General features: G+C 35.9%; 2 protein-coding genes, 1 long non-coding RNA gene and 5 other non-coding genes across 8 annotated transcripts; all 8 read left to right on the top strand.

The window, feature by feature from the left end:
* Positions 1-290: 290 nt before the first annotated feature.
* Positions 291-31,106, top strand: EMB2016 (mRNA methyltransferase EMB2016). Its single transcript, XM_028232091.2, has 28 exons — positions 291-508; positions 5,201-5,289; positions 5,993-6,116; positions 7,904-8,551; positions 8,735-9,103; positions 9,205-9,309; positions 9,430-9,612; positions 11,164-11,305; positions 11,414-11,595; positions 12,260-12,345; positions 12,440-12,488; positions 14,492-14,558; positions 14,652-15,133; positions 15,210-15,309; positions 17,037-17,170; positions 17,351-17,418; positions 17,500-17,716; positions 17,867-18,082; positions 19,340-19,495; positions 19,584-19,637; positions 19,729-19,943; positions 20,130-20,199; positions 22,079-22,407; positions 26,464-26,647; positions 27,238-28,617; positions 28,868-29,689; positions 29,781-29,852; positions 30,706-31,106. Exons 1-28 carry the CDS (start codon positions 434-436, stop codon positions 30,724-30,726), a joined length of 6,639 nt encoding a protein of 2,212 aa, XP_028087892.2. The 5' UTR covers positions 291-433; the 3' UTR covers positions 30,727-31,106.
* A 6,185-nt stretch (positions 31,107-37,291) lies between these two features.
* On the top strand, positions 37,292-41,539 carry LOC114288561 (uncharacterized). The gene is made up of 3 exons (XR_014346695.1): positions 37,292-37,526; positions 38,204-38,545; positions 38,707-41,539. It is a non-coding gene; the product is annotated as an uncharacterized LOC114288561 (long non-coding RNA).
* On the top strand, positions 38,206-38,328 carry LOC114288583 (small nucleolar RNA SNORD14). Its single transcript, XR_003638333.2, has one exon. It is a non-coding gene; the product is annotated as a small nucleolar RNA SNORD14 (small nucleolar RNA).
* Positions 38,458-38,580, top strand: LOC114288580 (small nucleolar RNA SNORD14). Its single transcript, XR_003638330.2, has one exon. It is a non-coding gene; the product is annotated as a small nucleolar RNA SNORD14 (small nucleolar RNA).
* On the top strand, positions 38,709-38,831 carry LOC114288577 (small nucleolar RNA SNORD14). Its single transcript, XR_003638327.1, has one exon. It is a non-coding gene; the product is annotated as a small nucleolar RNA SNORD14 (small nucleolar RNA).
* On the top strand, positions 39,214-39,338 carry LOC114288575 (small nucleolar RNA SNORD14). The gene has a single exon (XR_003638325.1). It is a non-coding gene; the product is annotated as a small nucleolar RNA SNORD14 (small nucleolar RNA).
* Positions 39,468-39,590, top strand: LOC114288581 (small nucleolar RNA SNORD14). The gene has a single exon (XR_003638331.1). It is a non-coding gene; the product is annotated as a small nucleolar RNA SNORD14 (small nucleolar RNA).
* Positions 41,540-44,352: 2,813 nt separating the features above from the next.
* Positions 44,353-45,120, top strand: LOC114288555 (dof zinc finger protein DOF3.5-like). The gene has a single exon (XM_028232081.2). It carries the CDS (start codon positions 44,353-44,355, stop codon positions 45,118-45,120), a length of 768 nt encoding a protein of 255 aa, XP_028087882.2.
* Positions 45,121-62,452: the final 17,332 nt, after the last annotated feature.

A 62,452-nucleotide genomic window follows, 5' to 3' on the forward strand; every position in this document is an offset into this window, starting at 1 on the left:
TAATCACTTCTCAAACACCCATTATGTATCCAATCATTACAAGAGTTATATGAAATATATGATATTGAAAACAAATAAATTATAGACAAATCATAAAATATAACTAAAAGGTACAAGGACATGTGATATTCTGAACTCACTCTATTTGGTTGAAGTATATTTACGAATTTTTTTAAAAAATTATAAATTAATTTGACAAAAGTAGGCACCAAAATATTTTTATGTAATTATTAAAGTTGGTAAATTTTTGTCATTGATTTGAAATTTGTTTTGAAAATATAGGCTGAATTGTAATTTTCCCAACAAAAAAATAGGGGAAATTCTATGTACACCCCAGAGACTATCGTTCTCTTCGTTCTGTACGTAAAACCCTAATTCTAAGAATCTCTCTCTCTCTCTCTCTCTGTGCACAGAACAAAACGAGAGCACCCAAATGGGTCGTCCCGAGCCTTGTGTGTTGTTCGCTCAGACATTTGTTCATCCCCAACTCGATGAGTACGTCGACGAGGTACTACTTCTTCCTCAATCTTCTCTCTTCCGTTTCTTCACATTGTTCTATTGTTGATGGGTTTGCCATGCTTTAATCAATTCTGGGCATGATTTACTTTTGGTGCACTGTTCGGTTGTTGTTACCAATTTGGGTTTTGGGTGATAGTAGGAAGAAATTTACTCCACAAAGTTCATATTTTTTTAAAAAAGATTTTGTATTTTCAACATTTTATTGGCAGCTGAATGGATTTTAACTCAGTACTCGTGTATTCTCTATTATGTTTATACTATGTATGAATCGATATGTTATTTTATTGTTTTAAGTAGATTTCAGTACCAGAATTACATAGAACATGAGATTCGATGTTAAACTAGACGAAATTAAACCTGCTTGCCAACTATGTAGGGTTCTATTATATATAATTTTGGAGAATAGTGATATATAAGTAGGCATTAAAAGTTTGTATTTGTTCCTTACCCTTTTGGTAGGATGATGTTGAGAGTGGAATTTAGGAGAACCTAATTACAAAGTTATTTACTTCTATTTATGGTTGTTTTAGGATTAGTTTAAGTGGATAAGCTCTTTTGTGAACCGCCTTTTAAATGGGGTTAATATGATCAAAGAGATATGGAAACTTTAAAAAGGGTTTTGAAAGTATTGTTGACCAACTATCAACAGTTTAGTTTCAGAGAAAGTAAAGATCTGTTTAGTTGTTGTTTATATAATTTTTGATTAGTACAAGGGTCTACATTTTCTAACCAGCAATGTTGACTGCTTAGGAACTAGACTATACAGACTCTCTTCAGGCTTAACTGATGTAAATGGTTTGTGGTGTACTTTGTGCATCAATAAGGACTAGGTTGACTCAAATCTGTTGGGGACAAAGTAATAATAACCTTTTCATCTGAGGATGCATGAGCAGTTTTCTGTGCATTTGCTTGCCATTCAATTGATTGGTGAACTAGTTTTATCCTGTTGTGGTGCTAGAGAGCAAAATGGATAAAAGAAGAAAAAGATAGGGTGACTGTAGAGATGGGCCTTTACTCTTTGTTTGGTATAGTGGTGGGGAGAGAAGTGAGTTACCAAGAATAGGTTTACACCAAGGATTGGTGCTCATCCTTACTTTTGTGCATTATTTATGGATGAACTCACACTCACTTATCCTGCTTTATATCGCTTGTTAATGACAAAGCTCTAAATTGTGAGTTGGAATGTTATTGGAGAAATGCTTTAGAATTTAAGGACTATATGGGCTATATAGATTTGATTTTAGAAAAGTCAAAAGCAAATTTGTGACTACAGCCCAGCTGTGTCTATAACGATGGAAAATTGATTGTATATAACATAAGACTTAAAGAGTTGGATCATTGAAGTGTGAAGGTTCTTTAGGAGTGTTGTATGGCTGTTGAATTGCTAGGCAGTAAGGAAACATCAATGTTAAGATGAATGTGTGCAACGATCCCGTTCAGCATTGGAAGTTTGCATAAGTGATCATGGGTATAAATGTTACATGATCTTGGGTAAAACTTAGGGTTGGTTTGGGATGTTCTAAAAAAGTGCACTTTTTGACTTATTGGCTTATATGGGTTGGGTTTGGGTTGGGTTTGATGTGATGTGCTAGAGAGGTGTTGTGATTTAAATAGGATAGTGATTTTTTGATTTTTTGTATTATTTAGTAGATGTCAAACTTGGCCTTAATCCCAAAAGCTAGATAATGAGATGAGGGTGCCCTTATGCTTATAGGCTATGAAGCACGGACATGGACACGGACACGGTCACCAACATGGGATACAGAAATTTTAAAAAAATGGGGACACAGACACGGCAGGGAATACGGCGATTTTTTTTTTATTATATATTTTTATGTGTTATGTAGATTCATATTACATTCATCCTAAATCAAAATTAACAAACACCAACATAGTAATATTAATTCAATAAATATAACCACCACATTTAAACAAATTAATAGATCATCCATTCACAAAAAAGTCACAATAAACGATAACAAGAATAAAGACGAGAAGGGGAAAACATTCAACATCCAACAATATTCTTCACAAAAGCACTAAATAAGAGAGGCAAAAGAAGGAAAAAGAAAAAAAGAAAAAAGTGAGCCCCGATGTGTCCCATGCTGTGTCCCGATATAGACACGCGTGTCCCCGCTATGTCTCATGTCGTTTCCCAATATGGACACACGTGCCCCCTACAAAAAAATCATTAAATTAGATGGCGCGTCACTGTCACGTCACCTATTTTGGAGTGTCCATGCTTCATAACTTATAGGCTTCACATTATTTTAGTACCTAGGCAATGTGGGATTTCGCTTCACACCCTGCCTCACACACAACGTGCTCACTCGGTAGTACTTGCCGCATGCAGGCCAAGCACATGCACTTTACCCATCCCTAGTTACTCCAGTTCTGATACCATGTTTGCTTTGAATTTTGTATCAATAAAAGGCACCACTAGGTTGCTACTAATTAACTTAAATTTAAGCATTTTGAGTCATGGTTGGAGAGAAATGCACAGATCTTTGATGAAAAGGAGTCAGATGCAGAATCTCCATGGGATAAGGCGGATATTTGCCTTCGTTTTGGGCTTTTGTGTCTCATCCTTTTAAAGGAGTTCTATTTTTATTGATTTCTAGGGATTGGGCTACTGCTTGCCATCCTTAGTGATTGGTTTTTTTGTTGATTGTTTTCGGTTTTGTTTAGACCTTTTTCATTGTTCGAGGACTCCTTGTCTTCTCTCCCCTTTCTTGCTTATGCTTAATAAAATTCTTCATTGCTTTTCAAAAAAAAAAAAAAAAAAAAAATGTTGGTATTAGAGTCAACCCATGCACACTACCATGTGGGTCACTGTTCTGGGCTTACTATGAGCTTAAAGATTTTAGGTCATGTTGTATGGTGATGAATAATTGTTAGAAGTGGTTTGGTCATTTGCGACATAGATCATCTAATGTGGTAGCAAGAAAGGGTGATGCAATCCATGTAGAATGTCTTATAAAGATAAGAGGAAGACCATGAAAGAATTGGGTTCAAGCATTGAGAAAGAATTAGTTGCTTTGTTTTTAACTAATGACATGGTTATGAATTGAGCTAATTAGAGAATGCAAATCCTGCAATTGACCTATGTGATCTGATTAAGGCTTATTGAGTTTAGGGGATGGTGAGTAATGGAAAAATGTTGTAACACATTACAAGTATTTCAACAGATGATCATTTGAATTGTAGAAGATGTATGATCATATTTGATGTTGTATGTGTAAGGTGGTCAATGAACTAAACTTTTTTGTTCATTATTTGGAGTTTGTTTGCTAGACTTGTGCTTTATTTGTTGTTATCCTTTTGTTATCTTGTGCATCTTAGCTTTTGAATGGGTGTTGGATCAAAAGAGGGAAGAAGTAGGCCTCCTTTCTCCCTTTGTGCATATTGTGATAATGATTTTGGATAATTTTTTAGAACCAGAAGCTTGGTATTCCTATGCGAATAGTCATGTTGGACAATTTTCCTGTAGGTTTGCAATCTCAAATATACCATATTCATATTCTCCTAAGCTCTCTAAGGCTTTGTTTGGTTAATAAGAATTTTGTATGGGAAAGTTGTTCCCAGGAAAAGTATGTTAAAGGAAAAGGAAATTTATTTTGATGACAGATTTTTGCAAGAAAAATAAAAATTATTTGTTCTTTTATTAGGAAATGGAAAGTTATGGGAAAGTGCTTGAGTTGCTTATGAGATTCCCGTGAAACCTTGTATTTTTTTGTGGGATTAGTTTTGAAGGAAAGTTTATCCCAATGGGAAAGTGAAATAAATGGGCCCTACAAGTTTCCTACCAACTGAAAAGTTAAAAATTAATATTGGAAAGTTGATTTTCTTTTACTTTACTTTCCTGACAACTGAATGGGGCCTAATTGTTTTTCATTTAACGTTCTCTCAAAATTGTGATTATGGTTTAAATTATTGTTATTATTATTATTATTTTTTTATTTTTTGGAAGAAGGCTTCCTTTCGTAGACAGTTTTTTTGTGTTTGTTATTGATGATGATAATCTATAGATTATCTCCACCTTGTTGCAAGTTCCACTATATTCAGTGTGTTTGGTTTGAGTTTTTTGAATTAAGTTTTTTGAAAATTAAGTTTTTTAGTTTTCGTATTTTTTTGTTTTTAGTGAATATTTTTAAAATTTTAAACATTTTTTTTTTACTTTTTAGATGCACCTTACTTAGATGTATTTAAAAGGTAAAAAATTTGTGAAAAAATATTTTAAAATATTAATAAATACATAAAAATACAAAAAATGTACTGAATTCTCGTATTTTTTTTTGTATTTTGGGTATTTAGTGAATTTTTAAAAGGTTTTCTTCACAAATTTTTTACTTTTTAGATACATCTAAGTTAGGTCTGTCTAAAAATTTTAAAAATTGCTTAAAATATTAAAAAAAATCAGTAAAAACAAAAAAAACACGGAAAATTAGAAAGTAGAATTTTCTGAAAAGTGTTTTTTGAAAAGGGAAACCAAGCATAGTGATTTTTTTTTTTCTTCTTTTGGTCTCTAAACATCTTCAATCTTGATCTGCAACTAATGTTTGAATAGCTGGCTTAATTGACAACGTTCTGCATATTTTATTTTCTATATTTTTTAGTTTTTTTGTGTTACAGTAGTCTGCTCATTTGTTATATGCCACTAACATATTATATCTCTTTCCAGGTAATATTTGCTGAACCTATTGTCATCACTGCTTGTGAGTTCCTCGAACAGAATGCTACATCAGCTTCTCCGGCAGTAACACTAGTAGGGTAAGAGTGTTAGTAATGTTGGTTGATTTTTTGCTTGTTATGTTATTCTTAGGAACCATGTATGGCCTAGTGAATGGTGCTATATATTATGTTTGATTTAGAATTTAGGCAAGTATACTTTCAATTTGAAAGATATACTTTGCTATATGTATTGTAGAAGAAAAATTGCAAATTGGAGAAGTAAAAGCTTTTAAATGGATTGCTCACTTTTTCCTGTCACTAAAAACATTTTTCTTTCTTTTGACCAGCAACAAAGAAATTTTATTAAATAAAATAGAAGAAAAAGTACAGAGGACTATAAATCTTCCAAGTAAAGATTACCAAAATTACATCTCACACAACTTTCCAATTTGTATTAATAAAAAACAAGAAACCCCCTTGAAAGAATGCAACACTGATACCCAAAAAGAAGTCAAATAACAAATTGTCCATAAACCCATGCTTTCATCCTTTTCCTAAAAAGTCTTGCATTACTTTTTAACCAAATTACTCTAAACATGACACAAATCACATATTTCCAAAGAACTTGGGCTCTTCTATTGGGGCTAAACTCCCTTGCAAAACCCCCCCTTGCGGGAAAAAAAAGGAAATATCCTGTGGTATTTTCTTCATGGTGTGTGTTTCTATTTTCCAATTTTGTGTTACTGTTGTTATCATTACCTTTTCCACCAGCTTATCTTGTGATGTTCTTTTTCTTGTACAGGGGCACTTCACCTCCTTCATTTGCTTTGGAGGTTTTTGTTCAGTGTGAAGGGGAAACGAGGTTTAGGCGACTCTGTCAGTCTTTTCTGTATTCTCATTCTTCGTCAAATGCACTTGAAGTTGAGGTAACTACTACTGTTCTTTGCTGCTTCGCCAATGATACCAAAAAATGCTAGTATTCTAGTGATTTACATTGATGTTCCAAAGTGGTGAATTTAGCAATCCAAAATGATCCCAATTTTTTTTCCTATTTATTTCCTTCAAAAGTTTTCTTTAGGAGAAAAAATATAGATTAGTTCAACTAAAGTACTCATGCATTCTTATTTCAGAAATATGTATAAGAATGCAAAGTGGTTTACTTTCAACAAATACAGATGTGTTTACATTTATATTTTGATGGTAACTTTGACTTTATTTAGTTATCTTGGCCTACACTTTGGCAGCAATTTTGGCTGAAAGTAAGCGAAGTTGTTGAGTGATTGGGAGATATAAATGATACATAAGCACTCTGGATTAAAATAGCTAATTTTCCACCCTAGGGTGGTGGATGTCACTCTAAAATGTGAATCAGTGGACTGCAGTTTCATTGATTTCATTCTGCAAATTAATCTGAGCAGTTACTGGGTTCATTATAAATTGTGAATGTAGCAAATGATTGGGTGGCACTTGGCCTTGTTGCCGGTATGCCACACACATCCTATTGCTCGCGGCTGAACTTTTGACCGCACCTTAGAAGCGCGTTGATACAGTTCATATCTTGAAAGTCTAATGCATGGTGTGTGGCTTGAACCAGTGGCCTCATTAAATTTCAACAACAATGCTACCGCTGTGATCCCTCACGTGTTTAATAAAAAAAAGTAAAAAAAATGCGTATATATTGTAAAGCTCGCATGCGTCTGGTGGAGAGAGTCACTGATGGGTCAGTAACATACAGGCTTTCAGTGGTAACTGCCTGGATGTCTTTCAGTTATAGCCCTTTTAAGAACTGCTAGAGCTTGTTTGGGGCTGTTCATGGTCGGCCCTAGGAATATTTTGGGTAAGATGATTTCAAATTAGAGTTCAATGGAACGGTTGCAAATTTTATGTCTGTTCAATCAGCAGCAATTCACCATGTATACATTTTTGCAATTCACCATAATTAGATATGTTTTTCTAATGTATATGTAATTTCTTTTCCTTTCCCATAAATATAGTCAACATTTAAAGAAAGTATGGTGATAATTATAATGTTTTTAACATTTTATTGGAAGTATTTATATATATAAATGTGCACTGCAAGATAAGATAAAATATTCAGCTCACCAAAGCTGCAACTGAAATCGAAATATACAAGGAACCCATTCAGTTTCTGTTTGGTTCTTGTTGCTTTGTTTGGTTCAAGCTAGTGAACCTAGTTTTGATAATTTTGGGGACAAGGTGGGCTACCACCTGCACTTACATGGGATGCCCCTCATATTTCTTGTTATTACTCTTTCAATGTTTTTTTTTTTTTCGATAACTCGGTATTCGGCCCAATGAACCGACTAATACAAGGGACCAAATCCTACTGTTCACTAGTGGGGCCCCCAATTAAAGCTAGGTCAAAGCCCCGTATAGATTGGCCCCAAGAAATTGTTTGCACCTAGGAGGTTTCGAACTTGAGGTTGAGACCATGGAGGAGGGAGCACCTCCCCCCAAGCCCCAGGCCTTGACCACTAGGCCAACCCCTTGGGGTTTCTTTCATTGGTTGACTTGCAAGTTAGATGTCCTCAGTTGTCTCTCGCAGTGGTTGTTTCTTACCTTTGCCTTAATTCAGCCAATTTTATGGTGCTCAACCCCTTCCCCCTTTCTTCTTCTTGGTATATCTTTCATTGGGAAATCTGTGACCTATTTTTTAAGTTTTTGTAAGTAATAATACACAATTTTGTTGCAGGCTGTTGTAACTAATCATTTGGTTGTAAGAGGCAGCTACCGCAGCCTTAGCTTGGTCATATATGGGAACACAGCAGAAGATCTGGGGCAGTTCAGCATAGAAGTTGATTTAGATAGCTCTTTAACTAATACAGTTTTTTCTATTGAGGGAAAGCTTGAAGATCTCCCACCTGCGCTGCATCTGACTAATCTGACAATTGAGGAATTGATATCTTCCCCAAAAGCATTATCTCTAGAAGTTGTTGCATCCGATATTTCTGTTGAGATTAAACAGTTGTTAGAGTTGACATTTAAGGCTTTGCAATTGTCGAACCTTGGTGATGCAGTCAATAAAGTTATTAGTTCTTTTGTGTCAGCAGCCTCGTCTTATGATACTCATTGTTGGTATTGTCCAGCCATCGGTCAAAAACAATCTTTGGAGGGCAGGTCTAGAAATTGTGTACTTGCTGAGGCTAGAAAGGATCTGTTGGATATCTACGATAGCCTTCAACATAAATCAGGAAACCTTTCAGCTGAATCCTTGGCAGACAGCACATTTCTCGATTCTGAGGCTGATGTGGCTACTTCCAAACAGTTGATGGATATCCTAAGTAAATATTTCCATTTTGATAGGACTTCTGGAAATCCTGGGCATCATCAGCTTTCAAAGGTGGTTTAAATTCTCAATGGTTTTCGGTTACTTCAGCAGATTTTGACGTCATTTAACTGAATTGAATTAATGCGCTCCTCTCTCTCTCTCTCTCTATATATATATATATATATATGTATGTATGTTTATATACATATATATGCTTGAATTCATTGATCACTGATTTTGTAACTTTCTTCTCAGAATAAGGGCATCATTCTGTGGTTGAGTGCTGCTCTTTTGTTTTGCTCTAGTAGAGAGAGCTGCTTTCACTTTGTTAATAGTGGTGGTATGGAGCAGCTTGGACATATTTTTTGTAATGGCATGCGAAATTCTCATGCCATTACATTGTTGTTACTTGGGGTTGTGGAGCAGGCTACTCGGAACTCAATTGGTTGTGAAGGATTCCTTGGTTGGTGGCCTCGTGAAGATGAAAGCATTCCTTCTGGGACCAGTGAAGGTTATAATCAATTATTGAAGTTGTTATTGCAGAAACAGCCGCATGATGTTGCTTCTCTTGCAACTCATATACTTCAACGCTTGCGTTTTTATGAAGTTGCTTGCAGATATGAGGTATATGCTTGGACTTGGTAGTGCGTATTGGGGTGGTGGTGGTTGCCAGTAGTTGTATGATTCTAGTTACAGTGACTTATTTATCATTGCTGTTTTGGCAGTCTGCAGTATTATCTGTACTTGGAAGTCTTTCGGCTGCTGGAAAGGTTACTAGTGTCACCTTGGACAAGCTTGCCAATGCTAAATTCCAACTCAAAACTCTCATGGTTAGTTGAAAGCTTCTTATTCTTTGTCTATTTGGGCTTTAAAGCAGACTAGTAGTCACTTTCTAGTAATACTACAATTGTTGTTTATTAGTTAATGTTTGTTGACAAGTGTTGCTGCAGAAATTGATAACTTCACGTGGTCCTATTGAAGATCCTTCCCCACTGGCCTGCACAAGCAGATCATTGCTTCTTGGTGAAACGGAAGGCTTGTTGTCATACAAATCAACTTGTAGCTTGATTACTTCCTCAAATTGTTGGTATTCTAATTGGGATATTGACTCACACTTGCTATTCCTTCTCAAGGTATGTTGTTGCATCTTCTCTTTCACTCAAAAGTGGCTATAGTTGGGACATGAACTCACATTTGCTTTCGTTTCACAAGCTCTACTGTGTATTAGCTCCTTTTCATTCTAAAAGTGGTTCTTAGCATATTTTTTTTGTTGCTTCATCCCTTTTTTATTTGGTAATAATTTTTTGGCATATTTCTTTGGCATTTTTTTTTTTTGTTTCTTTCCCCTTTCTTCCTACTTCACTCTTCATTGATCTTTGACGTTCTGTTTTTGAGCAATATAGCTCTGTTTTTTTGTGCTAATTAATAATAAGCTTGTTCTTCCAAGGAAGCATGATGAAAATTTATTTGTATGGAAGAAGTTCATAAATGGCGGAGACTTGTTTATCACATATATGTGAGATCACGATTGAACATTAACCTTGTTCAATAGACCATTCAGCAGACATCTAGGGTATGTACGCAAAGAAGAAAGAGAAGGAGGAGAAGAAGAAGAGAGGGAAAGAGGCCAATCACACACAAACACAATCTCCATTTCTCATAATATCAATTCTTCATTGAATTATTGAGATTACACATATATTCCGTTTTGCAAATCACATAAGGTATCAAATCTTTGCAGCAAATAAAGCACCACACAAACACCATTGGCTTGACTAAAGTGCTGACTTACACCTCCTACAGTGTCGGAAAATCAGAGTAGGAACCAGGATGGACATTCCGCAAGGTAGATAAATCTCAGGTCCATCCACGCAGCCATCCCAAGAACGATCTTGTAGAGAAAAAAAAGGGCAAGCAACCTAATCAAACCACCCAAATGATTAAAACAATAAAGTATGTGTATTAGGGAAGGGGCAAAACAGGGGGTCTCCAAGGTCAAAAGGTACTTTGGAAATCCTGCTTTCCTCTGAAATGATCTCTACCTTCTGGTTGGATTTTCACAAATATATGGAACTCATGTTTGTAAAAGCTCGAGCTGTCAAGTCTGAGAATGTAGGTTCGAGTCTGTGAACAACCACTTCGTGCAAATAATGCCATAATTAGTAAATTAAGGAGTTTGACTTATTGGACATAAATTGACCCATGTGACCCGTGGAGCAAAACCCCAACTTGGGTGCTGCTAATTACACCCCCAAAATTTCTTTTCACTCCCACCTTCATCTCACACATATTGGGAATTGTGCTCTCACAATGTGGGTGTGGAGATAAATTCAAGATGTAAATAGAATTACCTCAACGCATGCTCAACAATTCTAAAAATAACCAAAATACTACTAAAACCTAATAAAATAAAATATAAAGAAACCTGTCTGGCAGCTACTAACTTATAAAAATTACAAATTTACTACTTTACCCTAAACATGATTATATAGTGTTAATGGCATGCTCCAAGAAAAATTCCAGATTTGATCCCTTTTTGCTTTCCATGTGTTGCATCAGTCAAGGTACTTGGCTTTCTTGAAGTCAACTGGCCATGCTCTTTTTTTTTTTTTTTTAATTGTTTATTTTCTTATTGTTTTAAGTTCTGTTCCTGTGCAATTAACTCTATGTTTTCGTGTAAGCAGGAGAGAGGCTTCTTTCCTTTGTCAGCTGCACTGTTGTCATCTTCTCTTTTACGGTCTGAAATGGGACGTTCTATGGACATATTTGTGGATATCACATCATGTCTTCAGGCCATAATTCTGTCACTTCTTTTCTGTCGCTCAGGTTTTGTGGAAGCTACCTTTATCATATTTTGTCACATTTACTGGTTTTTCTGACCCTTTTTCTTAATGGTGTTTTTTTTTGATTCGTGTTGTTTCTTTTCTCTATCAGGCTTAATATTCCTTCTACTTCACTCTGAACTTTTCACTACTGTAATTCTTGCTCTAAGGGGTGCTGATGGTTTGAGGAAGGAAGAGCCTCTTCCTCTACGTTATGCATCTGTCTTGATATCCAAGGGTTTCTTTTGTCACCCAGAGGAAATTGGAATGATTGTCGAAACTCATTTGAGGGTGGTTAGTTCCATTTATTGCATTATTATTGTAGTTTCCTTTTTGCTCTCAACTTTAGTTTTGTTTCCTGTAGTTTTCTCTTTCTTTTCTCTTTTTATTTTTGTTCTCTCTCTCTCTCTCTCTCTCTCTCTCTCTCTCTCTCTCTCTGTTTTTTTCCCTGTCCTTTTTTGAGATAAGAAGCGTGACATGGACACGTGACAAGACATAGACATGCCGGCACGGAAATTTTTTAAAAATGCAGGACATGACACGCAATGGACAAACACTTTTATATATTTAGTATATGACATATACAAGGGTAAAAAAAATATTATATGCGATATGAAATTTTTTTCCAAAGATAATAATTAAGTCTAAAGGAGGAGAATATGTATAAATTTATGTTGTTTTTCTTTTATTATTGGATTTCATGTTATTTTATTCAAACTTATAATGTGTTTGTTTCTCAAGTGTTTGAAGCCTGTCCGAGTATAGAGATTTTAAAAATAGTTGGACATGTTTGTTTGTGTGTTGAGAAGTGTTCGATGAGTGGCGTGTCATATCGGAGTCGGCCACACCACGCCACGCCACACCACACCACCTTCTTAGGAGTGTCCGCGCTTCTTAGCTTTTGAGTTCTATTCTTGTTGTTTAGCAATTTATGTAAATTGTCATGTTTTGGATGCAGGTCAATGCTATAGATCGTCTACTTACTTCACATGCACACTCTGAAGAAATTTTATCTGTGTTATGGGAGCTGTGTGGTCTTTCTAGGTGGAGCTATTGATTTGTTTGCCTGCTATTGTGCTTCAATGTAATATGAATGGTTTGGGAGTCCTTTGACTGATACTCATGAGTTGATTTGTAGGTCTCATTGCGGGCGACAAGCTCTATTGGCTCTAGGGCATTTTCCAGAGGTATTATTGAATTTGTTGTTGTGAGGCATAAAAAGTGTGGCAGTCAGATTCTAACTTTTAGTTGACATACTTACAAACTCTGTTATTAGAATCTTATGATTCGTGATTCGATTCACGATTCGATTCACAATTTTTGCAAAATCAATACGAATGTATGGGTGAATCTATTTTGGAAGTAAATCTACAGTGAATCGCACGATTCAGAATCGATTTACGATTCGATTGACTTTTTACGATTCGTGCAATTCTTAAAACTATCGTGTCCGATATATTTTCAATTATTTTTTTCTCCATCTTTGTAGTGAAAATGACATAATACAGCTTCTAATCCATCTTTGTAGTGAAAATGACATAATACAACTTCTAATAGCATTTAGTACCAAAATAACCAATACATGTACATGATTTGTTGTCATTTAGTGATCATGTAGTTTTTAATAGGATCCAATCAGATTTAGTCAGACCTAACATGTTTTTTAACTTTCTTTTCATTTTTTTCCCTTAAAAAATCATAATATATCTGCTTTAAGATTAACGTAACACCATGAATTATCTATTGCTATTTTATTACATTAAATATAGTTGAATATTACATTTATCAAAAAAAAAATAAATATATATATATATAGTTGAATATTACATGGGTGAAGTTAGTTATACTTTTTAAAATGTTTTAAGCTTTTTAAAATAAAAGATCCTAAATAATTCTGTTATTTGGTCATTGTTACTTGGAAGAATATGTATGCTTATTGTCTAAATATCAATATTGTTGTTAAATTATTGTTACTTTAGAAATTGAGAATTTGTTTTTGTTTACTATCTTTATTAAGAATGATTGATAAGAAATATCAAAAAAAGGGAAAAGGTGAGATGAGGATCTTACATAGGAACTTTTGTTAACTTCTTACCTAATAAACTACGCGATCATCATTAAAATTAATATTTTCATTGATTTAAGTCTAAATATTTCATATTTATAAGATACATTTTACATCCAAGGGTGTAGATATATTTTTCCAAGTAATATAGAAAAGCGACCGAATTGTCTAAATATCAATATTGTTGTTAAATTATTGTTACTTTAGAAATTGAGAATTTGTTTTTGTTTCCTATTTTTGTTAAGAATGATTGATAAGAAATATCAAAAAAAGGGAAAAGGTAATACGGTGATCTTACACAGGAACTTTTGTTAACTTCTTACTTATTAAACTACGCGACCATCATTAAAAATAACATTTTCATTGATTTAAGTCTAAATATTTCATATTTATAAGATACATTTACGTCCAAGGGTGTAGATATATTTTTCCAAGTAATATAGAAAAGTGACTGAATCTTTACGATTCACGATTCGAATCCCGATTTGACAACAATGCTTACAAATGCCACATGAGATTCAAAGAAACAAAAACATGGTTGATATTAGTATCTTTAAAATTTTATGATTCTTATTGCTATTATTTATTATTCTACCAATATTATTGTTCATTTTGTCATTGTTACATTGGCTAATTTTTCTTTTTCTTTTGCTTATGCTGAATCTAAAGATATATCACAGTATGACTTATCCAAAAAAAAAAAAAAAAAAGATTTATTGCTATATGAATTATAAGATCAGTTTTTTTCTTGGAAATAATTGTTATTTAACCATTGAAATTGCTAAACATATTGCTTTTAAAAAAAGAAGAGGAGAAATTGCTAAACATATTATTGTTAATACTTAAGCTATCACTATTGAGTGTGTTTGCTTTTCAAAGCAGTTTTCCTTGTTTGGTATTGGCAGATTCTCATAATTGTTCATTTGATTCTTATAATATGCCTTTTAAACGTATTATGTTATGATCTTCGAGGACTCCTTGCCATCCTGTGTACTCTATTTTTTCTTTAATAAAATTAATAATGTGGTAGATAAAATAAAAAAAAAATTATTATGATTGTGTACGAGCATATTTAGACTAGTAGTTCTAATGAACTTTGACATTTTTCCTGCCCCCTGTTTGTAGGCTGTTTCTGTTTTGATAGGAGCGTTACATTCTATCAAGGAATTGGATCCAGTTACCTCAAATAGTGGTAGTTCACTACTTTATTTTTCAATAAAAAATAGTTTTAGTTATTCACTTGTTACTGTGTGCATGTTAATTCGATGAAATCCTTGATTTGCAGGAGCTTCACCGCTTAATCTGGCAGTCTTTCACTCAGCTGCTGAGATTTTTGAAATCATTGTTGCTGATCTGACAGCATCTTCCCTGGGTTCTTGGATTGGAAATGCTACGGAACTTCATAGAGCTTTGCATTCCTCTTCCCCTGGTTCCAACAGGAAGGATGCTCCTACACGGCTTTTGGAGTGGATAGATGCCAGTATAGTTTATCATAGAAAAGGGGCTACTGGTCTTCTACAGTACACTGCTGTGTTGGCTTCTGGAGGAGATGCACACATTGCTTCGACAAGCATTCTGTCATCAGATACAATGGATGTTGAGAATATTGTTGGAGATTCTTCCACAAGTTCTGATTGTAATCTTATCGAGAATCTGCTTGGTAAACCTATTTTTGAAAATAGTTATCGCGCTGGCGTTCTTCGTGACTCTTCAGTGGCTCAACTGACAACTGCATTTCGAATTTTAGCTTTCATTTCGGAGAACCCGGTATGAGCTTGACTTTTTCTTCATCTGTATGATCCAAATGAATTTTAGCTGTCTAAATGTTGTTCAATTATTGAAGGCTGTTGCTGCTGCTCTGTACGACGATGGTGCTGTAGTGGTTATCCATGCTATTCTAATTGACTGTAAGCTCATGCTTGAGAGGTCCTCCAACAATTATGGTCAGTACAAAGTGTTACCAGTTTTTAAATTATTTCCTTTGAACTATGTTTTTTTTTTTGTGCTTCTGGCAATTAGATGCCATTTTCCTTGAAAATTATTACTCACCAACTTATTCTTGGTTGGCTTTATAGTTGCAATATGTGCACATTTCCTATGCCTATCTTCTTCTTAAGTTTTTTTGGTAGCGAACAATTTCATAGAAGTGCAGGAACTGGCCAACTTCAAAATTTCAATGCAAGTACAGATCCATCACAAGGTCTATCAATAATAGAAAAGGATTTGTAGTTATTAGTCAAAATTCTTTTTCTATGTAGTATGAGAATTGTTATCCTATCCGAAAGGAATTGTATGCATTACGGAAATTAAAATTTTTATTTTGATTCCTAGTACCCATAATCATGTTTATGTATATATAAAACTAACTTTGGATTATCCATGGAGATAGTTAGGATAAATACCTCAAACACAAAATCCAATTCAATGATTGGTTTTTTTTAGTCAACTTGAATTCACAACCGATCAATTGTCCAGTCTCTAAAAGTATCCACACGAAGTAAATCTTTAGTACAAAGGTACCCTTAAACTTCACAAGTTTTCTAGATAGCGCAGGAGAGAGAATTCTCAATTAGAGTACTAGCTTTGTGAAGACACTCATATTTATAGAACTAGGCAATCTTTTTTTCACGAGGATGAGTCTACCTTGTCCTACAAGAAATAGACTTTACAATTAGTGCTTAATTGTAATATGACCCTTAATCCGTAGAGATAGTTAGGATGAGCCTACCTTGTCCTACATAGCCCTGACAAAGGTCCAACTGACAGTGCACAGTGGAAAGCAGCTTTTTGTTTTGTTTTGTTTAGTTTTTTAAAATCTATAAAAAAGGATATAAAATACTATTAACATTAGTTTGTTTGCAAGGATTGATTTCTTGTGTATGTATTATAGAATATTGCTAAATCTACAGCCTACATGGTTGAATCCACTACTGTCTCTCACAAGGTGTGGCCCACCTATGTGAGAGGCAGGAGTGTGGATTTAACAAACTTCATATTATTTAAAAAATTGTAGACTTGATGAGGTTTTTGAGTTTTTTTATTTTTCTTTTGATTCTAGGGGGTTATCCTTTTCTCTTTACTCTCACAGGGGTATAGGTATTTATTTGTTTCGCTTTCTGTTTCCATTGGTTTTTTAAGAGAATTGCTGTCTTTATAGAAAAATATCTTGAATTTTTTAAAGATTAAAATTGAAGATACTCTTGAAACTTGTGAACATTATTTATTTATTTTTTTGCTCGGCCTGTTCTGTAAGCATTAAATTGATTCATCAGAAAGAAGACTTAGGAGTGTGTTCAGTTGAACTTGCTATTTGATAAAATGGTGTTACTATGACAAACAAGAGTGATTAAATTGTGTGGTTCCTTGGAAAAAGCTATGGAGGGTTTCCAAGATTTTTATAGTTAGTGAAATTGAAAGTTACTGCACTTTTCTAATCAGGTTAATATGTTATTCATATTAATCCAGTCGTCTCTGATTCTAATTCTTGCAAGTTGCACTTTGCTTGCTGATAGGCTCTCGGCAGTGATATATGTGATCTCATTTGTTGTTTTATGTTGGTTGCTTCTGTTATTTATTTATTATTTTATTTAAGAGACAAAATTCTTGATTATTGATTGATATGCACTTTCTAATCTTGAAAGCTTGTTATTTGATTGGTTGTCCTGAACAGATTACCTTGTTGATGAGGGTACAGAAGGCAATTCGACTTCTGATTTACTGCTGGAACGCAATCGTGAGCAGAGCCTAGTTGATCTTCTGATTCCTACTTTGGTACTGTTGGTTAATCTCCTGCAGAGATTACAGGTCTGTCATGATTTCTCTGCTGTAGTTTTTTTGTTATTTTTTTCAAGTATTATGTACTCTAGTTGGGTTTTTTCTTTCAACTTGATCATACCATATTTGCTATTTGCTGCTGAGAGAGTGGCAGTGGGGAGGAAGGTTGCAGAAATATGTTTACCTATTCTGCCTATTATAATTTGTTAGGAAGCCAAGGAGCAGCACAGGAATACAAAACTGATGAAAGCCATTTTACAATTGCATCGAGAAATGAGGTACTTTGAAATGTTGTCTTTACCTTTACATGGCGTGATGATATTTTGTGAATATAATTTAGTATATTCTTGGATTTGCAGCCCCAGGTTAGCTGCCTGTGCGGCAGATTTATCCTCTCCTTATCCTGGTTCTGCACTTGGTTTCGAGGCTGTATGCCATCTCCTTGTTTCAGCACTTGCTTGTTGGCCAGTATATGGTTGGACTCCTGGGATTTTCAATTTCCTCGTTGATAGTCTTCATGCTACTTCATTGCTGGCCTTGGGCCCAAAGGAGGCCTGCTGTTTGCTTTGCCTACTGGTATTCAAAATTTCCTTTATATTGGTGCTCTGAGGACCTCACAATCAGAGATGTATTATTTCATATTCAAGTATATATTTTGGATTGATATTTCATTCAAAAATGTGAAATGTGACTGTTCCTTTCCTGATTTTTCTTTGGCACTGCTAGAATGATCTATTTCCTGAAGAAGGTTTCTGGCTTTGGAAGAATGGAATGCCCATGTTAAGTGCTCTTAGAACATTGGCTGTTGGGACATTATTAGGGCCTCAGAAGGAGAAACAGATTGCTTGGTACTTACAGCCTGAACACCTTGAGACGCTGCTAAGCCAATTGACACCACAGCTTGACAAAATTGCGCAGATTATTCTACATTGTGCTGTCAGTGTAAGCGAGTCCTCCTCAATATGTTTACTCTTAATGTCCCCCCTTTTCCCCAGCTTCATTGCCTGGTCCGTTGTTGGGGCAGCTTGCTACTGGATGGGGCAGGGGTATAGATATGCTATTGATTTAAGAGTAACGTTTTCAGAACTGTAGCGAACTGTATTGTCAAACCGGTCAGACTGCCACTCAGTTTACTTTCTGTTGTAGAAAATTCTACAAAACTGTTTCTATTGAAACCATTTACTTCCATTGAATTCATTTAGTCGGGGCAGTTGAACCATGACTTAGTCATGGGTTTGCCAGACCATCTCAGTCTTTAACAAACAATGATAACCTCACTTTTTTGATTCCTTTCTTTCTCGTTGGATACCTCCCTACATCAATTAGTTTCTCCACCCATCATTATCATTCCTAGAATCCCAGATCCCTTTAATTGTTCAGTTTGAAGCATTAGGTTGGCTGGCTGCTTTGGTGTCTGGTAAGTCTATATCAGCTTATCTGGAATGCCACTGGTTTCTGAATCATAACAAGGCTCTGTGTCTGCTTTTCTGCACTAAGTTTTATTCGGTATGTGTGAGTGTGCACGCTCACTTATTACCGGAATGGCAATCAATTGGATTCAAATCTCTATTGAATAGCTACTAAGAGCACATATTGATGTTATTACCTATTTTGTAACAATTGATTTCTTTTCTTGTGTTTTGTGAAAAGTATTTTGTAGATTACAGGGTATTATGTTTGTCTAAACCAAACCAAGTCCTAAGTCCCATCAAATGGGTCGGCTACATGAATCCTTCTTCTCCACGCGGTCCTATCAAGGCCATTTCATTAGTGAAATTAAGTAGATCCATATCTCTATTTACAATGCTAGCCAACGTTAATTTAGGCTTATCCCGTCCCTTAACACTTCCATCTACCGTTATAGCATCGCATCTCTTTACTACTGTCTCTGTTGGTCTCCGTTGAATATGACCAAACCATCTCAATCGATTCTCTCTCAACTTATCTTCTATCGGTGTTACTCCTACCCATTTCCGAATACACTCATTCCTATTTTTGTCTTGTCTAGTCTTGCCACACATCCAACTTAGTATCCTCATCTCAGCCACACTGCTGAATTGGGTTGACGTGACAGTTTAAACCACTGAATTGTTACCCAACTCCTTTTACCAGTTGACAAGCGGTCAAGTTTTGAAAAAAAATTGTTGAGTATACCTTTGCATTTTGTCTGTATCTGATAATTTTATTTTTGTTGATCAGACATTGGCAGTCATACAAGATATGCTTCGGGTATTTATCATTCGTATTGCTTGCCTGAATGGTGATCATGCACGCATACTTCTACGCCCTATAATTTTGTGGATTCGTGATCGAATTTCTGAACTATCTTTACTACTGGACACAGATGCTTACAAGGTTCTAGCTATTTCGTCTGTTACAATTTTCTTCGGTTTGGGACCTTTAATTTTTCCTATTGTTCATACTTTTTTTTTACACTTTTCAGGTTTACAGATTGCTCGATTTTCTTTCTATCTTGTTGGAGCATCCACGTGCCAAGGTTTTCTAAAATAAATTAACCATGTTAAATATAATTTTTTTATTTGGAAAACAGCTGGTGGAAAAAAGTTCTAACTTTCATGTACTGTCAGCCATTGTTATTGAAGGAGGGTGCTGTTCAGATGCTTATTAAAGTGCTCGAGAGGTGTATCGCCATCGCTGATTCAGATGAGCAGCAGTTCTGTGACAGCAGAAATATAGCTAAATTTGGGTTTTCTCAACTAACTTTTTGTGTCCCTGTATGCAAGTCCATCTCACTGATTAGTGATTCTCGGACATCTGCGCAATACATTGGGATGCATGATAGGTGAGTTTATGTTTGTTTCCAGTTATTATACTTTATTTTTCTACTTTTTCTTTTCTTAATTTTTTATTTTTCCCCCTTTCCACCCCCTTCCCCTTTTGAGAAGAGAAAACTGAGTGTGAGCACACACAAGCAATGTAGAGATACTGCAATTGACGTGTTTGCTATATTTATTTCTTGCTTTGTTAGGCGTGATCTTGAAACTTTGACGATTGAAGATTGTTCAAGGATCTTCTTGTGTCTTCTTAAGCTATGCAAGGTATATTCCTTCTTCATATAGATGTAGGATATCATATTGGAGGGGGGGGGGGGGTTGTGAATTTGTTTACTGATTCTATCCATTCCAGTTGGGGCTTTATGTGTGATAATCTGGTTATTCTAGCTGTGAATTCTCTTTGTACATCATTTGTTTATTTTACTGAACATAATCTCTGTTGTTACCAATGTTTACTGCAGTTAATTATTTTTTATTTGTTAGTTTAGTGTCATCTTGAGAAATCTAATATATAGTATTAACAGTAATGTTTACACTTGAGTTTTGTATCTCTTCTAGGTGGCACATATGTGGAACTCTCTACCTTTATATTTTTATAATTCCACACCGTAAGGGTAGTGAATATTATCCATACTATTTTATTTATTATGAAACACTATTTTGGGAAGAGTTATGTTTAATATAAACTATATAATACATCTGCATTAAGAATGCTTTTTTCATCAAAATATAAACTGTTTTGTTTGGGCGCTTTCACCCAAAAGTGGGAGTTTCTTTATGTTAATTATGTATTGTATTTGATCTTCATTGTGATTGTAATTCATTCCAATAAAGTGACAGACCTAATTAATTGACCAAACCACCTACTGAAAGCTGATTTGGCAAGGCGCCTATATTTGTTGGACCCACCACTGTTGTCAGAAACCTCACAAGTGATACAGATCAACAAATGTCTAACTGGAAAATCTTACCAAATATAGAGCGTACCATTTTAGCTGAGTTTTTTGGGGGCAACAATCCATTTGGTTGAGTTTTAAAATTTTAATTTTAAAAAAAATTGAAACTAATTTGATGAAAAAATAAAAAGCAGTCATCATTTTGAAATGATTTTCTCTTTTTGGAGCAATTTAAAAAAAATTCAAAGTGTTTTATTGTTGCTTTTTTGTCAAACTAATTTTTTTTTTTTTATTGAAAAAGAAAAAAGAAACAGATTCTGAAAACTCAGCACAGAACTAATAACAAAAAAATAATTTTGACCACCTATATTTTTTTTAATTTTTATAATTAATGCGGCGATTAGTTATTTATTCCTAGACTTATTATTCTTCACTCACCAACAAATTCTTCGCTCTAAACTGAAGAGTGGGTCAGGCTTATATTTTGCCTTAGTTTTGTTTTGTTAATTTACCAAAATATTAAGTCTAGGAATACATGACTAATCACAGGATTAATTATAAAAGAATATAGTTGGTCAAAATTAGTTTTTGTTATTAGTTTTGTATAGATTTACACACCCTGTTTGATTGAGTTTTCAGAATCTGTTTCTTATTATTATTATTTTTTTCTAAAAATAGAAATATTTTAGACAAAATAAAACAACAATAAAAAGTTTGAATATATATATTTTTAAATTGCTCCGAAAAAGAGAAAATCATTTGAAAACAAGTAGTTCTTTTAATTTTTTCATCAAATTAGTTTTAAAATTTCTAAAAAGTAAAAAACTAAAATTAAAATTGTAAAACTCAACCAAAAAATGATTGTTTCCCAAAAACAAAAAAGAAAAAGAAAGGGATCTACTAAAATTGTGTGCTTCATATTTGGTAAGATTTTCTAGTAAGGCATTTATTGATCTGTATCACTATGAGATCTTTGGCAACAGTGGTGGGTTAAATAAATATAGGTGTCTTGCCAAATCAGCTTTCGGTAGTTGGTTCGGTTAACTTATTGAATTCATTTGGCTTTATTGTAATGTCATATATTAATAAAAAACCCTTTCTTGGACCATTTTCAAGTATATATGTTTGAGTACTTCGAGTTTTCCATTTTCAAGGTTTTGTTGTGTTTCTTTCCTTATACATATTATGACTCAGGTATTGCTGTGTATTTATCTTGCCTTGTTGATGGTAATATTACCTTTCTGCAGATCCTACCAGTTGGAAGAGGGTTGCTTGCTTGTTTGTCAACTTTTAAGGAATTAGGTTCTTGCAGTGAAGGGCAAAGTGCTTTGCTGTCTATTTTCTTGCATATTCAATCTTCTAGTACTGAGGAATATGATTCGGATAGTAGACACGAAAGGGATGGAAGCTATAATCTACTTAATGCACTTGAATGGAGGAAATCACCTCCTTTGCTATGTTGCTGGATAACTTTACTAAGATCCCTTGATTCAAAGGATGATGTGCCAGATTTTGCAATTGAGGCTGTTGGTGCATTGTCTTCTGGTGCTTTGCTCTTTTGCATGGATGGGAAAATGTGAGTTTCTTTATACATCTGTTTACTTAATAGCCTCCTCCTTAAACATCTTTTGAAACCCTTTTATGCCCTATTCCTTTTTAAGTGTCATTTACTTGAAGGTAACCACACTTTCAATCCATTGCCTGACATCAGATTTGGTACCATAGCTGTGTGTTTCTGTCCAATGGCTGTATTTGAATGAATTGAATCCATATCACAAACCATGTGCTCCAGCTGAGGCATTTACGAACCACTTTAATAGTGCACATGCAGGAAATGAATAATGGCATCATTTTGTTTGTACAATGCAATCACTTGATGACTTGGATTTGCAAATCACCTTGCAAATAAAGATTGAGTTGATGAGCAATGAAAGAAATCCAGTAAAGCAAAATGAATACTTGTGCTAGCTTGTTGCCTTGAAAAATCACTCGGGCAAACTTTACTTTATCCCCCTGTGGTTGGGCCGCGTGCAGTTTACCCCTTGACGTTTGGAAATCACCACATAACCCCCTTGTGGTTACTGGATTGAATTGCAAAGATAATATTTCCATCTAGCATAACATTCTGTGCATGACACGCGCCTAATATGCAAATGGGCATGGAAAGATGATTTTCCCGCCGAATTAAATGACTAAATGCCCTCATCTTCATCATCAATTTCCAAAACCTACCCTCATCTTCATCATCAATATCCAGATCTGTAAATTTCTGCCTAGGAAAAAAAAAGAAAGAAAAAAGGTGGTGAAAGGACTATTAGATCTATTACAGAATCCATCGTGCAGAAATGATTTCTTTCTACAATTAGATATAAATAGAAACACAAAGATAAAATGACAACAGAAAAAAAAATAACCAACAAAATCTTGTTTGCTTTTCTTTTTTCCTCAAAATCTTGATTATTTTTTTCCTTCTTTTTGGGTTTCATGAACTCCAAAATTTGTGTAGGTAGGTGGTATTATTGCCTACCTTATTGACCCATTAGATATGGATGAAACCTTGCAAATGCCTGTTGAAGTGGTGAATGGCAGGTCTTTGTAGCAAGCAACCAGTTGATTGTCTGTGTGTAGATCCACTTGAATTGTTTCCCAAACCACCTTCTTAGGGTTTAACATTTTGTTTGGGAACTTAGGAGAGAAAAGAAAAGAAATGATTACTTAGGCCTTGTTTGGCAAGTGACTTTTTTAGCCAAAAAGTCAAAAAGTCACTAAAAAAATCAAAAAGCCAACAATCTATACCAAAAAGTCAAAGATTCTCTTTTCTCTCTACTTTTTGCACATCTTTTCGTAAAAAGCCAAAAAGTCATCCCAAACATACTAGTTTTTTTTAGCTCATATTTTAGCCAAATAGCCAAAAATTTACTAAATTAGCCTGTTCCCAAACGAGGCCTTAAGTTACAAGAGAAAAGAAAAGAAAAGAAAAGAAAAGAAAAGAAATGATTGTGATTTCTCTCCTTCTTGTTTGGATAAGTAAGAAATAAAAAAAAAGAAATAATTATGATTTCTCTCCTTTTTGTTTGGTTAGATTTCATAAAAGAAAAGAAAAGAAACTATTTTATATTATATTACCAAAATAACCTTTTTATATTTTGTCAATCATTTTATTTCTTTTATTTTTACAGGGACAAAATTGGTATTATGAAAATATAAGAATATGTTGGTTTCTTTTCTCTTTCAATCTCTCCACTTTTGGAAAGATTGAAAATGAGGGTTATAAGAGAAATGGGTCTTTCTCCGTTTCTCTCCGTATCTCCTTGTTTCTCTCCACTTAAATTATCCAAACAAGAAAAATACATCTCTCCATTTCTTTTCTTTTATTTTCTCTCCAAATCACTCAATCCAAACATAGTGTAAAAGATCACCCGGATCACCTTTGAACCCTGGAAATATTACTCTCTCCAACAGCAGCAGAGTGGGGTGGCTCAACCAATTCAACCTAAAATCACATCAGCATCAATCAGGATTTACATTTCCCAGTGATCTCTTCACTAAACATCTATTCATATTCTAAAACCACACATGAGAGCTTTTAAAAAAGTCAAATAAAAAACATGAACAGCCCAAATCTTAGTTCTATAACGGCAGGAACTAAAATGTTGACCCAAATAAATTCTAAAAGTCAAACAATAACTAATAGAAGCAACCTCGGGACTCCAATCCCGATGTCGCCGCCGACTACGCTTCCAACAATGTCGTTCACGCCTCCAGTAGGAGTCACGAGCGCAAGAGAGGTACTCCATAGATCCATCTGTGATTTCAAATTACAGTATCCGAATTCGAATCGATTTATCAACGAATTCGTATTTGAATCGATCTCAATGTTCACAGATTTGTATGTAATATTTGTGTGTTGATTTAATTGGTTTGTTTGATTGATTAATTGATTAATTAATTGGTTTGTTTCAAATTACACCACTGCATGCGCGCGCGCGCACACACACACACACACATTGGCAGAAACAATCTTCACAATTTATTGTGTAATGCTCACTAAATTTCAACAAGAGAAAAAGTGAATAATTGGTTTGAACTTTAAACTTGAAGGCAAATTGAACATTCATTAAATTATTTTTGGATAGAAATTATGTTGTTTAAATTAATTTGTTAAATCAAAACCCTAATTTCATATATCGAAATCCTAAGTTCTCTTCCTTGCTCTTCTCAAATGCACAACTGTTGAATGAAAATGCTAAACAAAGGTTATATGTATAAGGGTGAAATAGTCTTTTTACTTCTGATATTAATGGTGTTAATTGTGCAATTCAATCCAGTAAGTAGAAGGGGGTTATGTGAGGATTTCCAAACGTCAAGGGGGTAAACTGCACGCGACCCAAACCACAGGGGGGTAAAGTGAAGTTTGCCCAAATCACTTTTGAAGTGTCTAGGACAAAATAAAAGTCGCTTTGATGAAAATGAGCATGAAGGGAGATTTTTTGATATTTTTTTCATGAGAAGGAATATCAAGTAAATGCTAAAAGAGTGAAGGAAAAGAATATCAAAACATATGTTGTATTCCCACTGTTCGAGTTATTGATCTCACTGGAAGATTCTTTGTCCTTATTTGCTCTAATACTTGATCTGTTTATCCTGGAAAAATTATGTTATACCATTATTATGATGGATTTCTGAGACAACTGTGTAATATTATATTATATTATCATCATTATTAAGACATGCTCAAATGATTACCTTGTTGCCTATGGTGAAGATGATGAAGCTTTGCCAGATCCCAAGGTATCGTTCTAGTATGTAATTGCAGAACATACTGCTTGAGCTTTTTTCCCAGATCCAAGCATGGACATTTATTTGGTTTATTTAATCTAAATAACTTCTTTTTTTATTTTTTATTTTTTAAAGTGAAAACAAATGGGGCTATGTGTGGTTGATACTGCATAACAACCACCAGTTACAACTGAAACCTATTTAAAGTTCCTTCAATTTTAAAGAGTGACCTCAATTGATGAACACGCTTTTTGGTGAAAGATGGTTTTGAATCTTAAATGTAAGGACAAATCAATATCGAGTTTTTCAATTTTAAACATTCAGTGCTTAAACACATCTGCAGTACCATTAATTCAGCACTATTGTTAAAATTACTTAGACTGTCAATTTTATCAAATGGACCGTACTTAGGTTGTCAATTTTATCAAAATTCCCTGTACTTTATGCTATTGGTATGTTGAATTCTTGTCAACATTTATGTTTTTATCAAGATGATATAAGATGAAGGAATAATTTCTCTATTAATCTTTCACTTTTGTGCAATTACACTAATGTGCCCTAGTTATATTATCCTCTTTAATGAGTTTCTTCTAGAAATACGACTACTTCATGCATAATTTGTTTTTTTCTTTTTCTTTTGTGTTTTGCATCTTTTTCTATTTTACGTGGATGTAGAGTTCTTGACTTAAACTTATTTGTGAAGTACTCAGATGAAGGTTTTTACACTTTTTAACCTCATCACCATCACTTTTGTCTCTTCCAGAGTTCCATTGTTCAATGTGAATTAATTTTAGTGGAAATTTTGATGTCATTCAACATACTAAATCTGCATTTTGGTTTTTTCCCTTTTCAGTTTGAACTTGGACAGGGTTGTGGCACTGAAGTATCTTTTTGGGCTTCCTTCTGATATGAGTGGCACTGATGATTTCCCTGAAGAGAACATAAAGTATGTCGACGATTTGACAACCTTGCTATGCTCCAGGATAAGTGATGATGACTATCCAGCTGATTCCGATATGAATTCAACTCTTTATCAGGTATAATTTATTCCGATTTACCTATCCCCCTCAACACATGCAGAGAAACCCCCCCCCCCCACCCCCCCAAAAAAAAAAAAAAAATCTTGTATAGTTCAGACCACCTAGGTAAAGGGTACAAGAATGGGAAATACGGTAGGTTACATGCTCTAAAATGCAGTGCGTCAGCAGTAGGCTTATAAGACAGCTTATGCTTATTGATGTATATCTAGATATGAGAGTGATTCTCCTTTAAAATGTTGGTGTTTATGGAACATATAATTGTTGGAATGAACAAGCTCTTGATTTGTTTAATGAAATTTGTTGTGATTGGATTAATTGTTCATGGAAAAACTGGGCGAGAAATAGGAAAGGTTTTTGTCTCTTAAAGAGTGGGCGGAGGGGTTGTTTCGCTAAATTTAAATGCAACTGTACCTTGTTTTGGAATGAGCATTCCAATACCTAAACCACTAGGCTATGAGTGCTTTCTAGTAATTTCTCCCCCACCCCACCCCACCCCACCCCACCCCACCTCATTCCTCTCTTCTTTTTCTCCCTTCCGTTCCAAAATGCTATGTTTGAATGCTCAACTGGGTTATCATTTTGTGCAGGTTAAGGAGTCTGCAAAGTCGTTATTGGTTTTGTTGCAAAAACCTTCTGGCTCGGTAAAGACAGATGATATAATTTCTGGTGCTTTGTCTTCAAGTGATGTTCATGTTTCTTCAAAGATGCATAAAAGAGCTGATGGAAGTGCTGGAAAGGCTGAAGATTACAACTTAGGTGGACTTGCAGACAAATTTCTCTGGGAATGTCCTGAAAACTTACGTGATAGGTTGTCACAGTCAGCTCTTCCGTTGAAACGGAAAATGCCATCTCTAGAGGGTGCAAATAGGCGTCCAAGAGGAGACAATGCCCCCAATGAAACTGTGGTCCAAAATGCATTCTCCACTCGATCAGGGCCAACTATTGCTCCATCTGGCCCTAGTCGCAGGGATACCTTCAGGCAACGGAAGCCTAATACCAGTAGGCCCCCTTCTATGCATGTGGATGATTATGTTGCTAGAGAAAGAAATGTTGATGGCACTACTAGTTCCAATGTAATTGCAGTACCGCGAGTTGGATCTAGCAGCGGGAGACCTCCATCTATTCATGTGGATGAATTTATGGCCAGACAAAGGGAGCGCCAAAATCCTGTTGGAATGGCAGTTGGTGATGTGGTAGCACAATTGAAAAATGCACCTCCTGAAAGTGACACAGATGCAGACAAGTCCAACAAACCTAGGCAGTTGAAACCGGATCTTGATGATGATCTTCAGGGAATAGATATAGTCTTCGATGGTGAGGAGTCAGAATCTGATGATAAATTGCCCTTTCCTCAGCCGGATGATAATTTACCACAACCTACATCTGTTGTGGTTGAGCAAAGTTCTCATTCAATTGTGGAAGAGACAGAGGGTGATGTAAATGAGAGTAGTCAGTTTTCTCACTTGGGCGCTCCATTAGCATCTAATGTTGACGAAAATACCCTGAGTGAATTTTCTTCTAGGATGTCTGTTTCACATCCTGATATGCCATTGACTCGAGAACCAAGTGTTTCTTCAGATAGAAAATATTATGAGCAGTCTGATGACACAAAGAATGTTCCGATTAAGACCTGTAGCGGGTTTGAGTCTGATGTTGTACCAAGTAGTTCTAAGTTTTCTTCGGTTTATAATAAAACTTCTGTGCCGCCTGTACAATTACCAATTGATTCTAGAATACCTCCGCACTTGCATTCAAATATTAGTCATCAACAAACTGGTAATGTACCATTAGCTAGCGGTTCCCAGAGAATTTATGACCCTAAATTTCAACCGCCTTTACCTCCAATGCCACCACCTCCAACAATCTCACCAGTACCATCTCAAAATCCGGATCCTGTTCCAAGTCAGTCATCTCCCTTTGTTAATGCTATGGCAGATTTGCAGGCACCCCCACCTACAGGCTTTCATGTAAGAGAAGAAATACCTTTCAATCAAAATTCTTCTGCATGCTTGTTTTGTCCAGCTAGTTTATCTATTAATATGGGGTCCAGGGATTTAAATATCATTACGTATTGGTATTTTGGATTTCTAATAGCGTTATTCATCGATATATCGGCCAATATTAACCAATATATGACTGAATCACTGATACCGATATATATCCCTATACCGTTATTTAAAACCATGATGGGGTCACATTCTCTGTTTTGTTTTGCAGGTTCAGAAGGAGTATCTATCTGCATTGAGCAACAGTTCAGCCTCTATGTCATCTTCCAGTTTTGTGTCAGATTCCAAGTATGGTTGGGGTTCAATCTCTTCCCCTGGTGGATCATCTAGGCCTCCGCCACCGCTCCCACCTACACCACCACCGTACACAGCCACCTCTACTTTCCCATCTTTAAAACCTTCGGCATCACAATCTTCTGTGTACAATCAAACTAGTATTGGGACAAGTGAGCTCTTGCAGACTTCTGTTGCACCTTTAAACGACCCTCGCATAGGAAACCTTTCTGCATCGGGGGCCCTACTTGCGTCTTACCCACCACCTCCACTAATGCCACCATTGCTTTTCAGTAGGCCCTCTACGATGCCCGTAAGTCTTTATGGAAGTAGCCCAACTCCACATCAGGGTGAAAATCTGCCTAGCATTTCACAGAATCTTTCGATTCCTTTATCTTCCATTCAGTCCATACAACCTCTTGCTCAATTGCAGCCGCTGCAACCACCCCAAATTCTTCGTCCTCCTCAACCGCCTCAGCATCTTAGGCCTCCAATCCCGGCTTCACCACAGTCAGAGCAAGGTGGTGCGTCTTTGCTACAGAGCCCTGTTCAAATGCAGTTACAAATGTTGCAACAATCCCAAGTTTCTCCGCTTAATGTATATTACCAACAACCACAACAAGATAGCTTTTCACATCCACAGCAACTGTTACAGCAACAGCAACAGCAACAGCAACAACAAGGTGAAGGAACATCCCAGCAGGAACAAGATTCTGCAATGTCGTTACAGCATTTCTTCAGTTCCCCAGAAGCTATTCAGGTGTTTAAAACTCGACTACCAGAATTTTCTGTGTTGATTTCTTGTAGGAGTTTTTGTAGGTCTGATGATTACTATTCTTCTTTCATGGCAGTCCCTATTGAGTGACCGGGATAAACTTTGCCAGCTTTTAGAGCAGCATCCAAAATTAATGCAGATGCTTCAGGTTCAATACTAATCTCTCTCTCTCTCTCAAGCACAAACACGCACACACACTCAGGCATGATGCCCATACCTCAACCTACCAGTTAACATCCACACATTTTTTGCTCTACTGTTTTTCCCTTTCTGCAATATTCTGATCTACTTTGTAATGGTAATAATAGCCTGTTGCTCAATGGTGATGAAAGTGGAGATGGTATCGGTATGATAGACAATTGTAAATATTGACTCCCTTTTTGAAGTGGGAAATTCCAATAATTTTGTGTTGTTATCATGTATTTATTCCAACCTAATTTGTGTATCGGACACTTTGTCTTATATGGGATTCGGCATTGCACTCACGGTTTGTTTTTAGAGCGGCAGGGAGTGGCATTGTGTACCTAACAATCTCTTCCTCAGGATGATGCTCTTGGGACTCGAACCTATGTCAACTTGGCTTTCATACCACTTGTTGGACCGAGTTCCACCATCTCTCCTAAAACCAATTGGTGTTAGGAAGGGCTTCACTTAATCTTTTATGGCATTCAACATCGTGCTCGCATGCTTGTTTTTTGGTTGGTCACAGGGAGTGACATAGTGTACCCAACCAAGTGCCTTGTTTTAGTTCGATGTGTTACTTTTGTTGACTTGTCTGAGGGAAACCAAGTCCAAGTGGCTGTTCCTTAATGATGGTTCATTTTTTCAATAGTCCTGCTGCCCCTTTTACTAAGCTCCTTTGCCTGTTAATTGCAATTTTGCCTTCTACACATTGAACATTAATTGTGAAATTCCAAAGCTTTTACAATCATTTAATCTCTTCTACACTAATTCTGTACTTATGCACAAGATTTGTTTGTTTGTTTGTTGTGGCATGTCAGGAAAGGTTGGGCAAACTATAACTATGATATGAAAACAGATGGTAAACTTGTACCGTAATCTGGTTACTCTTTCAGCCTGTGCAGATCACATTTGGAGTTGGTATCAAATGACATTCCTCACGCCGAGTACTATTTTGTGCCCAAAGAGGCTTCATTGTTTTGGAATGTCAGACATGCTTGTGGGCATATCCTGTCTTCTACACTAAAATTTGTATCAGTGAACTGTATATTTTTCAATTAGTTGAAATTTTCTTGCCTTTCAATTTTTTGTTTCCATTTTTATTTTTTTGTTTATATTATGGGAATCTCCTGTTGTTATATGAATATTACCACCCCCAACTATGGTTGTATTTCTGTATGCTTTGCCGATTAGTTTAAAGTTGAACTTACTGGGGACCGAATATGCTTTTTATTGTGCTGTATTTTTACTACAGTCCCGTTACAGAGCCCAAATTGCTCGAGCTCGAATTTGCCCGAATCCAAAAACGATGTCGTTTTGGAATTATTATTTATTTGTTTATTTATTTTTTCTTTCCCTCTTTCCTTCGTAGTAACTCACAGAAGAAGAAAGAAGAAAGAAAGAAGAGGGGAGCAGAGAAGAAAGAAGAAGAAAGAAGAAAGAGAAAGAGAGATCAACCAGCATCATCAACAATCCAAGAGGCATCAAACCCAGATTTTGATTCATCATCATCAGATTTTGATTCAAACCCAGATTTTGATTTTGATTCAAACCCAGATGTGTACATATCATCATCATCATCAGATCTGTACACATCATCATCAAAATAAAAAAAATTTGGATTCAAACTCAGATTTTGATTATCATCATCAACATGCCTCTGTACCCGTCGGTGATAGCAGCTCTGGTGTGGCGCCGGAGATCTACACAGATCTCTTGCCTATCCCTCTTCTCTTCTCCCCTTTCTCTCTCCTTGTATTTCTCTTTCTCCCTCTGCTCTCTCTTCTCTCTCTTCCTCCCTCTGCTCTCTCCCTCTTCTCTTTCTCTTCTCTCTCCTTTCTCTCTTTCGCCTCTGTGTCTTTGTTAAAAAACAGGAAAATGCCTGTCTCTGTTAAAAAACGGGAAAATGAAGAAAAAGAAAACAAAAGCAAGAGAAGAAAAAAAAAAAAATTTGAAACCCAAAATGACATCGTTTTGGGTTTCGAGCCAACCATTTTGGGCCCTCAAACAATTTTCTTTTTACTATTACCTTGTGGATGCAACATAGTTTCAATGTACTAATTGTTGAATTATCTATCCCTTTTAAAATTATTAGTCCTATAAATTTTGATAATTTTCAATTTAGCCCCTATAGTTTCAATTGTGAAACATTGAGGCTCGGATTTTTGGAATTTGGATCATGTGCAATGCCTACAAAGTTTCAAAATGACATTTTGGAATGACTAAAACAAAAACAAAAAAAACAGAATTCCCTTTTGCCTCCCCCGTTGCCACCACCACCTCCTAGGGCAACCTCCTCCACCTTCACTCATCCTTTCTTGCAACCCTTACCCCACTGGCGATCAGGGACAGATCCGGGATTATGACTTGGGAGTTATTCTATAGTTTAAAAAATTGAGAGAATATTCTACAAAATTTTAAAATTATCTAAAAAAAATTTAGGGGTGCGAACTCTTATAATTTTAAATTTTTGAAATTTTTTTAATATAATATATGATATTTTTCAAATTTTTGGAGGTGCGGCCGCCTCCCTAACCCCCTAGATCCATCATTGCTGGCGACCCTGTCCCCCATCCCTTGTTGCAAGCCTGCAACCACTCTTGTAAAGCCCTCTGATGACCACCCTTACACACCACAAACCCTGCCACCACGTTTGGTTTCAACTCGTTTGGGAAAAAACTTTGAAGTACTATCAACCGTAATGATTTTTAATTGATAGAATTTGATGGAGAAGGGGGCTTTCTTGTGATGCTGGAATGGTGGGCAGCATGCTACCAATGATGATGTTGATATGGTGGTTAGGGATGGCAATTTAAAACCGGCCCGATGGGGATCCCTGACCCCGACCCCGATTTGAGCGGTTTTTTCCCGAAAAATACCCTCGACGGGCCGGGAATGGTATTTAAAAATGAATCCCCAATGACTTTCGGGCCGGGGACGGGGATACGTTTCCCAGGCCCGTCCCCGGCCCCGATCCCCGCCCCGACCCCCCGCCCCGATTCTCCCCGAAATAAAATTACAATTTAGCCCCTGTATATATATATATATAATATATGCGTGTCTTTATGTTGCTCAGTGAGACTCTTTGAACCACGTGATGTTGCTCAGTAAGACTCTCACAGTCACTTTGCTCCTGTTGGCAGAAAAATTGATAGAGAGGGAGGGAGGCTGTTGGCGTGAGAAAAATGGAGAGAGGGAGGGAGGGTCCTCCGCCGCCCGAGGGAGGGAGAGAAAGCCGATCCTCCGCCGTCGCCTCATTCTCCTCGTTCTCCTCTTTTGATCGTCTTCCTCCGTCGTCACACTCACAGCCACCCATCGCCTGCGAATCTCCGATCGTCCTCCGTCGTCTCGTCCATCGCCACTGTCGGCGACGCCGACCGTCCTCCTTCGTCCACCATCGCCTCCTCCGTTGTCCATTTCCGTCGATAGTCCACTCTTTCTCTCTCTGTGATAGATCTCAGATCTGTTTGTATTTTTTTTTTTTTTTATGATCTGTTGATGAATCTGGGATGTTGTTGATAGGGGATGATGATGAATGATGTTATTGTTGATTGTGTTGTTGTTGAAACAGATGGAGGGCGGGGAATCTTCGGGGTCGGGGAAACCCGATCCCCGTTGGGGCCGGGGATGGGGATGGTGGTAGGTTCCCCGTCGGGGATCGGGGCCGGGGCCGGGGAGATTTTCCAAATCTGGGATCGGGGACCGGGAGTGCGATCCCCGGCCCCGCCCCGCCCTGTTGCCATTCTTAATGGTGGTTGGATGGTTTGACGAAAAGTTAATTGTCATGTACTTTTCTTAATTGTTTGATGATGTTTATTTTTATTTTTTTATCATGCCAAATTCAATTTTAATGCTACGCCTATCATTTAATTTTATCACTTTTCCATGCTACTTAACAATGTTTTGAAAATCAAACCGGATTGGTTTGATCGGTCAAGTGACTGAAATTTGATAATTATAATATAACTCTTGCAATTTAGTAGGGGTCAATAGTTTAAATTTCTTCATATAAGTACACGGATATGTTTTTTTTTTTTTAATTTTTTTGTTTCAATGTCTCAATACATTTTATACTATTAAGTTAGGAAAATTTAGTCAAAATCTTTCCATTGGACTCTTAGTCCTCGTTTGGGAACAAGCTAATTTAGTAATTTTTTGGCTATTTGGCTAAAAAGGTAGGTAAAAAAAACTTGTATGTTTGGGATGACTTTTTGGCTAATTACGAAAAGATGTGCAAAAAGTAGAGAGAAAAGAGAATCTTTGACTTTTTGATATGGGTTGTTGGCTTTTTGGCTAATTTAATAACTTTTTGACTAATTGACTAAAATAGTCTCTTGCCAAACGAGGCCTTATTTGGTGAAAATGATAGCCAAATTTACGTTGTTTTGTAAACCCCCTAAGGAGGAGGTGTATAATTGAGTAAGGACAAGATAAAATATATATTTTTTTCTTGAAAAATATTGCCAGAGTAACATTTATTGTTTACATCAATTTTGACAGTAATAATTTTTTTAATAAATAATTTCATAGTCAACATGGATCTTATTTGATAGATTTTGATAAGAGAATTCTAAAAATATTAATTTTATGAAAAATCTAATTCTAGATTAAAAGTTATATTAGTGTTATATGTTTGACTTTTTAATTATTATTATTTTTTACTTTTTTTTAATGTATTAAATTTTATTATGAGAAGGTTTTGATCAAATCCCATTAAATTAAGTTTTAAAATTCAATTGTCTCAGAATTTTGTATGATGTAGTGATTAAGCCCTGGTTTGGCTATCATTTTAGGGCTAAAAAAGTACAAAATGACAAAATAGGATAAATAAATTAATAAGACAAAATATAACATCAAACTCATAATCATTACATTTTTTCTCTCATAAAAATCAAAAAATTCAATCTAAACGAGGCTAAAAAAGCCAAACTAAAAAGTCACAACATAAAAAAATTAATTATATTAGCTAATGTCAAACGAAACTTAGAATTGCTCTTAACACAAGAGACAGGAGGATTTGAAGGCAAAACATGTACAATGTAAATAGAGAGAGAGTGTGTGTGACGCGGGTTCGATTCCCGCTATCCGCCCCATGGTGAAGAATAAAATAAAAAAAAGATTTTCCCTTTGAGTGGATTTCATACGCACAAACAAAAAAACCATTTCGTTTTATGGTTGTTCCATAGAAGACATTCCAACCAATTCTCAAAAAAATATAAATTTGTATCAACTTAGAAACTAAAATGGTAAAAATACTTTTAAATTCCACTAATATGTAGCTAGTTCTTAACTTTTTGTTTTTCAGATAATTGTAATTTTAAGAGTAAATGAGAAGGCAATTCTGGATCAGTTCGATTTCAGTGTTTTTAATGGATTGAAATACGAAATTAATTATTAATTATTAATTTTAATCAGAATCATATTATTAAGTTAACAAAAATGTTAGAGATTCTAAAAGTTTTACTAAATTTTTTATCAAATGTCTCATATAAGTGTGAGACTCACATGAGACCCACATAGTATAAATCCTATGTTTGGCATTTCTGTGGTCCGTAGCATTGCTCTTAAGCTAATTACTTCCCCATTTTTCCTATGAGAATCTTAAATAGTGTTTGGTAGAGTTTTAAAATTATGATTTGAATGTGAAGTTGTATTTTGAGTTTTTGAGTTTTTAAATTATAATTTGAAAAGATAAAATTTGTTTGGTTATGAATTTTGAAAAGAGTTTTAAAAAGAGATTTGAATTGAGTTTTGAATTTTTGAAATGAATTTTTAAATTAGAAAAGTTGTTTGATTCAAAAAACTTATAACTCATAATCAAACACACAACTCAAAATTCTACTAAAAGCTCGTAACCAAACTCTTTTTAAAATTCAATTCCAAAAAATAATTATTGATAAAAACAATTTTTTTATTTAAAAAAAGTTAAAATTCCGAAAATATTTTTTACGTAAAATATAAAAAAAATTATTATTTTTTGTTAAAAAAATAAAAAACAAATCCCCTTTCTTTTCTTTTTTTTTTTTCTCCAAATAACGGGTGCCAATTGTCCATCCAAAAAAAAAAATCTGTTCCGATCAACTGGCCAGACGTCCGGAAAAATGATTGGGTAGACTTAATTTGCTCTTTTCAAAATTCAAAAAACTCTCAACTCTCTAAACATGATTTGAAATGAGTTTTGAAATGTGACATTGAAATCAATTTTTGAAAACTTAAACCAAACAAAACACTGAAAAATACACTGGAATCATGTTTCCAGAGTTACTCCAAACACAGCCTTAGATTCCAAAAAAAATGTTATTTATTTAAATGTAAAAAACAATAATTTGATTTACAATATTTAAAATTTTATTTGTTTCCGATTGAGAATTACCGATGAAATCAAACACTTGATTAGTATTGACACAAGTATTTTATTACTAGTAATTAAGGGTGTGCACGGTGCAGTTCAAACGATTTAAGAATAAAATTATAAATTGAATGGCGGATTAGCAAATTGACAGATTGCTGTTTGGGTAGTTTTGGACGAATTGGGAGATTGAAAAATATTTTAACCAATTATTAAATATTTGCATAATATATAACACTAATTTGAATAATATTATATATATATATATATATATGTATAATATGAACTAATTTTACATAATATGTTCCATATATATAATTACTAATCTGTAACAAATTTCACATCTTAATTCATCCTCACACTCAGTTTTACTTTAATATTTCATTAGAAGTTAAAAAATTTATAGATATTAATTATAGGGGAACGGAACAGTTTGGAAGATGAATTATAAATTTTAAAATTTAATCCATGGTTTAAGGATAGTATTTTGTACCACCTTACTAGTAACCACATAATTAGTAATTATATTTTTATTCTCTTTCAAAATTATTGTCATTGAAAAATTGCCGTAATGTAATTATCAAAAAGGTTCACTATTTAGAATAATGAAATATACTAAATTTATAAAAAAATAAATATAAAAAATCAACCTATTTTCTTTATATTTTTAAATATTTTTTTTCATAAAAAATTAAAAAATTATTAAAAAATTCAATTCCTAAAACGACTTTAATCCAATTCAATTTAGATAAAAAAAAAAAAAAAAACTTAAGATTAGACCATTATAACAAAATAAAATTTGAATTTTTAATTTTGTTAATTAAAAGTTCTAATTTTTTTGATTTGTTTTCAAAATAAAAAAAAATATTTTAAATATTTTATGCACCCTTATAATACACTGAGTCTAATGGATAAATACCATTTTTCATCTATTTTACTTAATAAAAATAAATAAATAATTTATATGAAAAATAAATTAAAAAATTAAAACTAAAATTGTTAAATTAAAAATTTATTTTATTTTAAAATTTTGCTCTTTACTCCGCCGTCAGAATCGTCGATCGTAAACTAAACCCTAAAAACTATAAACCCCCCACCGCCTATATATACAAACGCAACGCATATATATATCATCAGAGTTGTAATCTAAACGCTAAATCCCCTAAATCCACCTCCTATATATATATAACGCATATAACCTGCTTCTAGGGTTTCTACGGCGGAGGCCGGTGAACCGACGGTGGCGGCGATGGTGGCTGCGCTGTTGGCTCTTTGCGATTGCTCGATTTGTTTGTAAGGATATAATTATGTAGATTTATATATGTTTAGTATAATTTTTTGAAGATTGATTGGGGTTTTCTTCAACCCTTTGGTGTTGCATAGGCCTTATATGATCTGGGTATAACTTTTCTTCAATTTATTTGTGGAAAAATCTGGTAATGCTGTCAGATCATATCAAGCAAAACACTTTTCACTGTCTAGTGGAGTCATGAATGGTGTAAATTTACACTTTTTGTTGTTATCCCTTGTTCTTTTCATTTTGAGGGATATACATAATAAGTGGATGCTAACTATTTTCTTTGTTTTATTTATTTTATTCATCAAATTAGTGAACCAACTTGTCAGATCAGTCAGTCCAATTGTAAATTTAAGAGTATACTTTAGACCAAGTTATTCTTGTTTCATAGGTTTGGTACATTGCTGGAATTGTTCATATAATAGTTTGAATACAATGTTTCAGAAATAAATCATGTTTTGCAGCTGCAAATATCAAACATGTAATGATCGGGTTTAATGTATTTTCTTTATATATTAAGTTTATCTTATTCGCTACATTTGTGGTACAACTCTTTGATATAATCTGTTGTTGTAATTGGAATTTATTTGATCGAAAGTTCCATTCATAATGTATCTATTGTATTGATTGATTATTTTTTGTTTTTATTTTGTTGGTTTGGTGTTGTGTATAGAATTTCGATGATGATAAATCTAAGGCTTGTTTCTCAAAACATTCGCGGTGGCCGACTAAGATCTTTCGCCTTCGCAAGGCTTGAGAGATAATGCTGCTTCATTCCTTCCTTGGATGTCTGAGATATTCACTGCTACTTGATATTGATTTATTTTCATAAGTAAAGCTTAATTGATTGATTTTGTTCACAATGCATTTACGGTATTGATTGGTTATTTTTGTTTTTATTTTGTTGGTTTGATGTTGTGTATACAATTTCGATGATGACAAATCTAAGGCTTGTTTCTCAAAACATTCGCGGTGGCCGACTAAGATCTTTCGCCTTCGCCAGGCTTGAGAGATGGTGCTGCTTCATTCCTTCCTTGGATGTCTGAGATATTCATTGCTACTTGATACTAATTTATTTCATAAATAAAGCTTAATTGATTGATTTTGTTCACAATGCATCTATTGTATTTGATTGATTATTTTTTGTTTTTATTTTGTTGGTTTGGTGTTGTATAGAATTTCGATGATGATAAATCTAAGGCTTGTTTCTCAAAACATTTGCGGTGGCCGACTAAGATCTTTCGCCTTCGCCAGGCTTGAGAGATAATGCTGCTTCCTTTCTTCCTTGGATGTCTGAGATCTTCATTTCTACTTTCTATTAATTTATTTTCATAAGTAAAGCTTAATTGATTGATCTTGTTCACAATGCATTTACTCTATTGATTTGTTATTTTTGTTTTTATTTTGTTGGTTTGGTGTTGTGTATACAATTTTGATGATGACAATTCTATGGCTTCTTCTCAAAACACTCGCGGTGGCCGACTAATATGTTTCGCCTTTGCCAGGTTTGAGAGATAATGCTGCTTCATTTCTTCCTTGGATGTCTGAGATATTCATTGCTCTACTTGATATTAGTTTGTTTTCATAAAGAAAAATTAATTGATTGATTTTGTTCACAATGCATCTACTGTATTGATTTGTTATTTTTGTTTTTAATTTGTTGGTTTGATGTTGTATATAGAATTTCAATGATGACAAATCTATAAGGCTTGTTTCTCAAAACATTCACAGTGGCCGACTAAGATCTTTCGCCTTCGCCAGGCTTGAGAGATAATGCTGCTTCCTTCCTTCCTTGGATGTCTCAGATATTCATTTCTACTTTATATTAATTTATTTTCATAAATAAAGCTTAATTGATTGATCTTGTTCACAATGCATTTACTCTATTGATTGGTTATTTTTGTTTTTATTTTGTTGGTTTGGTGTTGTGTATACAATTTCGATGATGACAATTCTAAGGCTTGTTTCTCAAAACATTCGCGGTGGCCGACTAAGATCTTTCGCCTTCGCCAGGCTTGAGAGATAGTGCTGCATCATTCCTTCCTTGGATGTCTGAGATATTCATTGCTCTACTTGATATTAGTTTGTTTTCATAAAGAAAAATTAATTGATTGATTTTGTTCACAATGCATGTACTGTATTGATTGGTTGTTTTTGTGTTTAATTTGTTGGTTTGATGTTGTATATATAATTTCAATGATGACAAATCTTGGGCTTATTTCTCAAAACATTAGCCGTGGCTGACTCAGATCTTTTGCTTTTGTGGGGCTTGAGAGATAGTGCTGCTGGTGAAATCCTTCCTTGGATGTTTGAGATCCTCAGTTATAATTTGATATTGCTTTTTCATAAATAAATACACGCTTGTAGTTAATTTTGGGTATATTGCGCCCATATTTGTTTTGATTGAATATATATATATATATATATTTTAATTTTCTGTTTGGTCTTCTATATTCAATGTCAATGATAACAAATGTAAGGCTTTTTTCTTCTTAACATTCTCGGTGGGTGATTAAGTTTTTTTGCCTGTCACGCTCAAAAGATAGTCCTGCTTCAGTTTTTCCTTGGATGCCTGAGCTCTTCATGGCAACTTATTATTGTGTTTCATAAATAGTGGAATTGATTGATTGTGTCTATACTGCATCTACTGCATTGATTGATATACAAGGAACCCAATGCTGCATGAAAGGTATACCCTGAAATCAAAATATACAAGGAGCCCATAATGTCCTTCATTTGTGGAAGTAATTTTCTTTTGGTTTGGGTTCTTGTTGCTTTGTTTGGTTGAGGCTGGTTAAAACCAAGTTGATAATTTTGGGGACTAGGTTGGCTACCACCTGGACCTGCATGGAATGCCCCTCATAGTTCTTGTTATTACTCTTTCATTGGTCAACTGCAAGTTAGATGTCCTCAGTTGTCCCTCAGAGTGGTTGTTTCTTACCTTTGCCTTAATTCAGCCGTTTTTATGGTGCTCAATCCCTACCCCCTTTCTTCTTGTTGGTATATCTTTCATTGGTGAATCTGTGACCTATTTTATATATTTTTTTTAAGTAATGATGCATGATTTTGTTGCATGCTGTTGTAACTAATCATTTGGTTGTAAGTGGCAGCTACTGCAGCTTTAGCTTGTTCATATATGGTAACACAGCAGAAGATCCGGGACAGCTCAGCATAGAAGTTGATTTAGTTCGCGCTTTAACTGATGATTTTTTCTGTTGTGGGAAAGCTTGAAGATCTCCCACCTGCACTACAATCTGACTAATCTGACAATTGAGGAATTGATATCTTCCCCAAAAGCATCATCTCTAGAAGTTGTTGCATCCGATATTTCTGTTGTGATTAAACAGTTGTTAGAGTTGACATTTGAGACTTTGCAGTTGTTGAACCTTGGTGGTGCAATCAATAAAGTTATTAGTTCTTTTGTGTCAGCAGCCTCCTCTTATGATACTCATTGCTGGTATTGTTGTGCTATCAATTGGGAACAATCTTTGGAGGGAAGGTCTAGAAATTGTGTTCTTGCTGAGGGTATAAAGGATCTGTTGGATATCTACTATGCCTTCAACATAAATCAGGAAACCTTTCACCTGAATCCTTTGCAGACAGTACATTTCTTGATTCTGAGGCTGATGTGGCTACTTCCAAACAGTTGGTAAATACTTTCATTTTGATAGGGGACTTCATGAAGTCCTGGGCATCCTCAACTTGTTTTCCTTGAGCTTGTTCCAGCTGCTCTTAAACTTGTTTTCCTTGAGCTTGCTTCTCTTGATATTTGTCAGAGGGTTTGTGTGCGCATTTCTAGAGTCCTAACCTTGTTAAGTGATGCTCTATGGTCATGAAGTTCACGTTAGTAAGACATACAGCCAATTGTTTTCATTGAGCTTAGTCCAGCTGCTCTTAAACTTGGAAAGAATCATGTTATGTATGTACTTTAGGCCGTGATTTGTTATTTTCTCACATCTCACATTGGCTCTTAAAACATTTGTAATATTTTTTTGATTTGCTCACAAAATCCACTTTTGTCCATTTGTGTTTTAATAACTTTGCGAATTTTTTTAGCTCTTAACTTTGATTTTTTAATATGTTTTTTTGATTTTTTAATTTTTTTAGTAATTTTTTAAGTTTAATTTTTTGATTAATGCAAGAGGTTTCCAAACCAATCTAGAATCCAAAATACCAACTCAAATTCCAAACCTTCTATATTTTTTTCCCTTGCAGATTCATCCGCAAACTTTCACTGTCCTTTTACCGCCAGTTTTGCCTCCAACCTTTAAAACCTCTCTTCACCTCCATCACTTCCCTATGCTGTATCACGTTGCCTATCCCACCCCTACATCATGAATCCCCTTAACAAACGCGAAAACTTCACTGGTATATCTAAAATTTTAATAATAGAAGTTGTTAATGTTACATATTTTTTTTTTTCTTCCAAAATTAGATAGAAGTTAGTTTTGGAAGTAAATTGAAAAAATTATAAACATTGAGGGCCAAAATAAAAATAAAAATTAAAAGTAAGTGTGAGAATCTTAATTGAAGGGGACAAATTGTAATGACGATATGATAATATTTGTTGATTAAAATAACGCAGTAATATAAATAAATTATAATTCTAATGTCACAATATTAATTAAAATGTGACAACACTTAAAGTTTCAGGGTGTTTGTTGATGATTCAAAAACAATTGTGATCACAATTTTCAATTTTTCAAACCAAAATTTTTGACAAATTTTTATTAATTGAATTAAATTGATACAAAATGAAAAATTAAGAGAAACCAAAAGGAAAGAGCTTTATTAAAAATTGGATGTAATTATTTTGAGGAGAGTGAATTGACTTCTTTTTTTTTTTTGGAAAGGCATTATCAAGGAAAAGGCTGCAGGGTGCATGCAGTATCCACTTTATAGAACCCCCCCCCCCCCCCCCCCCAAAAAAATCAATTAAGAAAATTTACAATAATCTGTTTAGTTCTAAGGATTTTTTTTAGACTAATTAGTCTCATTAATTTTAAAAAGATAGATTTAATATATTATTTAAAAATTAAATTTACTGTTATATCCTTATTTCGATTATTATTATTATTTTTTATGCTGAAAGGTATGATATACCATCTATAAGAATCAAATTTGGAATGAATTTTTATATAATTTTTTTATTTGGAAAACATTTCAAAAAGGAGTACAAAAATGACTTGAAATATAAGAATTTTTCAAACATTCCAAAAGAATGTGAGATTTTTCAAATATTTCAAAAGGAGTATAAAAACTCCTTAGCAAGTTTTGAGCAAATATATAATTTCAAATTGTAACACTCTAATGTAACACTCAAACATAACACTCCAAAAAAAATTTGTTAGTGTACTTTTCTTAAAAGTAGTATTCTTATATAATACTACAAAAAAACTCCTTAGTGTAACACTCTAATATAACACATAAAAAACTTCTTAATGTACTTTTTTTCAAACATAACACTCCAATGTAACACTCTAAAAAAAAGATGTGGTATTTTTCAAATCATTCCAAAGGGAGTACACAAATTCCTTAGCAAGCTTTGGGCAAATATATAATTTCAAACTGTGAATATTTACGTTTGGAAAAAGTACATTAATGAGTTTTTTAATATTTTTGTGTGTTACATTGGAGTGTTACATTTGAGATTACATTGATTGGAGTGTTATGTTTGGAAAAAATATACTAAGAATTTTTTTGTGTGCTATATCAGAGTGTTGAAAAAATATAGTAAAAAGTTTTTTAGTGTGTTATATTGGAGCGTTACATTTTTATTCGTAATGTTAGATTTATTCTAGAAGGAGGGAAAATCTAAAATCTCTATATTGTCCAAATGTACAATTTCACATTTGGTGAAACCCACTTTTATCCCTAAAAAATTAAATCCAAATATGTAAGTGACTACATTTTTGTGTAATTTTCACTTTAATGGAATCTTTGAATTCATTAGAAAAAAAGAGAGGATGAAACCGTTTACAATATTATATTTTGAGATTTATTGGTACTTTGTCCAAAAAATTATTACTTCTACCATAAAATGTATAATTTTTGTAAAAGTTATACTATTTTACTCATTACAAAAAGCATAGTTTTGTTATTCATAATTTTACGGGTGTATACTATAATTTTACTATTCATAATTTTTATCACAAAAATTCATAAATTTCCTTAAAAAATCGTTATTTTTCTTACGATATGCCATTTTTGTAGGGACGCATGACATTTCTCCTAAAATAAAAATTACAATTATAATTTACCCAAGACTTATTGTTGACACCACAACCTGTATTCTGATTATTTTTTTTTTATTTTGGGCATATAGGTTTCTTCATTATCACCCATTTCTTACCAAGAACTCATTCATATCCCACTTGACAAGGGTGGGTTTTCACCTTGAAGGAAGACAATTTCACCACTAATATTGGTCACTTGAACAAAGCTCCTTTTGTACTAAATATATAATATAATATTATACACAAAAATCACCATATAATCTTACTATATTTTCAATCCACCATGTCTGCTCCTGAAAGCAAAACTGATTGGTCCTATCGAGGCCTTTGCCCCCATCTTCACCCTCATCCCCACCAATCCCGTCGCGCTGCGTGTCACAAACACCGACACCCTGCATTAGCCTCCGGTACAGTTGCCGGATCGTCGTCCTTAACGGCCGGAATCCAACTCATGTGCATGCAATATGGATGCAAATTACATTCCCAATGCCCACAATATACAAACACTATAACATTCTCTCTTTCAACTTCTTTGTGGAGAGGAAGAAAATTGAGTTCTTGATGTTTAGTGAGAGAGAGAGAGGTGATGGAAAGTGGGTGGAAACCTAACGTTGAGATATCACCAAATTGTCCTAGATGTGGTTCATGTAACACTAAATTTTGTTACTACAACAACTATAGCTTGACACAACCTAGGTACTTTTGTAAAAGTTGTAGGAGGTACTGGACCAAAGGTGGGTCCCTCCGGAACGTGCCGGTTGGAGGTGGTTGTCGAAAAAGCAGACGATGTAAGTCGATACGGATATCGGGTACGGGTCCGAAAGTGGGTCCCACTACGGATTTTGGTTACAATGGCAACATTTTGGGTGAATCCTCTTCTAGCTCATCATCATCTATGGTGGCTGATGGTTCGATTGATCTTGCCAGGGTTTACGCCGATTTCTTGAATCAAGAAAGTGTGCCCGAAACACGATTCGAAATGCCCAAATTGCTTAGGGATGTTGATCTGTCGTTCCACTATGCAAGTACAAATATGAATACAAATTTTAATTTCCAATTTCCATTGGAAATGGATTTAATTAGCAAAGGAGGTGAAATGTATCGGGAAACAATTGAAGAATTTGGGAGTGATCGCGTGGTGAGCAATTGTGGGTTGCCACCATTGCCCGGTGAAGAGGTAGTAGTAGCTCCAGAGATGGAATGGCCGAGTTCTGACATGATGGTTCCGAACCATTTTGTGCATATGTCACAATTGGATAGGATTGAATCAGAAGATCAACATTTTAAGCAATTTATTGGTAATAAGAAGTCGTTGTTTGACATGTCGAGTTATGAAACTCTTTTTAGGCCTTGAGCTGATCAAATTTCCTTTTTTTTTTTTTTTTTTGGAGTTATTTTATTATGGTTATGTTAAATTTATATATATATATATATATATATGGGTATGTATAGAATGAAATGTAATTTACAACACAAATATATGCTTATGAAAAAGTTGAAATAATGAACCTTTGGTCATGTTTTACTTACAAAATTTTGTATAATAATCCACATTTCACAATTACAAAGCAAGTACTTATGAATGAAGATTTCACAATGCCTTAATTACTACTCTCTCTCTCTCAACCTTGAATTTGCATATATGGAGTGAGTGTCAGTGTACATACTTGCTATTGTACTTCTATATTTTATGTCAAGCTTGTGTGTTAAGCGGGTTAAGCAAGCTCCCTCAGCTTTTACCTAGTAGCTTTTAAACTATAAGGACGTATGAAGATAACCATATTTGATTATGAGTATTTCAATGGTTCATATTAATTTCTCTAAGTTGATATAGCTCTGTTGTATGGTATTATTTTTGTTTTTAATTTTCAATTTTAAGTTTTTATTACTAAAAAACACAAAATACTTGTTTCACGGATATTTTCACTAATGCGATTAAAGCAAATTTAACCCGTGGACATTACAATTGTATCTTGTATTAATTTGGTCATTACAATTTTAATTACATTCATTTTGTGCTTTATTTTTTTGCACGTTGAAAAATTAGACAAAAATCAAGGATAAAATGGTCCATTAACTCTCCAACCATTCACAACCATGGGACATGCTCCTCTCCGGTTCGCAATCAGATAGGAAGGTGTTGTTGGGCCATGGTGGGCCCATTTCGGGCTCATTTCAATGATCCAAACGTGCAATGTGTAAAACTCATTGAGTACATCATTCTTGCGAAAAAATCACATTGATCAGATATCGATAGCCATTTGATTAGATCACATTTGTATTAACGACAAGTATGATTTTTAAAATAAATTATTGATAGAAGTATGATCTGATTACTGATTATCAATATTCGATCAATTTGATTTTGTAAAAATAACATACCCAATAAACTCTACACATTAAATAATTGAATCATCAATATGAGCTCAGATTAGGACCTACTATGACTTAACATCACCCTCCAATTAGATTGCGGAATGGAGCGGAGCTTGTCTCCACCACCACCATCTCATTCCTTTATGTAACTATTATATTTGTAAAAATATTAGAAATATTAAAAATTCTATCAAAATTTCTACCAAATCTCGTATCAATGTGGAACCCACAAAGGACTCATATTATGTGGGTCTTACACCTATTTGGTAAATATTTTAATAATTTTTTTGAGATTTCTAACATTATTACTCTTATATTTGTGTCATTTGAACCCCTCAAACTATTATATTTGTGTTACTCTATCTCCATGAATAATTAAGTTGATCAATTACACCATTTATCTATTGATTTGAGTTTGTTTTCCCCAAATTATTAACACCACTTATATTTTAAACTGAATATTACTCCTACAAGTACACACGTCATTAATTGAAGATCTTGATTGACTTTGCTTTACAGTAAGTCTCATTTGACAACTCACTGTTTTAGCTTAAAAGTGAAAAATTTATTAAAAAAATTAAAGAGTCAAAGATTTTATTTTACTTTTTACTTTTTATACATTTTTTCGTAAAAAATTAAAAAGTCATACAATTTTTTTTACCTCATATTTTAATTAAAAAATTTAAAAATATTAAAATAACATATACCCAAAAGAGATCGAAACAAATAGATAAAGAGAAACATTCGCATACCATACAATAAAACAAAATTAATTATTTTAAAAATATTAGAAAATTCTTTTTCAAGTGTTTGTATCCTAATTAATTCATAAGATATTCTTGTATTTCAATAAGTTCTATTATTTGAACATTTGATTTATCAAATCATAATTCTCATATTAAGGTATTTTAAGGATATTTCTACCCTTACAAATATTTTTTGAACGGTTAGTAATTTGGTGATGTGAACATTCATATTTTATAATGTGAATATTCATATTAACATGTTAACATTCACATTGACGGTGTGAACATTTATATCACAGAATATTTACACTGTAAATGTGAATATTATTTGGGATATTTTGATAACTATGTCACTCAAAAGACTTATTGAAATATAAGAAAATAATGTAAATTAAATAGAATATAAGTAAGAAAAAAGTAATTTATAAAAAAGTGCCTCTTAAAAATATTAGATAAAACACAAAATATAGCTAATTGTAGCATACCGTTGTTTCTAGATATATATAACCAAATTTAACAAATCACATGCACAAATATTTTTGTGTGTAGGTATGTGTGCTATTCAATCAAGGACGTAATTATTTAAATTGATAGTTCAATATGTAAAATAACACAAGTATAATAGTTTGAAGGTGCAAATTAAATTTTCCCTATGCAAAATGCTTAGGATATTCAATTTGATTATTATTATTATTTTTTATTTTTTGAATTCAAAGCTATTCACTATAGTTGAAAATAAAAAATTATTAACGACAGTTCTATATAGAAACAATATCAACTCACAATAATTTTCTCATATAAATGAATGTTGAGTGAAGATCTCATCACGTAGTTGGAAACAACAATAATATATACTCTGAAAAATTATTCATAAATTTATTTATAAAATATTAATTTATGTACCATATTGAGAGGTCCTTTGGCAGTTGGATTTTTATCTAACAAAATTCAAAAAGATAAGAAATTAAAAAGTTAAAAATCGATTCCCAAACACATTAGATTTTTTTACACTAGTGTAAAAAGACCAACGTATTCCTACATTAAAGCCTAGTTTGGGAAGACTAAATAAGTGCACTTTTTGAATTTTTTTGTATTATGTGTAAAAAAAGTAGAGAGGAGATGTTGATTGATGTGACCCAAAAAAGATAAAAAGATGAAATAAGTGCACTTTTTTCTTTGTAGCCAAACTTAGCCTAACTTTTTTCCATACAAATAAAATCAAAGTAAAACAGAAGTCTTAGGCAAAAGTCTAAAATATCAGTCTTTCATGTTTTTTTTTTGTGTAATTTAAAAAGTCACTAACAAATCTACTTTCGAAAAAAGGTAAAAAAACCACTAAAAAAATCTACATTCCAAATACCCACTCATTATGGGGGTAGTCCATATTTTACGAACTTTAAATTTACGTCATATATTTCACTTTGGAAAAATTACACACCAGTAAAATCTTTTTAAAATAATTATTATTTCATGAAAAAGTTTATAAGTTTAATTATTAAAATTTGTAAATTTTTTTATTAATTTAAAATTATTTTTACCAACCTTCACTGATTTCCTTTCACTTTCAAAATAAATTTCAAAATAAAATATGCAACATTTTTGAATTGAAAAATCTAGCCCAAGCAGGAGATGTAAGAGCATGGTCAAGCTTTTGACATGTCAAGTTGCCTAGTCCTTGAAAGGAACATCAAATTGCAAGTGGTTTTCAGCCTTTGAAGTTTCAAACACTTGAAAATTAATTATGATGCTTTGGTAAGCCATGTTGCATGCTTAGGAACTTGGATGAGGGTGTGCATTACCAACATATATATTATATAGAATTCTCTGCATCATATGATCCCAGAAATGTATGCCCATGATCCAAGAAACTACCTTCCACAAATCATCTTGGGGTATCGTCTCGGGTTTCTTTTATAAATTAATGGTTTAGATTTATATCCACTTATTTGTTTGGTTTTGAATTAAACAGATTTAAATCTGTTGGGTTCAAAATTCAAACAGATAAAAAACAGATAAAAACGGGAAGGGCTCTGTTTGGGTGTACAGAAAAATCGGACCAGTTTATTTTCGGAATTAATTTGAATTCTGGATTTTATTATAAAATTAAATTCAAATATTTTTGACCCAAAAAGATAGGTATTGGGCTGAACAAGCCCAACCTAACACCACGCACCCAAGCCCAGTTAGCCCGGACGGCGGTGGCGAGCGTGTGGTGATTTTTGGATCCAATGGGTCTAACCCATAACCTCCCTCTCTAAAACACTTGCGTATCCTTTGGGGCACATCCCAAGTTCCAATCCCATGCCTTATAAATCAATTCAAAACTTCCCACCAAATCAATGTGGGACAAGCCTTATTCAAACCTTTAAGGATTTTCCACCAAAACTCAATTTCCATGGAGCATACTTTGGCTTTAATTTTCCATTCACTCGATAATGGTTTTGAGCAACCAAATATACCATGTGAATCACAACGCGGCATAGAACGCGTTACCACTTTGACCCGCGACAAACGATGCACAAGACCTACCTAAAAAATAGATCAAACTTAAGAAATTTTTTTAATTTTACCCAGAATTTTCCAACCGTTTCCAACATTATTTACAAACTTAATAGTAGATCCAAACAAAAAAACTGACTCAATATGTAATAGGTTAATGTATAGACAATATATAAAACACTTGAAAGAAGTGCATCATAAGATCTGGAGATGCTGCTGTGACTAAGTCACAAGTCAGAGCAACGATTTGCTGTAAGTCTATGGAGGTTTTTTTTAAGTCATTTTCAATAATTCGAACCGTCCATATTGTAGGGTTCGTCGATTATATCATCCATATAAAAATCAAGTTAATCAGAAATTCATAATCTCATGACTAAATTCAAATTGTTTTACAAAAATTATCAAGCTAATGTCAACCGTTTATTTTTTTAAAAAACAAATATGCTCTTGTTATAAAGTTATAGATTTCCAATCAATTTATTTTTTGCATAGATGATCTATTCAACAAATCCTACAATATGAACGGTTTAAATGATCAAAAAAGACTCGGAAAAAGCCTCAATAAACTCACAACAGATCGCTACTGTGACTTAGCCACAGCAGTATCCCCAGTTCCTGCATCATAAGATGATTTTGATAAATTCTTATTTTTATTGATGTGTCACAGTCTTATCAATTAGAATGGAGATTTCATTCCAATTGTATAATGGAGATAATGAGGTGCATCCGATGCAATAAATTAGATTGATGATCAATCAATATCATAAGACAAACATTTCTATGAGCATTCCTCTACCCATCAAGTTTTGAAACATGGTTTTAAATATTATATATATTACATCAGTTTATACGTATTGAGTTTCTCATTCTAATATGATATATTCTAATATATTTTTGGATAAAAGACAGTTTAAGTTTTTAAAATATGCTTTATTTTTTATTTTAATATCTTAAATTTTAATTTTATCATTTTGATCTTCAAAATTGTTAATTTGAGTCAATTTAGTTTTACGTCTAACGTTCTCCTATATTGATAACAGAAATTTGGACAAATGACAATTTTGATATCTGAAGTATGTTTTTCTTACCATTTTAGTCCCTTAAATTTTAAATTAAAGTCATTTTGCTCCTTAAACTTGTCAATTTGGTCCTAGTTCAAATTGACACTAAATTGATAATTTTGAATATCAAAATGACAAAATTTAAAACTTAAGAGACTAAAATAACAAGAAATATATACTTTAAGAACCAAAATTGTCTATAATCCAAGGATAAAATACTTTTTCTGTTATTAATGTAAATGGACGTTACAGATAGAACTAAATTGACTCAAATTGATAGTTTTGTACACCAAAATGATAAAATTAAAATTTAAATGACTAAAATGACAAAAAAACATATATTTTAAAGACTAAAACTATCGTTTACCCTATATTTTTTTAGTATGAAAATTATATTTATATTGGTTGATTTCTGATATGCACAACCAATAGGTATTAATATTATAGGTTCACAAATGCAATGGCCGGCTCACCTACTATAACTTTTTATTTTTTATTTTTTATTTTATCATTGATGATTTAAAAAATTCATGATTGCACCTGTGGGGATATATTTTATGAAGTACCAACACGTGGCTAAAGTGACGCCGACGTGTCAGTCGAGGTGCCACGTGTCCTGGTCATGACGCTGAGGTTATCTCAGCGAGGCTGAGGTTACCTCCGAAGATGTCGGAATCTGAGATAAGCGGATAAGGCACAAGAGTCCTAGAAAGGGGGAAGACTACGGTTGAGAAATGATAAGACTCTTAGGGGGTTTATTCCAATCCTACTGGGAGTCCAAGATTTATAGTAATCCTAAGTTCATTAGAGCTAGGCTCCTGTTGGGACAATGATTGAGTTGGCTATAAAAGAGAGGCACCCCCGTGGGTCTAAGGTACGCAATTTCATATTCTGAACAGTGAGATTTGCACTATTGATTATCTTTGAGAGATATACTGACTTGATTGTCGGAGTACCCTCAGGTGGACGAACCACCGTCGGGATCTTCTCTTTTTGTCGCAGGTTAGCTAGGTGTCATCTATTCTGCCAGTGTTCTCAAGCTGAATACTAAGTTGGGCAGTGTGATCGGAAAATCACTCACACAAATTGCCGCCGTCTGTGGGAAAGAAAGGAGAATAGATGGCCAGTAACGGACAGAAGAAAAAAATCGGGGATGACACTCCTGCTGGGAGTAGGAGACCTATTGACCTTGATATCACAGGAGACGAATGCAACGCAGAAACTCGTGACCAGAATCACGGAGTGAAAGACGTCGGCCAGACTGGCGACGCACCAAAGAAACCAGATCAAAATGGTTACTACAACGAGGACGACCTTCAGGTTTGGAAGGATAGGTGCCTGCGGAGGGACGAAGAGGTAAAAGAGATGGCAAACAAATTGGCAGACCTGCAGTCGGTCGTCAATTTCATGATGCAAAATAATGTCATGCAGCCACCGTTCTCGTTGCACGACACGCCGAGTCCAGCGGCCAATACCCAGAAGGGAGGGCAGAAAACAATCCCCGTAGCCCCTCAGCACAACGGGAGCGAAAGATACTCTCACCGACCTTCTAGGGAAGTTGGACGAAGAGAGTCAAAAAGAGAAGAATCACGGAGGATGCATCGCACAAAGGAGACAGACCCCAAAGGACATTGGCATGTTCAGGGGCAAGCATTGTGCTTCGACACAACTTATGGAGAAGGGTCGAAAAGGACTCACCATGAAGCTGAAAGTAGCGCACCAAAAAGACTGAAAGCAGGAGATAGCCGAGCTCCTGGGCGGACGAAGGAGGACTTAAGAGATTACCTCAAGAGGAAGCAACAGAATGCCGATGCCGAGGTAACCTCCCCAGATAAGCCGAGGACACCATTCTCGGTAGAATTGGACAAGTTTGAAGCGCCGAAGAGATTCAGTATGCCGAGGTTTCAAATATACGATGTTAAGTCAAACCCCAACTTCCACGTTGGATTATATTTGAACTCAATGGCATTGTATAGTGGGAACGAGCCGTTGCCCTGCAAAGTGTTCCCCTTATCTTTTGGGGAGATTGCATCAAACTAGTTCCACAAATTACCAAAAGGAAGCGTGAAGACTTAGGAAGGCCTGACCGAGATGTTCGTGGCCAGGTTCGTGACAAACAAGCTACAGCCATTAAGGGTGGACGCATTGATGGCCCTGAAGATCAGCAAGGATGAAGGCCTTAGGGCCTATGCAAAAAGATACTATAAGGTGTTCAACCGAATACCCGAATGCAATCAAGAGGTGGCGGTCGTATCTTTCAAGAACGGCCTGAAAGACAACTGTCCACTACAAAAGTCTTTGGCAAAGACATTGCCAAAAAGTATGGAAGAGCTCATGGCGAGAATTGAGAAGTATGCTAGAGTTGAAGAAGACACGTCGGGGACTAAGGAGATAAAGTAAGAGAAAGGAAACGGCTCGCCGAAGCGAGGCCGAGGTAACAATGGATCGAGCAAACAAGAGGCAGAACTGAGGGCCACACAGGCAGTAACAACTGTGTTCCGAATCCCGATTCCCAAAGTCCTGGACCGGATTCGGAACCAACCCTATTTCAGAACACCAGCGAAGGCACCAGGAGAGTTTATGGGAAGGAACGTTGGCAGACATTGTGCTTACCACAATGAAGACGGGCACACGACTCAGGGTTGTGGAGCCTTGAAAACACACTTGGAAGAACTGGTGAGGTAAGGCCATCTGAGAGACCTCATCGATGAGGTCAGGACAAGAGAAGAACAGGTAAGATTGCCTCAGGGGCAGCAGCTCCGCCTCCCCTTGCACCACAACCTCAGGCAGGAAGACCTCGGGTAGTCAATGTAATTCACTCGAAGGTCAACAAGAACGAAATTAGGAGGGAGACCCAGAAGGTGAAGCATCTGCAACATGTTTACCAAGTCGGGAAAAAGAGACATCGGGCAGAGGAGCGCCAAGGACCAGTAGTGTTCTTTTGCAGAAGCTGACCTTGAGATAGTACAGCATCCACATAATGATGCCTTGGTAGTATCCCTCCAGGTTGGGGAGTGCCAAGTAAAACGCATCCTGATTGACCAAGGCAGCTCTTGCGACATCATGTACGTTTGATGTTATAAGGAGCTCGGCCTTCACCCAGACGACATGGAGCAATCTAATAGCCCAATGGTCGGGTTCAATGGAATGCCGACATGGCCACTGGGAACAACCAGCTTGGAGGTGCAGGCAGGCACCAGGAAGATAACAACAAAGTTCACCGTAATTGACACACTTTTCCCTTAAAACATCATTTTGGGAAGGCCATGGTTGCATGCAATGAGGGCTGTTCCGTAAACTTTGCATCAACTATTGCAGTTCCCAACAGAGTATGGGATTGAGGAAGTCAGAGGAGATCAGCTGCAGGCAAAAAATTACTCCATGGCAGCAATGAAATCCACCTATAGCATTCGAGAACCAGAAAAGGCAGAGATCGAAGACGAGGACGTGGAGGCCCTAGAGGATATCAGCAAGGAGCCAGCCAAGAAGAGTGAAGAAGCACTGAAAAAAATCCTCGTCCAGGAGGGGGATAGATAACGCTTCTTTCTTCTGGGATCGGGCTTAGCCGAAGAAGAGGAAAAAGAGTTGGAAACTTTTTTGAGAGCAAACATTGAGGTGTTCGCATGGACACCTTATGACATGCCAGTCATTGACCCCGTGGTCACTTGCCATAAGCTGAACGTTGACAGGTCAGCCAAACCTGTAATTCAACGAGCAAGAAGACCGACGTTGGTACACGTCGAAGTAGTGGAAGAAAAAGTAGACAGACTTCTCGAGGCCAGGGCCATTCGAGACGTAAATTACCCGACATGGCTATCGAACACAGTAGTGATGAAGAAGAAGAACGGTAAATGGAGGGTCTGTGTAGACTTTACTAGTTTAAACAAAGCCTGTCCCAAAGACAGCTTTTCTCTACCCAAGATTGACCAGCTGGTAGACGCCACTTCAGGGCATGAAAGGATGAGCTTCCTAGATGCCTACAGGGGGTACCACTAGATAGCCATGTACTCCCCAGACGAAGAGAATACTGCGTTTGTCACCCCAAAAGGCCTGTACTGTTGCAGAGTAATGCCTTTCGAGTTAAAAAACGCAGGAGCAACTTACCAAAGGCTGGTAACCAAAATGTTCAAACACCTGATTGGCCGAACAGTAGAAGTCTACATCGACGACATGGTCGTTAAGACCAAGGAGCATGAGGGTCATCTCGCCGATCTAAAAGCAGTCTTTGAAATCCTTAAAACATATCGGCTCCGACTCAATGCATCGAAGTGTGCATTTGGAGTTGGATCTGGTAAGTTTTTAGGATACTTGGTGACCAGAAGGGGTATCGAGGCCAGCCCAGATCAGATCAAGGCCATCCTAGAGTTGAAGAGCCCGACGTCGGCGAAACAGGTGCAGATGATAACTGGAAGGGCCGCAGCCCTGAACAGGTTCATAAGCAGAAGCTCAGACAAGTGCAAGCCTTTCTTCAACTTAGTAAAGAAAGCCACGAACTTTCTTTGGACAGAAGAGTGCGAAGAAGCATTAGCCGATCTGAAAAAGTACCTGACCACAGCTCCAGTTCTTTCGAATCCAGAACCTGGGGAGGAGTTATTCCTGTACTTGGCGGTTTCAGAACATGCGATAAGTGCAATACTAATCCGAGAAGAAAAAGGGGAGCAAAGGGCTGTTTACTATGTAAGCAAAACCCTGGCCGATACAGAAACGAGGTATCTACCCTTAGAAAAATTGGCATTGGCTTTGGTAATGGCTTCAAAGAAGTTGAACCATTACTTCCAGGCCCATAAAATTGTGGTGCTAATAGAACACCCCTTGAAATCCTTACTGCAACAAGGAGACCTGACAGGAAGAATAGCCAGGTGGACAGTCACCCTAGGCTAGTATGACCTGGAGTACATGCCAAGGACAGCAATCAAAGGCTAGGTTCTGGCTGACTTCGTGGCCGAGTTCATGCCAAAATCCATCGAACATCGGGCTCCGCTGAGCCAGGATGAACGATGTCCAAACAAGCAAGGAGAGGCTCAGCCAAAGGCGAAAGAACAAAGAAAAGAGGAAAAACTCAGACCCTGCAGCATTTATATCGGCGACTCCTTTCGACTGTTCGTTGATGGGAGTTCAAACCGACAGGGAGTGGGGGCAAGAGTAGTGCTGATATCTCCAGATAGGTAGATAGTGGAACAGTCCATTCGTTTGGGGTTCAAAGCCTCAAACAGCGAAGCAGAGTATGAAGCATTGATTGTAGGACTGAAGCTGGCAGTAGCAGCAGAGGTAGACGAGGTAATAGTCTTCTGCGACTCCCAGCTCATTGTCAACCAGACAATGGGCGAGTTTGCTGCCCAAGATGAACGGATGTCGACCTATGCAAAGGAGGTCATCAGGCTGGCAGCCTTGTTTCAGAACTGTCGACTACTTCAGGTTAGCCGAGATGATAACAGCCACGCCGATGTGTTGGCCAACCTATCCAGTTCGGTAAAACCTGGAAAAGCAAGGACTATAATGGTTGATTACCTGTCGGGTCTGAGCATCAGACCACTGACCATAGAGCGCAAAGCGATGTGTGTGGACATGGGACCAAGCTGGATGGATGCAATTGTTACATTCTTGAAAGAAGGAAAGCTGCCAGAAGACTACGAGGAGGCACACAAGATCATATTGAGGTTGACAAGATTCAGTCTGATAGCAGAGAGGCATCTTTACAAAAGATCCTTCACTGGACCACTGTTAAGGTGCGTACACCCTTTACAAGTCGAAGAATTTTTATATGAAATACATGAAGGAGTTTGTGGAAGCCACGCTGGGGGCAGATCACTCGCTCATAGGGCCATCACCCAGGGGTATTGGTGGCCTTACATGCAGAAAGATGCAGAAGCCTATGTAAAGAAGTGTGAACAATGCCAAAGGTTTGTACCTCTGATACACCAGCCAGCAGCAGACTTGAACCCTATATCTAGTCCTTGGCCATTTGCCCAATGGGGCATGGATCTCGTCGGGCAACTGCCCCAAGCAACTGGACAAAGGAAGTCCTTGCTGGTAGTAACAGATTACTTCACTAAATGGATAGAAGCTGAACCTCTTGCCAAGATCCGAGATGTGGACGTAAAGAACTTCATTTGGAAGAACATTATCACCAGGTTTGGGATTCCAAGAGCAATTGTTACAGACAATGGAACTCAATTTGACAATAAGCTAATCAAGAATTTCTGTGCAAAGTTCAAGATCAAGAACTACTTTTCAACCCCAAGCTTTCCACAAAGCAATGGACAAACAGAAGCATCCAACAAAGTAATTCTGGATGGGATAAAGAAGAGGCTGCAGGCAGCAAAAGGAAAGTGGGTAGACGAATTGCCTAATGTACTTTGGGCATATCGGACTACGCCAAGAAGATCAACAAGGGAATCCCCTTTTGCCATGGCTTATGGCACAGAAACAGTTATTCTGTTGGAGGTCGGCATCCCAGGAATCAGAACCCAGGGAGTAGAAAACGAAACTAATGATGTACTCTTAGCCCGAGATCTGGATCTTCTAGAAGAACGAAGGGAGAAAGCTGCGATTCAGCTCGCAGCGTACCAGTAGTAGCTTGCTAGAGCTTATAACAAGAGGGTTAACCCAAGGGAGTTCCAAGTCGGCGACCTGGTCTTGAGAAAAGTCGTCGGCAACAAAAAGGATCCCAGAGAGGGGAAGCTTGGCCCAAATTGGGAAGGACCTTACAGAATAATCTCGGTACTGGGTAATGGCGCTTATCGGCTTGAAGATAATGAGGGCAAAGAGTTGCCAAGGCCTTGGAACACTTGCAATTTGAAATTTTTCTATCATTAGAATTCCTTTGTTCTTTTGTCATTTGCCGAAATAAATAAATAAAGATTCAGCTTGGCTTTCTTTTCAAGATACTTGACATTGTCTCTAGAATACATGTATAATGAGAACTCAAGTAGAACTTAGGTTCACATGAGGGGGCAGAGAGAGGCGAAATCATTGTTTAAACACTTGTTGAAATTTGTGGACAACAAGTTGAAGTTAAACCGAAATCATTGTTTAACACTTGTTGAAATTTGTGGACAATTTACAAGTTGAAGTTAAACCGAGATCATTGTTTAACACTTGTTGAAATTTGTGGACAATTTACAAGTTGAAGTTAAACCGAGATCATTGTTTAACACTTGTTGAAATTTGTGGACAATTTACAAGATTGAAGACTAAGGTTAAACACTTGTTGAAGTTTTATATTTACAAGATGAAACCAAGATTACGCCGAGAAAGGTAGTTAAGTACTTGCCGAGATAAATCATCAGTTTGTACAACCGAGGTGTGTCACCCCGAGAAGGTTGCACAAGGATTGAAGTGTATATTGAAGATATGTAAGATATTCTAAGTATGAAAGCATACAAGGAAAACATGCAAGCATTCAAAAGAAAAAGAGTTGTATTAAGAGAACGTCGACGATGTAAAGAGTTTTACATTACTTCAGAAAGGAAAAAAAAAAAAAACCATAAAACTAAGGCTCCTCAGCAATAGCAGTTGGTTGAGTTTGAAGTTCAGACAATTGTTGAGAGGACGCCTCGGCAACCTTTTCCTCCGCGAGTTCGGTATCAATTTGGGCGAGTGTTTCGTCAAGGCTTTTGTCGGCAAAGGTGACGTCGGCTGATGTCTTCTCAGGAGCAGCATCTTTGAGAACCTCATCACCCTCTTCATCTTGAGTCAAGTCTAGGACTTGCTCACTCTAAAAAGGGGACTTGGCCCCATCAGCATCTTTTGGCTTTCTCACTAAGGTCTCCTCCTCAGATTTGAAGCCATCATCAGATTGAGCTGGAGTTGGAGTTGGAGGGAATGGAAGAGGAATGGCGTCGGCGTTTCTCAAAGGCGAGCCCTCAGGGACATTAAGCTTTTTTAGAAGGGACATCCAACCAAGGGTGAAACCCTTGTTACATGCCTCATTCACTTGCTTTTCGTAGGCCTCCGTGACATCGGCCATGCACTAGGCATACGCCTTCTCGTCGGCATCCTTGATTTCAGCCTCTTTGGTAGCCAAGGCCTCCTGCAGCTCTTTTTGGGCCTGTACAATCTTCTCCTCGGCCTCTCTTTTTTGGGTCTCAGCAACCTTCTTAATGGCCTCAGCAGAATCAACCTTCTCTTCGGTATCGGTCTGAGCCTTGATGGCAGCTTCGGCCTGGTCCTCTAACTTCTTCATTTTCCATTGAAGACTTTTGTTGGTTTTTTGAAGAGTAGAGAACTCCTTCTTCATCTCGGTCAACTTCTCTCGATTTTCAAAAGATTGAACAGAGAAAGAATGGACATGCTGGATGGCCTGAAAAAACACAAGACAAAAGTTATTGCAAAATCTTCTAAAGTACAGGAAAGGGAAAAATTGCCAGGTAAGGACACTCACTTGAACAGAACGTTGAAGCATCAGAGCGTAATTTTCATACTCACTCAACTCGGGGTTTCAGTCAAGATCGCTGGGGAGAAGCAGAGTAGTACTGAGGGCTACACCGACGTTGATGTCCTCAGCACTATCGTTGGCCATGACAGGCTTATCTTCCAAAGTGATTGCGGGGGCCCAGGGGCATCAGGCATTTTAGACCCTGAGGTCGTTGCAAAAGATGACCTCGGCCTTTTGGATTTGGTAGAGTCGGATGGAAGTGTTTCGGCGGACTTCTTCGCAGAGACAGAGGCAGTTTTCTCACTCGGAGCCAATTTGGAAATTGGCAAGGTATCCTCAGAATCGATCTGAGGCACCTTTGCCTTTGGCTAAGCCTTTTTGATTCGTTTTGGCTTTGAAGGAGGCTGGGTTTGTGTTGGCTGAGCGTCAACATCAGTTGGAATGTTAGCCAGGAGATCTTTGGCAACTGGTTTTGGGCGACCCATCTCGGCAGAAGAAACTGTTCGGCGTCGACGGCAGCGTTGGGATATTGGAATCAAGTATGGAGCCGAGGTTGACGGTTGCTCAGCTGGATCTGAGGTTGACCCTTGGTCTGTTTGAGATGTGGACGTAATTTGTGGAGTTGTGGCAGATGGTGGAGAAAGGCTTTTCTTCTTCTTTTTTGGAACGTCGGGGAGAGCTGACTTGTATGTTGGAATAAAGTTGAGAAACAGAGGGGCCTTATGTTTATGGACTGGCAAGTCCAAAAGTTTCTTCAAATCGTTGTTGGGAATGAAAGATTGGCGAAAGTTTTTTGGTGGCTTAGGAACAGCTGCAAGGAAAGCAGACATTAAGAAATAGATAAAGTATGAAAGACTTTAAAAAACAAGTAGGTATGAATGCAGGGCTCTTACCATTCCCCTCTACAAAGAATGATCAAGGGAGAGGGAAGAGATGGAGGTCTTCATCTGGGGCAAACTCCCAGTTCCCCGAAGTAATGAAATAATCGTCCCCAGCTCCCTTGTTGGAGTCAGGGAGGTCGGCAACGATTTTGTATTTAATGGACCTCGGCTTGAGATAGTAAACATAGCCAGTGTCTTTTTTAAGGCCACACATAGTGTAGCAATATTGGATGTCGGCTAATGTGATCCTAGCGTTTTCTTGTTTGGCTAAGGCTATGATACCATTGATGGTTCGATAGGAATTGATGGAAAGTTGCATTGGGTTCAACTTATAATAATAAAGTATTTCACGGAAAAGGGTATTAAGTGGGAGCCAAAGTCCACACTCAATGAAGGCTACCACAGGGAAAGGCATGGAGTCATCAGTAAACATGATAGAGTCATCATCTCCAGCCAACCTCAGATGGACATCGGTTGAGATTTCAAACTCTTGTCTAAAGAATTTTAGTTTGGATGGGGTGTCTACCCTATGTTTCCACATACCCATGATATCGGCTTAATCGAAGGGGTTGGATTTCAGAAGATATTTTGAAAGGGTTATTGGGACCTCGACAAACACTTAGGTAAATACAGGTTTCAGTTTTTTTCCTAAATTGTGGGTTCTGTAGACAAATCCCAAAACCTAAGTCTATGGAAACGAAGATTGAAGGCACAAATCTAGAAAAGATACAAAAAACAGAAGACAAGAACAAGTTTCAGAATCAAGAACAAAGATGGGCTATCAAGAACATAATGAGTACAAGGGGTACAAAGTGCAAGAAAATGGTGAATAATGCGTGTATTCAGGACATGGACAAGGGCAAAATCGTGGAATAAACACACTCAGATGTGAGATTCACAAATTGAATGTTTAAATAAAGCAGTAATGGCAACAAGTAGTAAAGAGCATCAGAGAATTGAAAACGAAAGGAACAGTGGCTTACCAGAAAAAGTGAAACCGGTATGAAGATCGCCGAAGTCGGGTGACGGTTACAGAAGTAACAGAACGGCGAAAGCTTCACCAAGAGGGAGGAATGAAAGCAGTTGCAGAGCTTGAAGTCTGGAACAATGGCGGATTCAAGAGAAAAAAGTAAGAAAGAGAAAAAGTAAGAGTATCGAATGAAAAGTGAAGAAATGAAAGAAGAGGAAAAGTTTTTGTTAAAACTTGAAACGACGGCAAAAAAGGGCAATTAATGCGCCTAGAGCAGCGAATGCGTCAGACGGCGTACGCAGGCGCAAGACGGCTTACAGGCGCATCACAGGCACGATCCAATGAGGATAAGACGCGTGAATGAAACGATTGAATAATGTTGCATGACAGCTCATACGAGTGAAGGAATTCACTGGAATTCTTGATTAAGGGAGACATGTCGGCCTTAAACAAATGATCTCGGCTAAAATAATTTAGGCCGATGTACTAGCAAGAAGGAATGATATAGGTTCCATCACCTCAGAATGCCGAGGTAATAGAACCTAAGGGGCAGTTGTGGGGATATATTTTCTGAGGTACCAACACGTGGCTAAGGTGACGCCAACGTGTCAGCCGAGGTGTCAAGTGTCCTGGTTATGACGCCGAGGTTATCTCAGCAAGGCCGAGGTTACCTCCGAAGATGTTGGAATTCGAGATAAGCGGATAAGGCATAAGAGTCCTAGAAAGGGGGAAGACTACAATTGGGAAAGGATAAGACTCTTAGGGAGTTTATCCCAATCCTACTGGGAGTTCAAGATTTATAATAATCCTAAGTTCATTAGAGTTAGGCTCCTATTGGGAAAATGATTGAGTTAGCTATAAAAGAGAGGTACACCCGTGGGTCTAAGGTACGCAATTTCATATTCTGAATAGTGAGATTTGTACTATTGATTATCTTTGAGAGATATACTGACTTGATCGTCGGCATACCCCCGGGTGGACGAACCATCACCGGAAGCTTCTCTTTCTGTTGCAGGTCAGTCAGGTGTTATCTATTCTGCCAGTGTTCTCCAGCTGAATACTAAGTTGGACAGTGTGATCGAAAAATCACTCACACAACACCGATTCATTTGCCAATATGACTATTTAAAACCATGTTTTCAGCTCACACTTGAAGGAGAGTGAGTTTGGCATGATTTGTATGACTGTTTCATGGGTTTTAAGAGTGTTTTCAAGCTTTTGTTTTTTGGAGCGACGACTTTGAGTATTGTAGCCTTGTCATCATCAGCACACTTCCATCTTAATTTCCCTGGAAGCTTTGTGTACTTTTTCTTCTCTCTAGTACATAAAATTTATTTTTTTAGACGAATTCTATTAATGATTTTCTTAATTTGAGACTTGTGTCATTTTAATTTTTGATTTTTTAATTACGATATATTTGATTCTGAATTTTGAATCTCGTTTTAAATAAGAATAATTGAAGATATTGTTGCTCTATTTCAAGAGCAAAGTTATCAATTTGATAAAATATAAATTAGCATGGCAAAAATAAATGTCAAAAAATTAATTTAAAATTTTTAAAAATTATTTTTACTTATCAAAGATAAAACTATATAAAAATGATAAATTTTTTATATTTTTATTGGGAGCAGCTTGTGTCCAGTTCGAGATCGGACTGGACGGTGCTATTGGGCCAATGGGGGCCTACCACGGGTCCTGTTTTGATAATCCGAATCGTTTAATGTGTATAACTCGTCGAATACTATATGCTTGTAAAAAATCACGTTGATCGAATAT

Source organism: Camellia sinensis, chromosome 12, assembly GCF_055761805.1.
Source record: "Camellia sinensis isolate YWXY chromosome 12, ASM5576180v1, whole genome shotgun sequence".
In the NCBI taxonomy this organism is placed as follows: domain Eukaryota; kingdom Viridiplantae; phylum Streptophyta; class Magnoliopsida; order Ericales; family Theaceae; genus Camellia; species Camellia sinensis.

Coding starts and splice junctions, on each gene's coding strand:
- LOC114288555 (XM_028232081.2), top strand. CDS start 44,353: ATGGAAAGTGGGTGGAAACCTAACGTTGAGATATCACCAAATTGTCCT.
- EMB2016 (XM_028232091.2), top strand. CDS start 434: ATGGGTCGTCCCGAGCCTTGTGTGTTGTTCGCTCAGACATTTGTTCAT. Junction 6,117..7,903: donor CAAATGCACTTGAAGTTGAG/GTAACTACTACT, acceptor ATTTTGTTGCAG/GCTGTTGTAACTAATCATTT. Junction 15,310..17,036: donor GAGGTCCTCCAACAATTATG/GTCAGTACAAAG, acceptor TGTCCTGAACAG/ATTACCTTGTTGATGAGGGT.